The sequence below is a fragment of the Xenopus tropicalis genome, chromosome 9, assembly GCF_000004195.4.
Source record: "Xenopus tropicalis strain Nigerian chromosome 9, UCB_Xtro_10.0, whole genome shotgun sequence".
In the NCBI taxonomy this organism is placed as follows: Eukaryota; Metazoa; Chordata; class Amphibia; order Anura; family Pipidae; genus Xenopus; species Xenopus tropicalis.
The window spans coordinates 14,436,298-14,505,112 of record NC_030685.2 but is presented as its reverse complement, the minus strand read 5'-3'; the positions used below and the strand labels follow the sequence as shown (position 1 = coordinate 14,505,112).

The 68,815-nt window shown below is 45.1% G+C and overlaps 1 protein-coding gene across 2 annotated transcripts; it reads left to right on the top strand.

Annotated features, from left to right (window-relative positions):
• The first annotated feature begins 26,759 nt into the window (after window positions 1-26,759).
• ppl (periplakin) lies at window positions 26,760-68,443 on the top strand. 2 transcript variants are annotated; one of them, XM_002941048.5, is made up of 22 exons: window positions 26,760-27,068; window positions 47,552-47,651; window positions 50,887-51,041; window positions 52,575-52,698; window positions 52,791-52,916; window positions 53,989-54,030; window positions 54,943-55,104; window positions 55,773-55,880; window positions 56,351-56,446; window positions 58,049-58,171; window positions 58,376-58,522; window positions 58,688-58,839; window positions 59,127-59,224; window positions 60,516-60,682; window positions 61,145-61,323; window positions 61,520-61,658; window positions 61,829-62,022; window positions 62,695-62,845; window positions 63,371-63,454; window positions 63,613-63,726; window positions 64,256-64,348; window positions 65,169-68,443. In XM_002941048.5, exons 1-22 carry the CDS (start codon window positions 27,010-27,012, stop codon window positions 67,833-67,835), a joined length of 5,280 nt encoding a protein of 1,759 aa, XP_002941094.2. In that variant the 5' UTR covers window positions 26,760-27,009; the 3' UTR covers window positions 67,836-68,443. The 2 variants fall into 2 exon arrangements, with proteins under 2 accessions (XP_002941094.2, XP_031749762.1); XM_031893902.1 differs by lacking the exon at window positions 26,760-27,068 and adding an exon at window positions 32,122-32,174.
• Window positions 68,444-68,815: the final 372 nt, after the last annotated feature.

Genomic DNA, 68,815 nt, shown 5'->3' with positions numbered 1-68,815 from the left:
TTCCAACTATCGGTTATTGGTTGCTTTATATGTTACGCTGTATGTCTCCTTGTAGATTGTAAGCTCTTTTGGGCAGGGCCCTCTTCACCTCTTGTATCGGTTATTGATTGCTTTATATGTTACTCTGTATGTCCAATGTATGTAACCCACTTATTGTACAGCGCTGCGGGATATGTTGGCGCTTTATAAAGAAATGTTAATAATAATAAAAATAATAATAGACAGATTACATGCTCAAGTAGTGTCAAACACTCATGTTGTTCCACTTTTCCCCACCAGATGGCAGTAAGGATCCAGTAACCAAATCCTGACACGCCTGTATTTTCTACATTGAAGACACTATAGCAGGTAATGGAATGTGAGTGCCCAGAGCTGATCCAACAGGTGAGTGTGATCTACACCCAGACACTCCCCCAGTCTGCATAAACCCCACCCACTTTCTACTTATTGGGTCCATGGTTCCGGACTATCCCTTTTAGATCAGGATCATAGGGAAGAATGGCGTGGCGGGAAATATAGAGACATTCCAACTCCTGTAGGTGCAGAGGGGAGGCGGAGCCATGAGGGGTGTGGCTGTCTGAAGTGGTACAGTCTATAGGATTATATTCTGCACTAATACTATGGCCTTGTTATTATTCCTCTTTAGTGAAAACACTGACACCATGTATTATTTGTACTAACTAGGCAGGGGCATAACTACGGGGGGCGCAGGGGGTGCAATTACACCAGGGCATACCTACCAACATGCGGATATTTTTTGACCACCCCATTTATGTGGCCACACCCCCTAAATGCCACTCCCATATTACAAAATGTGGTGGGTTATGTAAAGTTTGAACACATTTCTGGGGCTTTTGTTTTATGTGTTATTACAGTTTCGCTAATGAAGGTGAAATTGCCCTTTAAGCTGCGAGTCTCAGTTCCCCCAAGAGACCTGTTTAGCTTATTAATTACAATTGTATCTAAGTGCAGGGGTTGCCTGTTACATATTCTGGGCTCTCTGCCAAAAGCTACTTATCTAATTAAGTTTGAGACATTTTGTATCTTTTTGGTGTTCAGGGCAGGAGATGAAAGGGAACAAGGGACTTTTCAGTATAAAATTGGGACTGTCCCATGAAAATCGGGACAGTTAGGACAGGGGTACTCAAACTACGGCCCATGGGCCGGATCCGGCCCCCCAGGGTAATTTACCCAGCCCCCTGCTGCGTCCTCACTCCTGGCAGCGGAGAGAGAGAACTGGGAGGGGGGAGCTTGGAAGACAGACGGAGTGGGGGGGGGAGCTGGAAAAGGTAGGACTCAGCGGGCAGCCGTAGGGTGGACGGACAGAGCGCGGGGTGCTGGAAGAGAATGCAGGAGCGAGACATAGTTTGGTGGGGGAGGGGGTGGTGGTCCGGCCCCCCAACAGTCTGAGGGGCCATTGAACTGAAGATTGAGGACCCCTGAGTTAGGAGGTATGTACCAGGGCTTGCGCCCCCTAGTGAGGGGCCCTGTTGCACATCATGCACCATGGCCCAAGAGCTTCTAGTAACATTACTGTAACTGGGCAACCACATTGGCAAGGGACCCTCCCCATACACTCACACTGGCAGAGCTGAGAAGAGTATATTAGAATATGGGAATATAAGATCATTCCACAATCCATGGTCACTAGGCCAAGCCCCCTGGTGGCAATGTGGATTATAACCCAATAGAATGGCTATGGGCAGCCATAAGCTTGTGGCTGGGCAACCAGAGAGACAATGGCAGCTTGTACAAGGCTGAAACTGAGCCAGTGACATGTTTATAGAAGCTAAGGAATATAAAGGACATGGAAAATAATACATTTATCTCACTTTATTTCCATTAGATAAATGCAAATGGGAACCAACATGTGCCGATTAAAGGGAAATATATTGGGGCCCAGTGGTTACCGACACATATTGCTCTAGTACATAATCCTCGGTGCTGTGTATTACACCTTGAATAAAAAGCTAAATACGCCCTGCCACTTGGACACCATGAACTTTCCCATCCTAATAGATCCCATTTAACCCGGCTGGGTGACTCAGGCCGCCCTATTATCCGCTGTAATTGCCTGCTCATAAACATTCGGGTAAATATAGATCCATATTCATCTTCTTATTCAAGTTAAAGGGCCTCCAAAATAGATTCTGACTTAATCATGATGTAAACGATACCTGGCAGCGATGTTGTAATTATGGGAGTCTTTCTCTTTAGAGTATGCTTGTGAGATTAAAGGCAAAGCTAAGGGAGTAACGGGGTCCCCATAGACTTGTGGGAGTAATGTCTCTCTCTTTAGAGTATGCTTGTGAGATTAAAGGCAAAGCTAAGGGAGTAATGGGGTCCCCATAGACTTGTGGGAGTAATGTCTCTCTCTCTTTAGAGTATGTTTGTGTGATTAAAGGCAAAGCTAAGGGAGTAATGGGGTCCCCATAGACTTGTGGGAGTAATGTCTCTCTCTCTTTAGAGTATGCTTGTGTGATTAAAGGCAAAGCTAAGGGAGTAACGGGGTCCCCATAGACTTGTGGGAGTAATGTCTCTCTCTTTAGAGTATGCTTGTGAGATTAAAGGCAAAGCTAAGGGAGTAATGGGGTCCCCATAGACTTGTGGGAGTAATGTCTCTCTCTCTTTAGAGTATGTTTGTGTGATTAAAGGCAAAGCTAAGGGAGTAATGGGGTCCCCATAGACTTGTGGGAGTAATGTCTCTCTCTCTTTAGAGTATGTTTGTGTGATAAAAGGCAAAGCTAAGGGAGTAACGGGGTCCCAATTGACTTGTGTATAGCATTCATGGCCGCCACCATAATTATGGGCCCCTAATCTACTAAGTTAGTAGGGCCGTCTCCTCACTGGGCCACAATTATTAGCCCAATGGTCACCTGGGTGTTGGGTTTAGTGTTAACCCTTCACTGGGCCCAGTCAACAAGTAAATTGGGGCCACAAAGAAAAACAAAAAGTCTCCTACTGTATGCCACAGTTATGCTCAAATAATGCCCATGGTTCCCACCCAAGCTCCACCCCCCCACAAGTCCCACCCCTTTATGTGACCTAAAATCACCATTTTCAATCACTGGGCCCTCTCTGCCACAGGGCTCTAGACTGCAGTACCAACCCCCCCCCCTGTGCTCCCCCTGGTGGCAGCCCCTTCACTATACAGAAGGGATCCCCTAATTAGCTGCACCACTAGCCAATAAGCCCCCTATATATCACTTAACAGACCCTCCCATAGATTCTGCCCCTACTTTCTTACTTTCCATAGTCTCTAGGGATCATTGCCCCCCCCCCCCACAAAATCTTCCCTTCTCCTAGGGCTGCTTCCTCGCTCCTCTCCCATCCCTGTCCTTATTGAATTCTTCAAATTCTTCTTTTATCCTCCTTCATGTCTTTAATTCTTCCCTTGTATTTGGTCTCTATCCAAATCTCTACAAACACGCCCTATACTTACACCATATAAGCTATTTAATATTTTTTTCCTTTAGTCTTGGAATTTACAGTCCCAGCCAGCAGGCCGGCGCCATTTTGTGAACCCTGTTATTAAGGCAAAGCTTTGTATCCCCCCAAAATCTTATCCATTTGCCATCTAGATAATATCTAGGAAGTGCTGAATGGAAAGATAAAGTAATTCCTAATAAATATCTGAGCTGTCATCATATATTGCCTGCCCCGCCTCTATGCCGCAGGCATAGAGGCGGGGCAGGCAATATATGATTGACAGCTCAGATTTTAAAATACATTAATAACAGGTATGGGTGATTTCATTAAAAAAAAAAATTGGGTTTTCATTTTTAAATTACTTTTATTATACAGCTTTTTATTTGTGGGGGACAGGTCCCCTTTAGGCAAATTTTAGTTTTTGCAAAGAGCCGGAGTGCAAAGGTTTGTGTACACCACAAAGGTGACTATTGTTATTGTGACTTCCCCCCGGCAGTCCCTCATTCCATTTAAAGACAGTGTTTAATGTGTTTGCATGGGGCTGCTGTATGCAGGGGTTTGTACACAAGCTCTATACACACCACCGAGGCATTAAAGACTTGACTAGGAGGCTTTTCATATACAGGTATGGGACCTGTTACCCAGAATGCTCGTCTATTATTACAGAGAAAAGGGAATCATTTAACCATGAAATAAACCCAATAGGGCTGTTCTGCCCCCAATAAGGGGTAATTATATCTTAGTTGGGATCAAGTACAGGTACTGTTTTATTATTACAGAGAAAAGGGAATCATTTAACCATTAAATAAACCCAATAGGGCTGTTCTGCCCCCAATAAGGGGTAATTATATCTTAGTTGGGATCAAGTACACGTACTGTTTTATTATTACAGAGAAAAGGGAATCATTTAACCATTAAATAAACCCAATAGGGCTGTTCTGCCCCAATAAGGGGTAATTATATCTTAGTTGGGATCAAGTACAGGTACTGTTTTATTATTACAGAGAAAAGGGAATCATTTAACCATTAAATAAACCCAATAGGGCTGTTCTGCCCCAATAAGGGGTAATTATATCTTAGTTGGGATCAAGTACAGGTACTGTTTTATTATTACAGAGAAAAGGGAAACCATTTTAAAAAATGTGATTTATTTGATTAAAATGGAGTCTATGGGAGATGGCCTTTCTGTAATTTGGAACTTTCTGGATAATCAGTTTCCGGATAAGGGGTCAAATACCTGTACAGATGGAATGAAAGAGCATTCATTAGGCGAATGTAGAAAGAGGCGGCCGTAGAGCGTATGAGGAAAGAAAAGGCTTTGCAATAAATGTTCTTGGTGTATAACATTCTAGGGGTAATTTACTGTGACCCCAGGCAGAAGTGCAAGAGAACTAAGGGGCGCACCCCTGCCTGGAGTGTGAATCCCCGAGGTGCAGTACCGGGCCCACTTGCAAGTTGTGGGACAGGCAGGGACCTAAATGCGCCCCCCCCCTTCCTACCATTTGTGAATACAGCTTTGCCCATGGCAGGCAGCACTGTATTCATGGGGGCAGCAATTCATTTAAACTGGAAGGCAGTTTGTAAATACCCCCCCCCCTATTTTGTTTGGCCTTTGCATGGCATGTCTCTGACAGTAGGGGGAGCACGTGGCCTTTCCTAGTGCTCTCCATATATGTGGCCCTTTTATTAGTAAATGACAGCTAGCCACTGTCCGACGTAGACCTTTGGGCCCTCTGTCCAGTGATTGGATAGTATATAAATACATATAAATATACTGTGCCCGGTATATGTACCTGAATAGGGTTTATTAGTCTCTCTATTCCTAAACCCTGTGTGCCCCTTGCCCCTTTAGGGTGCCAACCTGGGTGCCCTATAGAATAGCGAGACAGGGATCCTATCACTTTGAAGGCCCTGTTCCCCACACTGCCGGCTCCTCTGGTTTCGGTAGAGAATTAGGCAGAGAGACACACCCCAGGGAGAGGATACAGAGGTCCCCATACCACAGAGCTGGATGAACTGGTTTCGGAATGGGAGGAACTGGTTTTGAAGTGTTTGTTACCCCTCCCTCCCCTTGGGACCTGGCTGCGCTTCCCTTCAGGTGCTTTACTCTGCCAAAAAAATGTATCTTTCTGTATTGCTCCAAGTACAAACGTATGGGATTCAGATAGGCCCTGGCATTTCAAATACCCTACTGGGCTGCTTGATACGGCAATAAATCTGAATAAAGAACCCTGGGTGCCCAATGAAATCTGTCCAATACAGATGCAAGGGCACCCTCTGGGGTTAGCACCCATGTTCCGCCCACTTTTGGGCAGTAAAAGCAGCACCCATGCAATACCCCAGTGATGCCATAGCTATAATATTTCATAAATGGGCAAATTGAATACATTATGTTTTTGATTGTGAAAGTTCTAATATCTTGATTGGCCGCGCAGTGGTTGGGCCCCAATAAATATTCTTACGCTATGGGGTGCTACAACTGGTTCTAGCTCTGCCCACTATGTGCCCACTCCCACACAGAATGGCTAGGGCAATCGGCACACCCTAGTGAGTTTTTCCTAATAATACAGAGTGGGGGCATCACAGCTGGAAAGGTGGTGATACTATGGCATCGCGGCCAGTTGGTCATTTCATCTGTAAGGTTGTATCTGGGGGTTGGGGCGTGTTTGAGCAGACGGGAAGCAGCAGTGTTATTAGCTGTGGGGACCATTTTGTTGGTGCGCCCTCGACCTCCAAGCATTTCATAACACACTGTGGCCCCCCAAACATTTCATAACACTGTGGCCCCCCAAGCATTTCATAACACACTGTGGCCCCCCAAACATTTCATTACACACTGTGGCCCCCCAAACATTTCATTACACACTGTGGCCCCCCAAACATTTCATAACACACTGTGGCCCCCCAAACATTTCATAACACACTGTGGCCCCCCAAACATTTCATAACACACTGTGGCCCCCCAAACATTTCATAACACACTGTGGCCCCCCAAACATTTCATTACACACTGTGGCCCCCCAAGCATTTCATAACACACTGTGGCCCCCCAAACATTTCATTACACACTGTGGCCCCCCAAACATTTCATAACACTGTGGCCCCCCAAGCATTTCATAACACACTGTGGCCCCCCAAACATTTCATAACACTGTGGCCCCCCAAGCATTTCATAACACACTGTGGCCCCCCAAACATTTCATTACACACTGTGGCCCCCCAAACATTTCATTACACACTGTGGCCCCCCAAACATTTCATAACACACTGTGGCCCCCCAAACATTTCATAACACACTGTGGCCCCCCAAACATTTCATAACACACTGTGGCCCCCCAAACATTTCATAACACACTGTGGCCCCCCAAACATTTCATTACACACTGTGGCCCCCCAAGCATTTCATAACACACTGTGGCCCCCCAAACATTTCATTACACACTGTGGCCCCCCAAACATTTCATAACACTGTGGCCCCCCAAACATTTCATAACACTGTGGCCCCCATGCATTTCATAACAAACTGCGGCCCCCCAAACATTTCATTACACACTGTGGGCCCCAAGCATTTAATAACTCACTGTGGCCCCCCAAGCATTTAATAACACACCATGGCCCCCCCAAACATTTTATTACACACTGTGGCCCCCATGCATTTAATAACACACTGTGGCCCCCAAGCATTTAATAACACACCATGGCCCCCCAAACATTTCATTACATACTGTGGCCCCCCAAAACATTTCATTACATACTGTGGCCCCCAAGCATTTAATAACACTGTGGCACCCCAAACATATCATTAAACACTGTGGCCCCCATGCATTTCATAACATTGTGGCCCCCCAAACATTTCATTAAACACTGTGGCCCCCATGCATTTCATAACAAACTGTGCCCCCCAAGCATTTAATAACACTGTGGCACCCCAAACATTTCATTACATACTGTGGCCCCCAAGCATTTAATAACACTGCGGCCCCCCAAACATTTCATTAAACACTGTGGCCCCCATGCATTCCATAACAAACTGTGGCCCCCCAAACATTTAATAACAGACTGTGGCATTTTATGACATGCTATGGCCCACAAATATTGGTAAAATGTCCACCACCTAGGGTTACAGCAAAGTGGGACAAAGGGGGTGGAGCCATGATGTTGGGGGCGGGTCAGTGACATTGGGGGCAGGGCCATGAAATCAAGCAGAAAGGCGGTTATGCTGTGGGTGGGCCCGTGATGTTGCACTCCTGTGATTGGATGGGGTTTTGTTTGGCTTTTACAACCCTAAAAACAAGACAGGAGGTTTTGATCTCAAAACTGGACAGGTGGCAACCTTACCCCCAACCCAAGCCCCGCCCACACTTTATCATTAGTGATCCATCAGGCTTGTTGTGGAAGTGTAAATATCTGTTACTAACAGGGTATATTTCCCCTTTAACAAGGGCTCCCATATCTAAACTAACTGCAGAATTTGCCAGTTCAACCCTTTGTACCGTGTCCCCTCCCTCCATCTCTTATTAATTATCCTGAGCCCTCTCCTTGCTGGAGGCTGTGGGACTTCCTTGGGCCCCGGCCAGGCCCATTCAGCCCATTCTGTGACTCCTTACCGGAGGGGACACAATGTTCATAAAGCCACACATTTGGAATGGAGATGCTGCATTTGCTAATTAAAGGGGATATAAACCCAAATAGGAACATGTTGCTTATTGAAAGCAAAAAAGTGACTTTCCAATAGGCATTAAATAATACTATTGCTTGGTTCTGACTCTTGAAACAATATAGCAGCTTCTGCTACAGATAATATAGGATAACGTTGGGTCTCATAGGAGAGAATGGTGTTTATGGAAGGCAGATTGGGCAGGGCTGAGCCATAATATCTTTCAGCTGTGGATCTGTTTGTGCAGCGGGGAGCTCAAACATCCAGCTCTTTCCCTAATTACATTGGATCACCCTGTTTTTCCACTGGAATCCCATTAACATCCATCCAAGTTATTCCGAGCCCCGCCCATTCCTCCCTCTGATCCAAAGCCCATAAACACTTCACATGAAAATAGTACAAAAGTATTAGGCCGAGCTGAAGGGTAAACAACTTACACACTTACAGCCCTGTTTCTGGGCCCCGTCGATGTTGCTGAACTACAGCTCCCAGCATTCCTCATTGTGAAATCAAAGGGCGACGCATTAATGCGGTTCTATATGGGCTTGGAAGGAGCAAATCTGCCCCAGAGCAATAAGCGACCCACGGCAACCAATCAGCAATTAGCTTTAGGTAGAACAATGAAAGCAATTCTCTCACTGGTTAATACACCAGGGCAAATGTGCTCAGTGATAGTAGAATCTTTTAGTAATTAGATGATGTAGAGCCACATAATAATACATTACAATTAATACATGTGCTGTGGGGAAGGGAGTAATTAAATGCACAAATGTGCGGGGCCCCTTCCTAGGGATGTTGCACCCCTGTTATTATTCCTCGTATTTATACTTTCCATTCCCAACTGATTCATAACAATAGAACCACTAATATTACTATATTCCTCCCACTGAATCTGCTTCCAATTTAGCCCCTTTGTCGACTTCAGATTAAAGTCAGATGCTGGGAAATGTTTGCCTGTTTTAGGCGCTTACTAACGTTGTAATCATTTCTGTATAGTAGTACTGTGTTCTGTACAGGCTATGAGCAAACTTAGGGGGCTGTTCCTGCTGAATTGTGCTTAGTACAGGGGAATCCCTATGTGCCATAGTTTTATGGTATCTTTCTGTACAGACTATGAGCAAACTTAGGGGGCTGTTCCTGCTGAATTGTGCTTAGTACAGGGGAATCCCTATGTGCCATAGTTTTATGGTATCTCTCTGTACAGGCTATGAGCAAACTTAGGGGGCTGTTCCTGCTGAATTGTCCTTAGTACAGGGGAATCCCTATGTGCCATAGTTTTATGGTATCTCTCTGTACAGGCTATGAGCAAACTTAGGGGGCTGTTCCTGCTGAATTGTGCTTAGTACAGGGGAATCCCTATGTGCCATAGTTTTATGGTATCTCTCTGTACAGGCTATGAGCAAACTTAGGGGGCTGTTCCTGCTGAATTGTCCTTAGTACAGGGGAATCCCTATGTGCCATAGTTTTATGGTATCTCTCTGTACAGGCTATGAGCAAACTTAGGGGGCTGTTCCTGCAGAATTGTGCTTAGTACAGGGGAATACCTAAGCTAGAATGAAGCCAAGTCACAAGCAAATATTATTTGCTTGTGACATGCTAGTCCAGGGGTGGGCAAACTTTTGGGCTCACGGGCCACATTTACTCACCCCCGGGCCGGACCGGGCCAGGGCGGGCCCCCTTCTCTCTTTAATTCCGGCACGCCAATGACACCAAGTCTCGCGTGATGAGACTTGGCGTCGTCGTCGGGCCGGATTAAAAAGGCAAAAGGGCCGGATGTGGCCCGCGGGCCGTAGTTTGCCCACCCCTGTGCTAGTCACTGTTTATATACGAGTGATAAGATATCACGCCGGGCAGGTAGAAGCGATATAAGGGGAAGTTTATTTAAAAAAAGTAAAAAAAAAAAAGTTAGTAAAGAAACCAGAACCAACTGTATTGCAGTTTGTATATAAATCTGTCATCTGCATTTAGGCAGCCGGCAACCCATAGCAACCAATCAGCAATTAGCTTTGAACAGCCAGCTGTAGGTAGCTGGGAACAAAGAGAGCTAAGCAGAGGCACAACAAGCTAAACCACTGAACTGATAAAAGCCAAATATTATACAGAGTCAGTTCTTCCCACAGCAATAAATACTGTAATGTAAATGGAAGAATAAAAACAATAAAATGATGACATTTGTACCTTCAGCGCTGAGCTGTATCCGTGTGCCTGAGCCACTCGCGGGCGGTGCGCATTCCTGCGGGAGACGTGTATTTGCCTTGTGACTCAGCCCAAAACACGGCGACTGTCACCCACCCAAGAGGGCACAGTTGGTGTTGCCACCTGAAAGGGTGGGGTGTTATTAATCTCATATTAGAAAGGAATTCCAGCAAGTGAGATGCGCAGTCATTTAGTGAGAAGAGAGGTCACCCCGGCCAATATTGCTCTTAATACTGTGTCATGGTATCTCTCTGTACAGGCTATGGGCAAACTTAGGGGGCTGTTCCTGCAGAATTGTGCTTAGTACAGGGGAATCCCTAAGCTGCCATAGTTTTATGGTATCTCTCTGTACAGGCTATGGGCAAACTTAGGGGGCTGTTCCTGCTGAATTGTGCTTAGTACAGGGGAATCCCTATGCTGCCATAGTTTTATGGTATCTCTCTGTACAGGCTATGAGCAAACTTAGGGGGCTGTTCCTGCTGAATTGTGCTTAGTACAGGGGAATCCCTATGCTGCCATAGTTTTATGGTATCTCTCTGTACAGGCTATGAGCAAACTTAGGGCTCTGGCACACGGGGGAGATTAGTTGCCCACGATTAACTCCCTGTTCGCGGGCGACTAATCTCCCCCGTGTGCCAGAGCCCTTAGGGGGCTGTTCCTGCTGAATTGTGCTTAGTACAGGGGAATCCCTATGTGCCATGGTTTTATGGTATCTCTATGTACAGGCTATGAGCAAACTTAGGGGGCTGTTCCTGCTGAATTGTGCTTAGTACAGGGGAATCCCTATGTGCCATAGTTTTATGGTATCTCTCTGTACAGGCTATGAGCAAACTTAGGGGGCTGTTCCTGCTGAATTGTGCTTAGTACAGGGGAATCCCTATGTGCCATAGTTTTATGGTATCTCTCTGTACAGGCTATGAGCAAACTTAGGGGGCTGTTCCTGCTGAATTGTGCTTAGTACAGGGGAATCCCTATGTGCCATAGTTTTATGGTATCTCTCTGTACAGGCTATGGGCAAACTTAGGGGGCTGTTCCTGCTGAATTGTGCTTAGTACAGGGGAATCCCTATGTGCCATAGTTTTATGGTATCTCTCTGTACAGGCTATGAGCAAACTTAGGGGGCTGTTCCTGCTGAATTGTGCTTAGTACAGGGGAATCCCTATGTGCCATAGTTTTATGGTATCTCTCTGTACAGGCTATGGGCAAACTTAGGGGGCTGTTCCTGCTGAATTGTGCTTAGTACAGGGGATCCCTATGCTGCCATAGTTTTATGGTATCTCTCTGTACAGGCTATGAGCAAACTTAGGGGGCTGTTCCTGCTGAATTGTGCTTAGTACAGGGGAGTCCCTATGCTAGAATGCAGCCAAGTCACAAGCATATACAGTGACACAGTTGAGATAAGAGAGACATACAGTAACATTGGGGGAAGAATATATAGAAGGGGAGAATGTAATATACAGAGATAGAGAGTGATATAGTGACAGAGGGATATACAGCGCAAGGGTGGGGGGTATGATATACATTGTGAGGGTGGGGGGTATGATACACTTTGTGAGGGTGGGGGGTATGATATACAGCGCAAGGGTGGGGGGTATGATACACTTTGTGAGGGTGGGGGGTATGATATACAGCGCAAGGGTGGGGGGTATGATATACATTGTGAGGGTGGGGGGTATGATACACTTTGTGAGGGTGGGGGCTATGATACACTTTGTGAGGGTGGGGGGTATGATATACATTGTGAGGGTGGGGGGTATGATATACATTGTGAGGGTGGGGGGTATGATATACAGCACGAGGGTGGGGAACATACAGTACCAAACTGGGACACTGGGGGTGTAATTTACAGTGACAAAGTAGTGTTAGGGACATACAGAGACATAGCCGGGGAGGATACAGAGTAGGGGGTACTGCAAGTGGCAGTGGGGTCAGTGCCGTTCCATTGGTAGCTCTTTGCTGCTGGAAGCTCTGGGCACATTACTGGCACACCCCATATAACTGCCCCTGCCCCACCCTGGGAACTCTCCCCCCGCAGCCCCCTGTATGTACTTGGCAGTGCCAGCGCTGTTACTGGGGAGCCGGCTGTACAGCCCACACACTGGCCCTTCCATTGTTGGCTTTGGCAGGATTCCCCTATGGCACATCCCTGCACATAAACACTGGCACTGCCCCTACTCCCACAGCCCCCCAGGAACCCCCCCTGTCATTATCAGGCATGTAAGGGTACTATATACACTATACAGTCATTCTCATTGTAACTACGCTAATCCTTAGTCTTCTGGCAGAACATTCCTGGCCACTGGCCCCCAATACGTATAACCATTCCCAGGGCCCCTCTCCAGCCAAAACTCTAAATGTCAGAACCCTCAGATATTCCACGTACATTATAAAGATGCACTGTATGTAGGACAAGCCCTGAGTCCTTCTCTCTAGCAGTTGGAATGCAGTCTGCCCTCTCTGGCTACATTCTGAACTCACTAGGGGCAAGGTAAGAGCCCCGGGGCAAGAGTCAGGGCAGAACTGCAGGTCGGAAGGCTACAATGGTACATCTGTATCTATATACTACTGTCCTTGGAGCTATGTACTAATCCATAGGGATGCTCCTGGGGGGTGCAAGGATCCTGACCCTTTGGCATAGGCAGAGGGTGAATTTTGTGTTTGGGGGGCTAATCAAAGATTAGGGTGGGAGTTATGTATAAAGGAAGCCCAGCTTGTGTTCTAACACTTTTCCCAGCATTCCCCACATTATTTCCCATCATGCATTCGTTGTGTTTAAGAGGTTGTGCAGTACCCGGTAAAAATCTCAAATAGTCCGATACTATACATGGTCATGGCACAGCTGGAATGCATGGAAGACTGGGCATTTAATGGGAGGAGTGGGATGTCCTACCTGTGAATTCAATGGGGGGATTGGGATGTCCTACCTGTGCATTCAATGGGGGGATTGGGATGTCCTACCTGTGAATTCAATGGGGGGATTGGGATGTCCTACCTGTGCATTCAATGGGGGGATTGGGATGTCCTACCTGTGCATTCAATGGGGGGATTGGGATGTCCTACCTGTGCATTCAATGGGGGGATTGGGATGTCCTACCTGTGCATTCAATGGGGGGATTGGGATGTCCTACCTGTGCATTCAATGGGGAGATTGGGATGTCCTACCTGTGCATTCAATGAGAGGAGTGGGGTGTCCTTTCTGGGCAATTAATGGGAGAATTGGGATTTCCCATCTGGGCATTCAGTGGGAGGACTGGGATGTCCTGTCTGGGCATTTAATGGAAGGATTGGGATGTCCTATCTGGGCATTTAATGGGAGGATCAGGATATCCTATCTGGGCATTTAATGGGAGCATTAGGATGTCCTATCTGGGCATCCAATGGGAGGATTGGGATGTCCTACATGTGCATTCAATGGGGAAATTGGGGTGTCCTCTCTGGGCATTCAATGGGAGAATAGGGATATACTATCTGGGCATTCAATGGGAGGATTGGGATATCCCATCTGGGCATTCAATGAGAGGATTGAGATGTCCTATCTCGGCATTCATTTGGAGGATCAGGATGTCCTATCTGGGCATTCAATGGGAGAATAGGGATATACTATCTGGGCATTCAATGGGAGGATTGGGATATCCCATCTGGGCATTCAATGAGAGGATTGAGATGTCCTATCTCGGCATTCATTTGGAGGATCAGGATGTCCTATCTGGGCATTCAGTGGGAGGATCTGGATATCAGTGCCCTAAGACATAAACAATGCTTTCCTAGAGCCAGATGTCAACCAAAACATTGTGCCATTTATATCAAAGTCATCTAACCTGGTTGCCTGCCTGATTAGATGACATTTCATGCAGTTCCCCCATTTGAACTGAATTATTGCAGCTCAAGGGAAGAATTCCCAGCCCTTACCCCCCTGGGCTAAACACATTTTCTCAGATGTGCACATAAATACCAGAAGGTACATGAACTGTACCTTCCAGTTCTCTAGAAAAACTAAAGCAGGTAATTCCAGAATGTTATTTTGTGTAGCCCGTGCATAGATCTAATGCCTTAATATGAAAAAGGCCCCATAGAGTCAAAGAGGTTCTACTTTCAAGGTGTTGCTACACAAGTTGCCCAACAAAGAACCTGGCAACGTGTTGCTTACTTTCCTCTTTCCCCCCTTTTGACTTTTCTATGTCAGCTCCATCTCTCTTCTTTGATTCTCCCTTACATTCTTCTCTTCATCTCTCTTCTCTTCATAGCTTGCCACCTTCTGTGATCATTTTCCCATCTCATCTCGTCTCACATTAGTCTTTTTTCCCTTCTTTCCTCTACTTCCAGTTTCTTCATGCCCCTTTCTCTCATAATCATGGCTACTGACCACATTCTTTATTCACTTTATTGCCACTCCTTATCTTCCAAGTGGAAACCTCAAGAGGACCATCAAATGAAGCCCTACCTTCTGATAAACCAAACCTTGGAGTCAGGCCACATTTATGGGTCTTACAAACTTTTGAGAAGATCAGTGGGGACCTGCAGCTCATTTTTGCAGTGCCTTCACCTCAAGTGGGTTGGTTGGTCATGGTATATATACTGTAGTTCTATTCACATGGAACAAATGACCTACACAGGTTATAGTGGCTTATGGTGTTTATTTGACAAGATATCAAACATAATACAAGAACACAGTGTATTATTCAAACAGGTAAACTCCCAGCCTGCTTTGGACACTCTCCAGATGTCTATGGGTTGGCCAGCAGGCACCGGGGCACTCTATAATGTAGTCATTCATTTTTCTTCTCAGCTCAGTTTCCTTAAACATCTCTCAGGCAATGTAACAGTCATTTTTCCATTATGGGCTCAGAGGGAATGTTCCTGAGAAACCTTTATCCCTGAAGAGTTGGCCCATAGCCCAGTATTGAACTAGTCCCTGTCACTTGAGTTCTCCCTCTCTATTTTTCTCCCTCCTCCTGTTCCCACTTTTCCCTTCTGGTCACAACGCAGGCTTCTCTTGAGATGTTGTATGCCCTTTCATTACTCGCTGGAGAGAATTACCTAGAAATTCTTTGGAATGTGGAAATACAATGCCTGTAATCCCTTGGGGAAGCCTTGATCCCTCTTAGCTGTTACATGTAGAACAATACCCACTAGCAGCAGTCCCATTTATCGATATCTAGCCGTAGCTCTCTCTAAGTTCTGCTGACAAGTAACTCCCCAACGATTCATGGAATTTACACGACTGCACAAGAATGTGGCGTTTCCTCTTTTCACTCCTGTTTGTATGTTCTAGAACAGGTTACTCTCACACTCTCGTTCTTAAGCAACCTGCTTGCATAGGCAGTAGACACCTCGGCACGCCTGGAATTTACTCAGCCCTGTTCTCAAAGAGTTTGACATTTCTCAAGTCAGCAGTGTGCTGTGCCATAAGGTCACCTTTAATGTGACAAATTGCCCCCCCCAACTTTTTATAATTTATAGGGGCAAGGGTGCTCCCTAGTTCTTAAGCAAAATCTTGCTCTGTAGGTAGCACCTTAGTGCCCTCACCCAAAGCAGTCCCAGTCACTGATATTCTAAAGGTGGCCATACACAGGCCGATTCTAGCTGCCGATATGGGTCCCTTAGACCGATTTGGCAGCTAATCCGCCCGTGTATGCAGTGTCGGACTGGCCCACAGGGATACCAGGAAAACTCCCGGGGGGCCCAGGTGTCAGTGGGCCCGCCTGTTTCAAGACATTTGGCCTAATTCATAGTCATTACTTATTTTTCTATGGGAACAAAGCAACTAAATATATAGAAGAATAGATTATAGTATGTAAAGATAAAAAAAATAGAAAAATATAGAGACTGAGTAAGAAGTGGATGAAAAAGAGTTTAGAGAGTGGGCCCATGGTCTATGGTTTTCTGGTGGGCCCCTGGCATCCCAGTCCGACACTACATGTATAGGGACTACCAACGGGCCTGCCCGACCGATATCTGGCCTGAAATCACCCAGATATCGATCGGGCAGGTTAAAAAATCTAGTCGGATTGGGGACCGCATCGGCTCGTTGATGCTGTCCCCGAACCGACTTTGCCTATACCTGTCATTATAATTCAGTCGTTTGGCCCCAGGGCCAAAAACGATCGAATTAGCCTACACGTTCCCCGATATCGCCCACCCGTAGGTGGGGATATCGGGTGAAGAGCCGTTCGCTTGGCAACCTCGCCAAGCGAGCGAATTTGTAATTGGTTTTCATTTTGTATTTTTTGTGGTTTTTCAGTTATTAGGCTATTTTTGAAGCAGCTCTCCAGTTTGGAATTGCAGCAGCTATCTGGTTGCCAGGGTCTTGTGTAGCAACTATGCAGTGGATTACATGGGGGAGCGGAATATGATTAGGGAAGGAGCTGAATATAAGTAGAAGGAATAGAAAGTAACAATAACAATAAAACTGTAAGCTCACAAAGCAAAAGGTTTCTCAGTGTCAGTGACCCCCCAATTGAAACTGGAATGATGTACAAGACGAAGGCAAATAATTCAAAAACTATAAAAAAATAAATAATGAAGACCAATTGCTAAGTTGCTAGGAATAGGGCATTCTATAACATACTGTAAGTTAACCTAAAGGTAAACCACCCGTTTTTCAAACAGTTTAACATACCATACAAAAATTATTAGATAAGCCAAATAAGATACCCATATCATGGTCATGCGGGGCCCCCTCAGAAGATTTTTTTGTAGGGGGCCCCCCTGTGACCAAGTTTTGCTGCTGCTGTCTATGCAGAGCAGGGGTCCCCAAACCTTTTCTAAACATGAGTCACATTCAAATGTAAAGTTCTGGGGAGCCACACAAGCATGGATGTTCCTAAGGGATGCCAAATATGGGCTGTGATTGGCTACTCTGTAGGCCCATGTGGACTTTCATATAGAGGCTCTGGCTGGCAGTAAATGTAAAATGAGCTTTGCTTTGAAGCCACTTGGAGCAACATCAAAGGGGGTGGTGAGTTGTACTTATGCCACTTCTTAGGGTAGAGGTTCCTGCCCCCCCCCCGTGAGAGATGTTTAACGTATAGTGGGGGGAGGGGATGAGGCCAAAAGTAATGATTGGCCAGTAATCATCTAGATTTCTATAAATCATCCCTCCCTTCCCTCTTGGTGTCCCTATGCAGTCAATTGGCATCTTCCACTCAAAAGGCCAAATGTTGCATGGGCCTCAGTGTCGGACTGGCCCCCCAGGATACCAGGAAAACTCCCGGTGGGCCCAGGTGTCAGTGGGCCCTCCTGCTCCTGACTATTTGGCCTGTTTCATGGTCATTCCCTATTTCTGAATGGGAAGGAAGAGCAGAAATAGATGGAAGAATAGATGCTAGCATGTAAATAAAAGAGACTAGGAGAATAAAGTGGTTGGGTGAGGAAAAATAGTTGGAAAGCCGGCCTAGCGTTTAAGGTGTTCTGGTGGGCCCCTGGGTTCCCAGTCCAACACTACTGGGCCTCCTAAGGCTCACTGGGTTACCTGACACCCAGGGCTCACCCTCACAGCATTTTAATATAGACAGTATCAGGGTTTAACTGGCCCACTCAAATACCACAAAAAATCCCAGTGGGTCCTGATCCTGTTGGGCCCTGCTGCTGCCTGCAACTTCAGGAGGAGTCAAAGAAAATTAAAGATGGCCGTGCGTTCTATTGTGTGTTTTAATTTTCCCCGGTGCCCTAACTCGGGCGCCCTAATATGACACTAGATGGTACCAAAGTTTTTAAAGCAAAAGCCTGGGTGAGCTTTAGCCTGTAGGATAAACCCATGTAAATGGGATTTTCTTGGAGCTCTTTGGGATTAGTTCCCACAATTCCTTGTGTTTATTTGTATACGTATGAGGTGGTCTCCTCAACCCTTTTGATTTATCACACTCCTGGCTCTACCTAAGCTGATCAGAAAACCCTGCATTACACTGATTAACCCCCTGTGTGTAGTTGGGAATTGCTTTATAAACCCAGGGGCCTATAGGATAAACCCCCATGAATTTTATTTTTTGGAGCTCTTTGGGATTAGTTCCCATAATTCCTTGTGTTTAATGACATTGGCTGCACATTCAGACAAGCACCATGGGATTGAAAGTCCCTTCAGCCCAAGGTTTGGTGCAGTTCGGGCAGTTTTGAGGCAGTTTTATTACCCCTGTTTGACTCCAACTTGCGGGTCTCTAATTATCGTGGGGTTGTTGCTGGACGGGTCTGGATGCCCCACTAGCAGGTGTTAAAAATGGCTTTTTTTTTCTCTGTAATTGCTACTGGGCCACTGTGACATTGTAAAGCTGCAGCCTGTCCCACATACACAGACAATATACGTCAGCAACACAGATATTTGGGATGTTTGGGCGGTTTCTCATGTCCATTCATATGTGATATTTGCTTTTAACCAAACAGCCAAACGTAAATGTATTTGCCCCACTTACCCCTGCTTTGAGCCAGAAGCTAGTGTATTTACCACAGGGGGGGTCTGTAGGCTGCTTGCTGCTTTATTACCCCTTATTACCTTATTAAATAGGCCTAAAGATGGAACTTTTGGGGACAGAAAAGTAAGGCCTTAACCCCAAAGGGGGCATTAGAATCCAAAATCTGTATTAAGCTATAAGCAATGTCAGTAAGGTTGTGCCCCCCTTGGGAGCCCCAAAAAGACTTTTAATGGGGTCATCCACCTTTTAGTTAACTTTTATTACAGGTATGGGACCCATTATCCAGAATGCTCGGGACCTGAGGTTTTCCAGATGAGGGATCTCCTACTTAAAGTCTGCTAAAAACATTATTTAAACAGTAATTAAACCCAATAGGACTGTTCTGCCCCCAATAAGGGGTAATTATATCTTAGTTGGGATCAAGTACAGGTACTGTTTTATTATTACAGAGAAAAGGGAATCATTTAACCATGAAATAAACCCAATAGGGCTGTTCTGCCCCCAATAAGGGGTAATTATATCTTAGTTGGGATCAAGTACAGGTACTGTTTTATTATTACAGAGAAAAGGGAATCATTTAGCCATGAAATAAACCCAATAGGGCTGTTCTGCCCCCAATAAGGGGTAATTATATCTTAGTTGGGATCAAGTACAGGTACTGTTTTATTATTACAGAGAAAAGGGAATCATTTAACCATTAAATAAACCCAATAGGGCTGTTCTGCCCCCAATAAGGATTATTTATATCTTAGTTGGGATCAAGTACAGGTACTGTTTTATTATTACAGAGAAAAGGGAATCATTTAACCATGAAATAAACCCAATAGGGCTGTTCTGCCCCAATAAGGGGTAATTATATCTTAGTTGGGATCAAGTACAGGTACTGTTTTATTATTACAGAGAAAAGGGAATCATTTAACCATGAAATAAACCCAATAGGGCTGTTCTGCCCCCAATAAGGGGTAATTATATCTTAGTTGGGATCAAGTACAGGTACTGTTTTATTATTACAGAGAAAAGGGAATCATTTTTAAAATGTGAATTATTTGATTAAAATAGAGTCTATGGGAGACGGCTTTTCTGTAATTCTGCTCTTCATTTTTTATTATTTGTAGTTTTTTTAATTATTTCAGTTTTTGTTTGGCAGCTCTCTCAGCAGCTATTTGGTTGCCGGGATCCAAAGTACCTTAGCAACCAGGGAGTGGTTTCAATGAAAGCCTGATATATGAATCGGAGAGGGACTGAATAGAAAAATAAGTAACAATAACAATAAAACTGGAGCCTCACAGAGCAATTGTTTTTTTGGCTCAGGGGTCAGTGACCCCCATTTGAAAGCTGCAAAGAGTTGGAAGAAGAAGGAAAATAATTCAAAATCTTTGAAAAACAATTAACGAAGACTAATTGAAAAGATGATTAGAACTGGCCTTTCTATAACATACTAACAGTTAACTTAAAGGTGTACAACCCCTTTAAACCCTCCCCACACATTACAGAACAGGCAGGAGTAGAAGTTTATGGAACGGCAATGGTCCCCCCCCTCAATTTGCTTCTTTGCAAAAGAAAAAACAATTTAGCGCCCTTTATTCCTAAAGAAAACTGCCAATGCACACAAATTACTTGTTTGGCTTCATTGTTGGCTGGAAGGGGGCGGAAAATGTTTTTGTCACTTTTAAGTCTGTCATTAATTTTCACTTTGAAGTGGAGCAGAGTAGGCGGCTGTATGGGTAGGTTTTTCTTCCGGCCAGTAAATATTTTACTTATAAAGAAATGAATCCTCTTCCACAGCTTCTCCATATTCAGATAGTGTTAGGCTGTCTCTGTAGTCATTTCTATATAATATCTGCTGTATCTCATATAAAGTCACCAAAATATTAAGTCATATAGAGGTTTATCCATGTCCTTATTCTCCTTTGCCAAAATGCCACTCACCGTGCCCTTTTGTTTGTGCCACTCACCGTGCCCTTTTGTTTGTGCCACTCACCGTGCCCTTTTGTTTGTGCCACTCACCGTGCCCTTTTGTTTGTGCCACTCACGTGCCCTTTTGTTTGTGCCACTCACCATGCCCTTTTGTTTGTGCCACTCACCGTGCCCTTTTGTTTGTGCCACTCACCGTGCCCTTTTGTTTGTACCACTCACCGTGCCCTTTTGTTGGCCAAGGTACATCTGTGGTTACTCATTCTGTTTGTGCCACTCACCGTGCCCTTTTGTTTGTGCCACTCACCGTGCCCTTTTGTTGGCCAAGGTACATCTGTGGTTACTCATTCTGTTTGTGCCACTCACCGTGCCCTTTTGTTGGCCAAGGTACATCTGTGGTTACTCATTCTGTTTGTGCCACTCACCGTGCCCTTTTGTTTGTGCCACTCAACGTGCCCTTTTGTTTGTGCCACTCACCGTGCCCTTTTGTTTGTGCCACTCACCGTGCCCTTTTGTTTGTGCCACTCACCGTGCCCTTTTGTTTGTGCCACTCACCGTGCCCTTTTGTTTGTGCCACTCACCGTGCCCTTTTGTTTGTACCACTCACCGTGCCCTTTTGTTGGCCAAGGTACATCTGTGGTTACTCATTCTGTTTGTGCCACTCACCGTGCCCTTTTGTTTGTACCACTCACCGTGCCCTTTTGTTGGCCAAGGTACATCTGTGGTTACTCATTGTGTTTGTGCCACTCACCGTGCCCTTTTGTTTTCCAAGGTACATCTGTGGTTACTCATTCTGTTTGTGCCACTCACCGTGCCCTTTTGTTTGTGCCACTCACCGTGCCCTTTTGTTTGTGCCACTCACCGTGCCCTTTTGTTGGCCAAGGTACATCTGTGGTTACTCATTCTGTTTGTGCCACTCACCGTGCCCTTTTGTTGGCCAAGGTACATCTGTGGTTACTCATTCTGTTTGTGCCACTCACCATGCTAGTTGCCCAAGGTATGTCTTAGGTTACTCATTCTGTACCATGCCCCCTGATTGGCCAAGGTACAAATGCAGTTACTTGTTCTATATATATATATATATATATACTACACACTTTGCCCTCTGGTTGGCCAATGTACGTTTGTGGCTACTCATTCAGTATGTGTTATTCACCATGCCTTCTGACTGGCCAAGGTATATCCGTGGATACTCATTCAGTATGTACCACTCTATAGGTTATTCTGCAGATACAACTCAACTTGCCCTCCATTGCTACTCATTCTGTATATATATCTCAAGTTGTTCTTTGTCTGGCCAGGGCACATCTATAGTTACTGTATGGGCCACGTAACTTGTCCTCTGTCTGGTTATGGTACATCTGTGGCTAATCTTTCTATATGTACCACCCACCATGCCCTGGTTGATCTAGGTATATTTATGGTTACTCATTCTGTACCATATGTACTACTCAACTTGTCCTCTGTCTGGCCACAGTACATCTGTGGTTACTCTTTCTGTAGGTACCATTCATTTTCTATAGGACAGAGTACATCTGTGGTTACTTTTACAAGCAAGAACTGCCCTAAAAGCAATGAGTGACCATTGAGCCAAGTCCACAGAGAGTCTAAGGCACAAAACCAAGTTTGCCAAGTTTGGAGATATAACATGGCATCTTTTTATAGTTCCAGGTAGGGGAGATAAAGATGAATAAAGGACCAATGGGAAGAAAAGACGAGGATACGTATGAACCAAATAAGTATATCATCATTGTAAGCCTTGCATGTTGGATCAAACAGAAGAGACATCTCCCTGGAAGAAGCTGGAAAACACAGCAGGGCCAAGAGTAGAGGGACAATATTAATGGAACACCTAAGCCTCCTTGGATCAGTTAAACCTCATCATGATGTTGTATAATGGCCCCATAACGTCAGGGCTGATTGGCCTGCGGTGTAGATTCCCTTGTGAATGCCAAGCGCCCTGCTCAGTGTTAAACTGTCCCTGGCAAAGGGTGAAACTGGGTAAAATGCTGAAACATAAGCAAGGGCTCAGGGGAAGCTTTCTGAGGAACATCTCTTCTAGAGTAAAAACAAATATACATCTCTGTATCTCTTGGCCCAAGGAATTCTGGGAATATCTGTAAATATAAGCTTTATCTCCATAGCGTATTGTCTACTAAGGCTGATAAACGTTTCCCTACACTGATCTGTACTCACTGCTTCTCTAGGTATTGGTTAATAACTCATTGTTTAATTAGATTAATTAAATATGTGTCTGCTACATGCTCGCAGCTCCTTCTTCAAGAGAGAAAGCAGAAGCCTGGCTTGTAGTAATGGAAATAAACCAGTGCCATCTAGCAATAAATACAATATTAAGCTCTATAAATGTAATATAAACAGTTTTATAAGTAAAGGCTACTTGCAGGGGAGTTGATATTGTGGAGCTACATGTGCAGGGGGAGTTGATATTGTGGAGCCACATGTGCAGGGGGAGTTGATATTGTGGAGCCACATGTGCAGGGGGAGTTGATATTGTGGAGCTACATGTGCAGGGGGAGTGGATATTGTGGAGCCACATGTGCAGGGGGAGTTGATATTGTGGAGCCACATGTGCAGGGGAGTTGATATTGTGGAGCCACATGTGCAGGGGGAGTTGATATTGTGGAGCTACATGTGCAGGAGGAGTTGATATTGTGGAGCCACATGTGCAGGGGGAGTTGATATTGTGGAGCTACATGTGCAGGGGGAGTTGATATTGTGGAGCTACATGTGCAGGGGGAGTTTATATTTTGGAGCCACATGTGCAGGGGGAGTTGATATTGTGGAGCCACATGTGCAGGGGGAGTTGATATGGTGGAGCTACATGTGCAGGGGGAGTTGATATTGTGGAGCCACATGTGCAGGGGGAGTTGATATTGTGGAGCACATGTGCAGGGGGAGTTGATATTGTGGAGCCACATGTGCAGGAGGAGTTGATATTGTGGAGCCACATGTGCAGGAGGAGTTGATATTGTGGAGCCACATGTGCAGGAGGAGTTGATATTGTGGAGCCACATGTGCAGGAGGAGTTGATATTGTGGAGCCACATGTGCAGGGGGAGTTGATATTGTGGAGCTACATGTGCAGGGGGAGTTTATATTTTGGAGCCACATGTGCAGGGGGAGTTGATATTGTGGAGCTACATGTGCAGGGGGAGTGGATATTGTGGAGCCACATGTGCAGGGGGAGTTGATATTGTGGAGCCACATGTGCAGGGGGAGTTGATATTGTGGAGCCACATGTGCAGGGGAGTGGATATTGTGGAGCCACATGTGCAGGGGGAGTTGATATTGTGGAGCCACATGTGCAGGGGGAGTTTATATTTTGGAGCCACATGTGCAGGGGGAGTTGATATTGTGGAGCTACATGTGCAGGAGGAGTTGATATTGTGGAGCCACATGTGCAGGGGGAGTTGATATTGTGGAGCTACATGTGCAGGAGGAGTTGATATTGTGGAGCCACATGTGCAGGGGGAGTTGATATTGTGGAGCTACATGTGCAGGGGGAGTTGATATTGTGGAGCTACATGTGCAGGGGGAGTTTATATTTTGGAGCCACATGTGCAGGGGGAGTTGATATTGTGGAGCCACATGTGCAGGGGGAGTTGATATTGTGGAGCCACATGTGCAGGGGAGTGGATATTGTGGAGCTACATGTGCAGGGGGAGTTGATATTGTGGAGCTACATGTGCAGGGGGAGTTGATATTGTGGAGCTACATGTGCAGGGGGAGTTGATATTGTGGAGCCACATGTGCAGGGGGAGTTGATATTGTGGAGCCACATGTGCAGGGGGAGTTGATATTGTGGAGCCACATGTGCAGGGGGAGTTGATATTGTGGAGCCACATGTGCAGGGGGAGTTGATATTGTGGAGCCACATGTGCAGGGGGAGTTGATATTGTGGAGCCACATGTGCAGGGGGAGTTGATATTGTGGAGCCACATGTGCAGGGGGAGTTGATATTGTGGAGCCACATGTGCAGGGGGAGTTGATATTGTGACAGTGTTTTTGAAATAGATGTTGGGGGAAATTTCCATTTCTTCAAAATGAACATAAATAAGTGTTGGGATAAAAGTAAATGTACTAAGTTTACAATGAGGCAGAAGAGTCAGGAACTCCATTCCTCCATTCCAAAACTGAGGACCAAGCGCAAGGCTGTTACTGACTGTAGGAGTAAGGAATTTCGGTAGATCCGTGTCAGGGTACTGGTGGGATCAGCTGAATGAATAATAGGGATTAAATAACATGAATCCATTAACAGTAAGGGGGTCTATAGTGGGATGAGACATATAGGCCAATATCTGTACCAATCTGAGCACGCTTACCCACAAGGCAGGCATGGTCTGGGGGAAAAGGCACCCAGTACTGTAATATTCAGGCTTTCTGGGTGCTTACAGATTTGTGGGTTCTCATTTACAAATTAAGGGGCAGGGAGAAACGTGCAAAAAATAATTGCCCTTTGCGACTAATTTTTGTCATTTGTTCCCAATCCCTTGTTTGTAAATGAAGCCCTCAGCCCTGAAACACTTGTTTTAAGTAATACAATACTGAATGGAAAGGGCCATATGAGACATTTACTGGGCACACTAAGGGGCACAAAAGCGCCTGTGTCCTCGCTCTGATCCTATAGGTCTGGTGGGGGCAAGGCAAGGGCGTGCTAATTTGCATGTGTGAATAATGTGGCAGTTAGGGGGCAGGCAGGGGGTGGGGGGCACCTACGTGAGTCCCCTTGCTGACCCCTAAGGAATACAATTGAGTCCTGCAGTAATTCAGAACGCTTGTGCCCATATTGTTCAGTGCCCACACAGGCAGTTCTTGGTCTCCCTAATGGAAAGGATAAACGTGCTTCTACCCATGAATATGGCACAACTACCCCCGTCTGATAAACCTCATCCACAAATTCCTGCCATGCAAGTGGTCTAGCGGCTTCCTGTCCCTAATCATGGGAGTGGAATCATTCAATTAGCACAATATACTGTATATTAACGAGCTTTGGTAATCATTAATAGATGGTTTCATGGGATATTTGCATAATTAGATTCCTATTTTTGCATTTCATGCCACACCCTGCTGCCCACGTTTACTGCACCTTTAGTCCCTGAGAAATGGGCGCAGCCTGCTGATTGGTTGCTATGGGGGTTACTAGGGAAATTCTCATCTGAAAAAAGGACACTTTTAAAAAGCGGGTGGTTCCCTTTTACTTTAACTTTTAATGTGTTATTTATTGGTTATGTCGTTTTTGTATTATTTGCCTTCCTTTTCTGCCTCTTTGCAGCTATCTAATGGGGGTCACTGACCCCTGAGCCAAAAAACCATTGCTCTGTGAGGCTCCAGTTTAATTATTATTGTTACTTTATATTACTTATTTTTCTATTCAGCCCCTCTCCTATTCATATATCTGTCTTTCATTCAAACCACTCCCTGGTTGCTAAGGTAATTTGGATCCCAGCAACCAAATAGCTGCTGAGAGAGCTGCCAAACAAAAACTGAAATAATTAAAAAAACTACAAATAATGAAAAATGAAGACCAATTGCAAATTGCCTGTGCTGACGCCACTGAGCCTCTATATATTTCTGTATACATGTTATTATACATATAACCAGGGGAACTGTGCCATGGTTTCTGCCGTTTGCACCCTGTATTCTGGCCGTGCCCCCCAATCCATGCAGACAGGAGAAGTGCCCCCTGTTTACACGCCAGGCTGGTGTGAGAAGTTTAGGCATTTTTGGGCTGTCAGATGCAGCCCCTCCTGCGCTTGTGGTATGCACCCCTCCCACCGCTCACTAGCCAGCCTGGAGCTGTCACTGGATGCCCCACCTGCTGTTGCACGCCTCTGGGCCTTAACCCCTTCCCTGCCGCACTGCAGGCTCTGAGCTAGCCCAGGACAGGGGTGTAGGATATAAACCCTATGCCAGGCATGACTCCTGCCCAAAGCTAAGGCGGCATTGCCCCCCTTGTGTTGCTAATAATGCACTTTCCCTGCTCACGTACAGAGGCCGTCAGTGCAGTTCTGCCTGTCCCTTTAAGTCTGCCATAGGTACAGTGTGTGTTTACCTGCCCACCTGTCATATGCCCCTCCCACGTCCTGCACAGCGCTGAGCACCCAGCCCCTCCAGGCCCTGCCCCTCTCCTACCTGTACAGCCAGATTTGCAGACAACACTGAGTACCTGCTACTTCCAAACTCTCAGCACCTACAGGCACCCACAGGTGTCCCACCACAGCACAGGTGGCACCTTGCAGGACCCAGCGGCACCCTACTGCACCCGGGGACACTATATAGGACCTGATATCTGCAGACCCTACAGAACCTCCAGTTCCGAGAAAGCCATCCAGAACCCAGAAGAACCAACACTACCCACCCCGACAAGCACCAACCCAGCGGCAGAACCATGAGTTCCTTGTTTAAGAAACGGAACAAATATAGTCCCAATCAGCAACCACCCAAAGTGTGAGTATGTCACCCTGGGGCACCCAGCTGGCAATGCCCCCTCACTCTGACATAGCTTCCTATGGATATAGATTGCAAGCTCTTGGACCACTTGTCAAATGCCCAAAAAAGAGGGAAAGCGTTTATTCAGTCTTGTCTGGCAGCCGGGCATTGCGCCTTTCCTAGTACCAGGGGCGGCTGTTGTATTGGCGAAGTCCCACATTGCTGCCATTGCCCTTCCCTTGGCACCTGTGCCCATTTCCCTTCATGCCAATGGAAAGCTGCAGCAGTAACAGGCATTTAGTTGGCGTCTATACCTTTAAAACAGGCAGCAGGCAGTCAGGGCTACAATCACTAATCCATGTCATTTTATGGCAGAAAGGGTACTGGGCTCCTCTGCCCATGTAAACATGGGATTTGTTTGTTTTTAGCCTGTATATGTACATTTTATTGGATTGCCAGCTACACGCCCTCTCTAAATACACTTTTTGTCACATTAATGAGACCAGCCAGGCCGTGTACACAAGGGTACAACACTCTCAATGGAACTTCATTAACATCTGTAAGTGCAGTATCTGTCTGGGGGTTTCTGTTCTCTGCACTGCTGGTTGCGACTCCTGTGTAGGAGCAGTTATGAATACTATGGAGAGGGAATTGGTTGTTTATTTATGGGATTATTCTCCCACACTCAGCCCTGTACATTGTAACGAGGCTGGGAATCCATAATGAGAGTGATGAGCCCTAAGACAATTATCCTATTGTGATCTATAGGGATTCTAGTTGTGTGTGTGTGAGGCTAATCCCATTGTTATGTGCTAAATGCCCGCACATTGCTAAACATACCCCGGGACTCTCTAATGGCCACTAAGTGCATTCCACAGGGGGCCACAGAGGAAAGATTGCACTTTAGTATTTAATTTTAAATCCAAAAAATGTGCCAACTGGGTCCTGCCTTACTCGTATGCCCATGGGTGGGAGCTGCCATAGAGTATTGTAGCATCTTATTGAGAGCCTAGAACATTCCTTCCCTGCACACAAGTGGGGAAATGTTTTTCCACATTTCTGCATAGGGGGGAAAGCTAATATAAAGTGCTGCAGGATATAAATAAAGGATAATAATAATAATAATATAAGCACAGAGCGCTGCTTTGTATACCTGTGTATACGTATGGGTGGGGGCTGCCAAGATAGTAGCTTATTGCATACATACGTTGGGTTAAAGCTGCCATATTGTTTCAGTACGAGGGTATAGCTAATTGTTTGCACTGTACATTCCTTCTCTGTCTATAAGAACTTATACATAAGTGGAAGCTGCTTCAATGGTTCATGGTAGACAGCCATAGAACAGCGCCATCTACTGGTCATACATAAATGATAGTATTCTGTCCTGTAATATTGATTGAAAGCCCAGTTGCTAACCATGATACCACTGATATAGAAGCAGATATATACCCAGCAGTTATATACCCAGAGGCCCCTGTCAAGCAGAGACATTTCCCTGCACAACGCGTTTCTCCCATGAAAGGTGCAGAGGGTTTGGCCCTACAGGACTCACACTTGGGTGTGTTACACACACACTGGGATGTGTGAAAAGGACACTAGACCGCGATTGAGCTGGGTGTGTACCTGTGATTTAAAGCTGGACAGCTGCAAAGGGAAACTCGCCCTTTCATTTGTTTTCTCAGTGATTATTTCTGTAGCAGGTTCGATAGAATAGAATGGGGCCAAACTGTCACCTTGGACTCAGAGGGGGTTTAGAACCCACTTAAAAAATACTTGAGTCCTTGTTTATTTGCACTTTCCAAATTCCAAGGGATCTTTGGCTCAGGTTTCCAAAGAGATTAGAAAAATCTCCTAACCTTGCCTCATTCCATTGTACCCAGCGTGTTTGTTTGGAAAGACCCAAAACGACAATAGATTTGTGGCTGACGGGGTCAGTGACCCCCCAATCACCAGGCTGAATAAACTGCAAACTGCAATGGGGCAGTAGAAAAATCCGAATAAGTAAAAAAACTATGAAAAAACAAAGACCATTTGCTAAGAATAGGACATAACAACAATAAAAGTTACATTAAAGGGGAACTACACCTTTAATATAATATAAACTATCATTAGTTGAGCTGTTTAGAGCTTTGCCGAGGGCAGAAACATGGCTGGAAAGATATTTCTGTATATATACTCTCGTCTTGCTCGTTCCATGTGGGAGGCAAGAACATTCTTTTGAGTGGAGGTTGCTCGCTGATTGTCGGCTTTCCCCTAATTGTGAACAAATCCCTTGTTTCCCCGCACCACGGCCATCGGAATAGATCACAGACTCACGTGTTTATCTGTATCCTAAACTACTTTTCCTGCTATAATCCGCCCTGTGTTTGAATTTATTTATACTTGGGCGGAACCGAAAGAGATTAAAATAAATCTTTGCAAACCCGCAGAACTTTGTAAATGAGCTCTGATGCATAATTCCACCCCCCCTTACTATTCAAACCTTATTATTCTACGGAAGTATTTCTAGATTTAAGTACTTCCGGAACTGATTCTATATTACAGGGCTGCCACTTGAGCGTTTGTGAAGCTATCATAGTTTTCTGCATCCATATTTGTTTTATGAAACGCTGCCCTGTTGTACTGACTACCTGGCATTGTGCAGCTCTACAGTGACTGGATAGAATTATCTGGACAATGTATAATTTAGCCAGGGCATATGAGATTAAGGACTATGCAGTGTTGGGCTAGGGAGCCTAGGGCCCACCAGGAACCCTTGAACCACAGGGCCCCTCCTTTCTTCACTTACCTACTTTGACCTACTGTTGTCCTACTCTCATCTATCTTTCCATATCCATATCCTTTTCTTTGTTCTCATAGAGAAATGGGGAATGACCATGGTATAGTCCAGCGTTTTTCAACCACTGTTGCCTGGTGTGCCGTAGGCAGGGCACCAATGTACTAGGGGGGCACTGCTCTTGGCACCAATGTACTAGGGGGGCACTGCTGCTGGGCACCAATGTACTAGGGGGGCACTGCTCTTGGCACCAATGTACTAGGGGGCACTGCTGCTGGGCACCAGTGTACTAGGGGGGCACTGCTCTTGGCACCAATGTACTAGGGGGGCACTGCTGCTGGGCACCAATGTACTAGGGGGGCACTGCTGCTGGGCACAGAGTTAAATTTTTTAACATTTTCTAATGGTGGTGTGCCTTGTGATTTTTTTCATGAAACAAGTGTGCCTTTGCCCAAAAAAGGTTGAAAAACACTGGTATAGTCATAAAAGGCCAAAGGATTGGATGGGAAGGAGGACTTGGGCTCACCTGGAGTCTTTCTTCTATTTTGGTAGGCTAGTCAACACTGGGAATGTAAGAAGATGATTTAGATGCTTTCCTCTCTTCTCATCTATCGTCTTCATCTATCCTTCTGTGCCTAGATCTCCTCTTTGTTCTATACAGAGATGGCTAATGGGTATGGTATAGTCATACAAGTCATACTCTCATCTATCCTTCCATACCTAGATCTCTTCTTGTTCTATACAGAGATGGCTAATGGGTATGGTATAGTCATACAAGTCATACTCTCATCTATCCTTCCATACCTAGATCTCTTCTTGTTCCATACAGAGATGGCTAATGGGTATGGTATAGTCATACAAGTCATTCTCTCATCTATCCTTCCATATCCATATCTCCTCTTTGTTCTCAAAGCAAAACGGAGAATGGCCATGGTATAGTCATACAAGTCATACTCTCATCTATCCTTCCATATCCATATCTCCTCTTTGTTCTCATTGAGAAATGGGAAATAGCTATGGTATAGTCATACAAGGCATACTCTCATCTATCCTTCCATACCTAGATCTCTTCTTGTTCTATACAGAGATGGCTAATGGCCATGGTATAGTCATACAAGGCATACTCTCATCTATCCTTCCATACCTAGATCTCTTCTTGTTCTATACAGAAATGGCTAATGGCCATGGTATAGTCATACAAGTCATACTCTCATCTATCCTTCCATACCTAGATCTCTTCTTGTTCTATACAGAAATGGCTAATGGCCATGGTATAGTCATACAAGTCATACTCTCATCTATCCTTCCATATCCATATCCTCCTCTTTGTTCTCAAAGCGAAATGGGGAATGGCCATGGTATAGTCATACAAGTCATACTCTCATCTATCCTTCCATACCTAGATCTCTTCTTGTTCTATACAGAGATGGCTAATGGCCATGGTATAGTCATACAAGGCATACTCTCATCTATCCTTCCATACCTAGATCTCTTCTTGTTCTATACAGAAATGGCTAATGGCCATGGTATAGTCATACAAGTCATACTCTCATCTATCCTTCCATATCCATATCCTCCTCTTTGTTCTCAAAGCGAAACGGGGAATGGCCATGGTATAGTCATACAAGTCATACTCTCATCTATCCTTCCATATCCATATCTCCTCTTTGTTCTCATAGAGAAACAGGGAATGGCCCTGGTAAATTCATACAAGGCCAAAGGATTGGAAGGGAAAGAGGACCTGGGTCAACCTGGAGTTTTCCTGGTGTCGTGGTGGATCAATCCACACTAGGAATATAAGAAGTCTAATGATTTAGAAGCTTCCAGTCTTGCATTTAACATGACCAACAGCTATCATATATTGTGTAAACCAATTAGAATCCAGAATGCTATCAAGAGGACCACGTGGGTCTATTGAGGTCTTTCACCTTTGATGTCTGGTTACATATAAAGTATGGTGTGGTTTCCCCCTTTAATTGATCAATGAAATGGCCTGTGTGTATGTGAGATTTCATACTTCAGATGCTCCAACACTATAAGGCAGAGATTTACCAGACCTATGCCCCAGTTTGGTGCCAAGTGCCCAAAACATGCTCGTTATTTATCTAAAGCATTGTTGGCTGCATTCCTCCCCATGGCTTAGTTCCCAGTGAGAACGCCTCCTGTCCCTGTCCTAGAAAAACGATCTTTTGTCTGGGAAACAATGGCCAGTGTGCCAGAGCCAGCCACAAGTTTGTTTTCATAACTAGAGCGGGATTACAGCATTTACTCTGGTAGGGTGAGGATGTGACAGTTGTTATGAAGGCAACAGACTTCGGGTGAAGAGGAAGGACAGGATTGGTGTTCTGGTTAGTTTACCTTTCTTTGGCTTGTATAAACTGCTTACAACCTTCTTGTTGACTTGGTTTAAGTGCTGGTCTGTCATTTATTGATGTTGTGGACTGTTAAAGACCATCATGTTGGGTTACTATAGCCTGCTGTGCCTCAAAATGCATATACCAAGATAATGTCCTTGTTCTTTGGGTTGAATTTGAACCCTATATGTAGTTTAGTAATACTGACATGTCTATTGAGAGGGACACCCTGTGTTGTAGGGGCTACTTTGTGTGACGTTATCATTCCAGTGTCTACTGCCTTAAACATTAAGGTGGCCATATATGGTCCATCATTGGCTTCTGACTCTAGAGTGTATAGGTCCAAAATGATGACCTGCCTATCAAGTAGATTGGAAAGTCCCATTGGGTGATGATCCCATTGGGCCATTGATGCAGTCATCTCATCTCATAGACCACTATTATAATCCAGTTGTTGACCCTTGGGCAAAACCATTGGATCAGCTTAGTTTGCCCCACCAGTTGGGTAACTGAACCAGACAAAGATTCACATGTTTGGTGGCCTCAGAATGACAGAATTGGGCTGCCACCATGTAACTTTGATGCATTACCTTGAAAGAAAATTGATAGTTCTACATTAATAACACAGAGTAATGGAAAGAACCAATCACTGTTTGTAAATAGCCCTTGCTTGCTTTGATCTACTGGTCACCACCTCAAGAACTTTTGGTACATTTTCTTCTACTTTTGGAGACCCCTGTTGTATATAGGACATCCATCCATAGGACATCCATGAACTATTTTAACTGGCTGAGTGCAGTCTTAATAACTTCAACCTCAACTTTCAGAATGGTCTAATGCTCACCTAACGTTCTTAAGGGACGTCCGACAAGTAAGGTAAACCATACTCTTTCTAGAAGAGATTAAAAAGATAAGGAACTTGGAGAACATTGACTAGTAATGGTACCATGTTTGCTTGCAGTTCACGGCCACCCAGACATCAACCAAGTCATATAGTGGGACCTTTTATAGGCTATATGGCAACTGGTGCATATTTCAGGGCCAGGAACAAGCTCTTTCAGTGCAATCTAGGTGTCTAGAAAAGAAAGCCAGGATGGTCACAGTTTGTATACATAGTAACATAGTAAGTTAGGTTGAAAAAAGACATACGTCCATCACATTCAACCATAATGCCTATATATAACCTGCCTAACTGCTAGTTGATCCAGAGGAAGGCAAAAACCCCATCTGAAGCCTCTCTAATTTGCCCCAGAGGGGAAAAAATGGTATAGGGCCAACAGTCTTCTTAGATGTAATCATCTAATTTATCAGTTTGTAGATGGATTAAATGGGTCGTTCAATTGGCCATGAGAAAAACTAGGAGAACTAGGAAAGAACATGGTGGCCTAGTTGAGATGCTCATAGATACTGGTTGGTCAAGGCTAGTAGCTACCATTCTGAGTGGGCAAAGTAGATAGGAGCCTATTGGCTTTACTGAGAGAAGGATGACTCTCTAAGGAGACAGGCAAGTGAGCGTCTCTCTGTGTTGATAATAATAAGACATGACATACGACTCTTGAGTGACAGGAGGAGCCGAGAGAGCATTGCATAGATACACGCTGATAACCCAAGGGTGTGAGAGGCACAAGTTCCAGGCTGTCAGGGAAGGGGTGTAACCGAGATACAGTTTCAATGGAGAGACAACGGGGTGGGTAAGGTGTCACTCTGGTGTGTGTGTGTATTGAAAGTCCCAACATCCTTGAGGGATCGGCACCGTGTTGCTCAAAGTATTGTTTGGGTGGGAATGGGAATTTGCTCTGAACTGAGTGACCATAAACTCAGGTTACATAGTAAGCTAGAAATTCTTTCATAGGTCCAAAAGTACCTGGGACAGAAGAGACCTAGAGTTGCACCTTAACTGGCCTTCAGGCTGGGCCCCTCGCCTATTGCTTGAGACCCTCATAGAGAGACCCTGCTCCGGATGGTGTTGCTTTATAGCATTAGGGTGCAGGGAGTTATTATGCACATAAAGAGCTACCATTATAACTAAGTCTATGCTGATTATAGAAATAAAGGGGAAGTTAATTGTACAATGATCTCATTAAGCCTTATGGTCAGCGAGACCCTAGCAACCACATCCCGGATAAAGTACAAACAGGAGAGCTGCAAAAAATGTTCATATGGAGCAGTGGACGTGCTGTTTGTTTCCTGTTGTTCCACAATAATCCCTTTGCCAATGGGCACGGCCCAATCAGGAATGGATATAAATATTCCAGTTTCGGTGCAGTGCGAGTAACTGCCCTATGTGCATCAGGTCTGTGCGGGGAGGTTTGCGTAATCGTATAGCCATTAAACCCCATTAGCATCTTCCTTTGTCTAACACAATGGCAGTCACACCTATTCCGGTGACTAATGTGCCAACTATGATTGGGCGACTGGGATTTTAGTGTTGTTTCACTTTAAATTCCATATTGATTGATTACTCGCCTTATACTATAGTTAGCCAGTTTGTTTGTTACCGAGTAGCTAATTACTAATAGGTAATGATGGGAGTATTAATGATGAATATATATGGAGGGATGTTTATCCCCTATTGTCCCTTTAGCCAGGGCTTTCCTGGAGGATTCAGTGCATTGTCTGGTGGGATATTAATGAAGATATTTTTGTCTAAAATGCATTAAAAAAATGGCGGCACAGATGGGGGGGGACTAACAGTGCCTACTGGGACGATGTTTGACTCTCTATGAGCCTTTTAGATGGCGGCTAGTGATGGGCGAAATGATGAAAAACTTGCGAAACGGGGAAAATGTCACGCGTAAAAAGATTTGTCGCCTGTGACTATTCTTTTGACACCCGCAATACATTTTTTGACGCGCGACTATTATTTTGACGCCGCAATTATTTATTTTGATGCTGCGACTATTTATTTTGAGTCCGCGACTATTTGTTTTGACTCTGGGACTATTGTTTGATGCTGCAACTATTCTTTGACGCCTCGACTATTCTTTGATGCCTGCGACTATTCTTTTGGCACGCCACTATTAGTTTTGATGCAATTTCGGACATGCGGCAAATTTTTTCTCGAAAAACAAACCACCAATCGCAAAACGCGGAAATTCGCTGCGAATCCATGCCTGACTAAACATTTTGCCCATCACTAATGGCGGCTCCTTTTCGAAACATTTTTCCTAGAGCTCAGTACTTTGCTTTCTGCTCTAGGGAAATAAATGGCAAATACAGCCTCCTTTTATATCAGAGTAATATAAGTTTCCCTTTGAATAGAAGCCTGAAAGGAAATCTCATATCAAATTACTGCAAGAACTGGGTCACCTATTATTAGACACACGCAGAATTACTGACATTGGATGTCTCTATGGGTCGGGATCCATTCTACTGTCATTTATCATTCAGTAGGGTCCAAACGTTAGCCCCATATAGAGATATAATCTATGTACAGAGGTATAGATATATATATATATAGGGGAGAAGTTGTTGATAAAGCTCTTGCCCAACTACATGGCTGCTCATTCCTATATGTAAGAGTGGGGTTGGGGAGAGGTCAGACCACTGATAACATCTATGATTGCTAGCCATATGCCCCAGGAGTCACACCACACACTCCCCCTGCCCAAGGCAAACTCGTTTTACTCAGGAAAGTCCAGTTTGCATGATGGATACAGGGACAGGTAAACATGTCTCCAAACAATGATCATCATTGGCCCTAAGTGAACCAATCAGATATATTAACCTTGATTAACTTGTTGTTGAGGAAAGCTAATCTTGTATTGGAGGCTGTTACCCATATGTCTGATCTGAGAGAAAGGTAGTATTTAGGGAATAGCTTCTTCCCCTATATAGTTATAAAGAATATATATAGTTCCCCTATATTTAATGGTGCCACCACCAAGAGTCAGACTGGGGTCATGTGTTTCACTGTGGAAAGCACACATGGCCATCTTTAATGGCCTGGGGAAGGAAGGCAGGTTGGCCCGGTTGGCCAGTTGGTGCCTGCCACTACCCATTGGCTGGAAATGTAGCCATATACTGCAAGGCCATGATGGTAGATATTCTTGTTCCAGCTCTAAAACTGCTTGGCATCCATCTATGGCTTCTCCTAGATAAGGACCCTGGGTTGGTCTATGTATGGCCAATACAAAGGTGGCAACATTTAAACTGGCCAGGCCTGAACTGGAAATCTGTAGACTCTTCCAGCTGCTGTAACATGCCATAGACAAGTGATCCCCAAGCAGTGACTCGGGGCCAACATGTTGCTCCCCAACCCCTTGGGTGTTGCTCCCAGTGGCCTCAAAACTTGTGCTCCTTTTTGAATTTCTGACTTGGAGGTAAGTTTTGGAGGCAAGTTTTGGAGGCATAAATACCATGTATACTGCCAAACAGAGCCTTGTGTAGTCTGCCAGTCCACATGGGACTTCCTGGTAACCAATCACAACCCTTATTGGTCACCTCCTAGAAACTTTTTTCATGCTTTCGTTGCTCCTCACCTTTTTTTATATTCCAGTGTTGCTCACTGGTAAAAAAGGTTGGGACCTCTGCCATAGCCGGTCACTGTTTATTGCTCCTTAGTTGGGCGATTTGGGCCTTTGTGTAGCTGAAATGCCAGTCTGGACCTGAACCTTGCCATAACATAGTAAGTTGGGTTGAAAAAAGACATACGTCCATCACGTTCAACCATAATCATATACCATATGTGGAAAGTTCAAATCATGTCGCCAAACGAGTGGATCTTCTCCCGATATACCCACCCAAGGGTGGGCGATATCGGGAGAATCCAGGCTAATTAGATCAAATTATAACGACGGGTATAGGCAAAGTCGGTCCGGGGGCCGCATCAACGAGCCGATGTGGTCCACGATTTGACTAGATTTATTAACCTGCCCGATCGTATCTAGCCAATTTCAGGCCAGATATCGGTCGGGCAGGCCCATCGGTAGTGCCCATACACGGGCTGATTAGCTGCTGAATCGGTCTAAGGGACCAAGGGGGCCGAGTTACGGTATAAATACTGATCTAGTTATGACGACTTTGGGCAGTGGCCAGTTCAAATAAGCTGCCTGGAAAGATGTTGCCCACAGGTCTTGATGTGGTATATAGATTATTTGGACCAGTACATAGGTCAGTAGGCTGCCAGATTGATGAAGAATGGTAGAGTTTCCCAGTCTCCCCAGGCCAAGTAACATTGCTCCCATTCCGCCTCCTGTAGCTAGTTTGCTATTGGGGGCAGTGACATTAGGTAGGACCACCCTGGGCAACGTAGGTTGAAGTCTTCACAGTTGAGATGTGCAATGGTAATACGGTCCAGCAGCTTTAGGTGGATCCATGGACTTCATTACAGGATATACTGTATATATATATCAAATAAAATACCCCAACAGAAGTCATCTCGTTCTTCTCTTTATCAGGTCTATAGGCACAGAAATTAGGTGATGAAGTACACAAATACAAAAATAACTTGGAATGTAGAGATTGTGAGCAGGAACCCTCCCAGGAGACTCTCAACCTTCACATTCCCAGTTATTTTTATCCTCACTATGTTCTCCCTTGAAGAAGAGAAGGTGATCATTCCAATTGGGTTAGCAAGTTGTCCGTCCTCCAGAGCAAGTAAAACACTATCAACAGTCTTGGGTTCAATAATCTCCCAAGGGAGGGGGGGGGGGGCAAGTGTAATATCAGCCGCAATGTTTACACCGGGTCTAACAGCCAACCAGCAGGCTTCCTATAAACCAGCCTGAAAAGAAACAAACTGATTGGTTGCTGTGGGTTTCCAGACCTGGAGCCAATTCTTCTTCTTTTCAAAGTGGTAATTGCAACACCTACACCTTGGGTGGGGCTCACAATAACACAAGGAGTGCAATGATAAAAATAGAGAAATGTTTAAGGTCTGTTTAGGTGGGGTGGGAGATCACTTTTAATAAGGATTCGGGGTGAATGGCACTGCCCATAGGGTATCTAAAAACGAAAATTTTCTTAAGGGCAATGGCACAGACAGGGGTTTAATTGCATTGCCCCTAATGTCACTATGCACTGTAATTACATTAATTTTCTGCTGTGTTTTGCCCTGTTTGAGTCAAATATACCCCCCCCCCATTGTTTCTGTGCCCCAGCGAGGAGCCTCAGGGGAAGATCACAGGTCCAGCTCCGGTCACTGCATAATGCGGCAGACAAGGAGAGGTACTATTGCCCTCCCTGGTTTGCCTTTGAGTAGTTTTACAGATATTTCATGTAAGAAATATTTCCTGACGTTACTCTGGAACCTGCTCCCCTAAGGGGACAGTGTGTGCCGGGCTATCTATCACTCCCCCCTCCGCATTACACAGTATAGAGGGTTCCTGCCCCGACTTGCACAGTATGAAGTGTTAACACCTTCCTGGTCGGTATTTGATGGGGGGCTTATTGGCTGAGTACCTTATTGGTCGGTCAACAACCAAACAAGGCCTGGTTGCTGGCCTACGGTAATCTAATGGTATACATTGCACTGGTTAAACTACAATGTGCATGTAACAATCTATGATTATATCTGACAGGGGCTCTATATTGTCTTTGTATTGATACAATGTGCATTTAACAATCTGTGATTATTTTTCTAGAACTACGGGATTATGTTTGTTCTGTTGAAGAAAATACAATGTACGATAACCAGTGCGTGTATGGTGGGAGATGAGGGGACCGATATCAGTAAAAACTTTGGATAACGGTTTCCGTCTCATCGATTGGGCAGGACTGAAAATTTTGATAGGTGCCTTTGACGGTGCCCAAATATCATAATATTAATACTGAATCATCAGGTAGGAGTAAAGAATTCCATTGTATTTAGTTTGTAGAAACAATAGGAACTCTACCTCCTTCTGCCGATTCAGCCCTGAGCGTAGATTTTGCTTGGGCGCCTTCAATGGCGTCCAATCAAAATCTTTTAACCTGGCCGATCGACGCATCGACCAATATCCGCAGCCTTTTGCGATATCGGGTGCCTCGTCGAGCCGCCATACACACACTGAATATCGTATGAAATTAGGTTTTGTATAATAACATCGGTGCGTGTATGGCCAGCGTCCCACTGAAAGATTAGTCGGAATCTCTCCGAAATGCCTTTCCACCAGCAACAAAGGGAATCCCGGTGGAAAGGCCTACACGTTGCTTCGGCTTTCCGAAATCATGCAATGTTGCTTGCAGGAGGTTGCCCGGATCACTATGTGGAAAGCCATAGTGGTGTGTAGGCCTTTCCACCGGCATTTTGGAGAGTTTAGTAGCCCACGGTAGCAGAGGTTTATCTCTCAGTGGGACATTAGCCTTAATGTTAGTAGAGTGGACCAGTGGTTGTGGGAAAGATCATAACTGTAGCCTGTATGTAGGAGGATTACAAGGGCCCCCTGACACATTAGCCAATATTACTATATCATTATGACTGTAAATAAGTTCCCTTTCCATCCGACCTACACTTCCCACTGTGACCGCTCCCCAGGCCCCTGCCAAATACAATCCAACCATGTCTATATCCGGCCCATTGTTACCTGTGAGAAACAAGCCTTGATATGATAATGTGGTTAGAGAAGGTTGGTGTGGTTATCCTGCCCCTCGCGGTGCCATACAGTGCTGCCGCTGTGGGACACAATGGCCTTGTTTGCTAGTGGATACAAACGCGTGATTCTTCCAAGGAATTCCTGTGAAGCTTCCCTAGTTCCGCACCATTTCAGTTATTAAAAAGTAACTGCCATAGAATCACCGAGCCATAAAATGGCCAAACATGCCCCGACTTGGGCAGGTGGTTTCTGATTTTGACTGTATTGCCTGGGCAGGGATTGGGTCTGGGTTGGCAAGACCCTCCAGGGCCGAGGCCCTCCGGGGTTTTTTCCTGTTATACTACTGGCCCAGTCGGAATCTGAGTACAATCAGTTATACGTCACCTAATATGGTATTTGCCCTTTTGGCTCCCAGACGGAACAGTCCCATACAGTACCTGGTTGGTTGGTTAGTCAGTCTATGGCCATCTTAAGACCAATGTGATGATAGTCATTCGGAATATTTTAATGGATCCTTCTGACATTCTAACAAATGCCTGGTTGCTAGGGAAAATAAACTTGAATGGAAACTGCAGGAAGAAAAATGAATTTCAAGCAAAGATAGAAAATGAAGCCCAACTGCAACATTAAAAAGACTGTTATTTCCTATCTAAAGGTTAATGGGAAGGTGAATGCCCCCCTGTAGGTAGGTAAAGCCAAACCAAGATAATGGCTGGAGGGCAGAGCAGGGAGTATTTGTTAAATAAAAGGCTGCGTAGGAGTTTACACAGGGTTTGAAAAAATAAACTTCATTAATTCTTGCATGATCGTTCCATTGCCGACACCTTGCAGAACTAGCCAATCCGGTGTGCAGGCTCTGAATTATGGATGAAATGTGTAGTCGCTCTTGCTCTTTTGTTTCTGATATTCCCCTGTACTAAGCACAATTCAGCAGGAACAGCCCCCTAAGTTTGCTCATAGCCTGTACAGAGAGATACCATAAAACTATGGCAGCATAGGGATTCCCCTGTACTAAGCATAATTCAGCAGGAACAGCCCCCTAAGTTTGCTCATAGCCTGTACAGAGAGATACCATAAAACTATGGCAGCATAGGGATTCCCCTGTACTAAGCTCAATTCAGCAGGAACAGCCCCCTAAGTTTGCTCATAGCCTGTACAGAGAGATACCATAAAACTATGGCAGCATAGGGATTCCCCTGTACTAAGCTCAATTCAGCAGGAACAGCCCCCTAAGTTTGCTCATAGCCTGTACAGAGAGATACCATAAAACTATGGCACATAGGGATTCCCCTGTACTAAGCACAATTCAGCAGGAACAGCCCCCTAAGTTTGCTCATAGCCTGTACAGAGAGATACCATAAAACTATGGCACATAGGGATTCCCCTGTACTAAGCACAATTCAGCAGGAACAGCCCCCTAAGTTTGCTCATAGCCTGTACAGAGAGATACCATAAAACTATGGCACATAGGGATTCCCCTGTACTAAGCACAATTCAGCAGGAACAGCCCCCTAAGTTTGCCCATAGCCTGTACAGAGAGATACCATAAAACTATGGCACATAGGGATTCCCCTGTACTAAGCACAATTCAGCAGGAACAGCCCCCTAAGTTTGCTCATAGCCTGTACAGAGAGATACCATAAAACTATGGCAGCATAGGGATTCCCCTGTACTAAGCACAATTCAGCAGGAACAGCCCCCTAAGTTTGCTCATTGTAGTAAAACATAAGGCTACAGTAATCATTTAGTCTTACAGGTTTCTATGGATTTGGGGTATTTGGCTTCAATGAGCAACGCAAGTTCCTTTCTTTCATTTCTGAAAACCAGTCTGACAGGTTTAATACTGAAGAGGGCAAACCCAAGATATGCTGTTATGATGATACATTAGTCTTATTTAGATTTATAATTACATATCGGCCATTCTCAGTGACTAAAAAAAAAAGGAGAACAAATATTAAAGTAAAATTTTATAAGTAATTATCTAATATATAAAGTTCAATGACACAGGCTGAGTTATACAGGGAACTCTGAATATTACTCATGTATTATAAGGGATAATGTACCCCCTACTGTAAATGATAAGGATATTAGAAGTCACTGAGGGGTTCTGTGCCCATATAAAGGCACAAGGCTGCAGGCTGAGTTATACAGGGAACTCTGAGTATCACTCATGTATTATAAGGGATAATGTACCCCCTACTGTAAATGATAAGGATATTAGCAGTTACTGAGGGGTTCTGTGCCCATATAAAGGCACAAGGCTGCAGGCTGAGTTATACAGGGAACTCTGAGTATCACTCATGTATTATAAGGGATACTGTACCCCCTACTGTAAATGATAAGGATATTAGAAGTCACTGAGGGGTTCTGTGCCCATATAAAGGCACAAGGCTGCAGGCTGAGTTATACAGGGAACTCTGAGTATCACTCATGTATTATAAGGGATAATGTACCCCCTACTGTAAATGATAAGGATATTAGCAGTCACTGAGGGGTTCTGTGCCCATATAAAGGCACAAGGCTGCAGGCTGAGTTATACAGGGAACTCTGAGTATCACTCATGTATTATAAGGGATAATGTACCCCCTACTGTAAATGATAAGGATATTAGCAGTCACTGAGGGGTTCTGTGCCCATATAAAGGCTGCAGGCTGAGTTATACAGGGAACTCTGCGTATCACTCGTATTATAAGGGATAATGTACCCCCTACTGTAAATGATAAGGATATTAGAAGTCACTGAGGGGTTCTGTGCCCATATAAAGGCACAAGGCTGCAGGCTATAGATAATGTGTAATAATGCACAAGTTGAAAATAAACTGGGCTGCGCTACAACGTAGGTGTGAGGCAATGGGTCAGTGTGTTCTTGCCCTGACGTCAGCGCCATCAGACAGACGGGCAGGGTGTCAGATTTGACAGTCTCTTCAATACAGCTGAATGGCTGAAAGGCGCTCATTGTGAGAGGTCTCTTGGGCTTTACAAACACTGTGGTTTCTCTATAAAGAAGGTGCACACAGGTCCCTCCCTTTATCACAATACGAGGGATTCTCTTCCCATAATACCCCAATACAAAGAGCTATTCTACCCAAACACACACAGGCTTACTGCGAAGTGTTATTCCTGGATAAATAGGCGCATTGGCTCACTAGGCCGCGGTCCCTACCCAAGGGCAGCCCATTGCTGGGAATAAGGGTGCGGCTCTGTAATAAGCCGGCAGGATTGGGGATTCACTATCCGTATTGTAACTACACATGTAGGGGGGCAGCATTCATTCTAGGGGCGGGGGGGGGGGTTGATTTATTTACTGTCTACTAATTGCTGAAAGGTGACGCTATGGTGCAGCTCAAATATTTGAAATGATTTCAGCAAGCAGGCTGCAACCTGCACTGAACTGGAGAGCAGCACTGCTGCCCGGGGGAGGCTTACAGCATGGCCAGTACTGCAGAGCTTCTAACTATGGTTACCCAGCATGCTGGGCCACTAGGGGTCAGGGTCGGACTAGGGTGTGCAAGGTCCAGTGGGGCTGCTAAACCCTCACCAGGGTCAGACTAGGGTGTGCAAGGTCCAATGGGGCTGCTAAACCCTCACCAGGGTCGGACTGGGGTGTGCAAGGTCCAGTGGGGCTGCTAAACCCTCACCAGGGTCGGACTGGGGTGTGCAAGGTCCAGTGGGGCTGCTAAACCCTCACCAGGGTCGGACTAGGGTGTGCAAGGTCCAATGGGGCTGCTAAACCCTCACCAGGGTCGGACTGGGGTGTGCAAGGTCCAGTGGGGCTGCTAAACCCTCACCAGGGTCGGACTAGGGTGTGCAAGGTCCAATGGGGCTGCTAAACCCTCACCAGGGTTGGACTGGGGTGTGCAAGGTCCAATGGGGCTGCTAAACCCTCACCAGGGTCGGACTGGGGTGTGCAAGGTCCAATGGGGCTGCTAAACCCTCACCAGGGTCAGACTGGGGTGTGCAAGGTCCAGTGGGGCTGCTAAACCCTCACCAGGGTCGGACTGGGGTGTGCAAGGTCCAATGGGGCTGCTAAACCCTCACCAGGGTCAGACTGGGGTGTGCAAGGTCCAGTGGGGCTGCTAAACCCTCACCAGGGTCGGACTAGGGTGTGCAAGGTCCAATGGGGCTGCTAAACCCTCACCACAGTCGGACTGGGGTGTGCAAGGTCCAATGGGGCTGCTAAACCCTCACCACAGTCGGACTGGGGTATGCAAGGTCCAGTGGGGCTGCTAAACCCTCACCACAGTCGGACTGGGGTATGCAAGGTCCAGTGGGGCTGCTAAACCCTCACCAGGGTCAGACTAGGGTGTGCAAGGTCCAATGGGGCTGCTAAACCCTCACCAGGGTCAGACTGGGGTGTGCAAGGTCCAATGGGGCTGCTAAACCCTCACCAGGGTCAGACTAGGGTGTGCAAGGTCCAATGGGGCTGCTAAACCCTCACCAGGGTCAGACTAGGGTGTGCAAGGTCCAATGGGGCTGCTAAACCCTCACCACAGTCGGACTGGGGTGAGCAAGGTCCAATGGGGCTGCTAAACCCTCACCAGGGTCGGACTTGGGTGTGCAAGGTCCAATGGGGCTGCTAAACCCTCACCAGGGTCGGACTTGGGTGTGCAAGGTCCAATGGGGCTGCTAAACCCTCACCAGGGTCGGACTGGGGTGTGCAAGGTCCAGTGGGGCTGCTAAACCCTCACCAGGGTCGGACTGGGGTGTGAGAGGCCCAGTGGGGCTGCTACCTCAGGGGTCACCACACCCCCTCAGGGACCCCCGACTGCCCACACACCCAACCTAAAATTCACCCATCACTACTCCAGGGGGATGTAGCAGCCCCGTTGGGTCTGGCACATCCCAGAAGTACCTGTAACATGGCTGCATAGAAATAAGTTCAGCCTGCAGCATGCATCTAAATGAATTGGATGTTGATTGAATATATGGCCGGTATTAGGGGTGAGGTGGCAACCCTAGCTAGTGGGCTGGCACCCCTACCTGCCCTAATAAATATTTGCTATAATACCCTAGGAGTGGCACTATAGCCCCAGCCTGCCTGGGAATAGGCCATAGCTCTTTGGGGGGGGGGGGGACGTGTAAAGGTTACAATTTTGTCCCCTGACTCATGTGAATGCTTAGTGAGCTGACTCACTACCCTGCGCCCATTGTTATAGTCTCCTCTTGTACATGTGCCGGGGTTATTATGGGCTGGAATACACAGCCTGCAGCTGCCAGCGACTCCTGTTTTGAAATGGAACGGCCCAGGACAAGATAACATTGCAGAGGCATCTCTATACACCCTGCCTTTATAAATAAAAAAAATAATAATAATTGCCCCCCACCAGGGCCCCAGTGCATGTAAATCCTTTCATTTATTAATATGTGCCCCCCCCCTGTTTGTGTCCGGGTGTGGGGGGCCCTCTGCTCACTGCATCCACCCTTGTTTGTCACAGTGAAGTGGGTGTGGCTTCCTATGAAATGGCCTCCGTGCAGGTTACTGTGCGGGGGGGTCTGGTAACAACAGAAACCTGCTTGTTACTGTGCCCTCCAGCTGTAACAGCCTGGGGAATAGTGTAAATTCTTCAGCTCAGTGGAGAGATTTGAGAGATGAGAAACAAAATATTCATTAAATTTCATCCCCCCTCCCCCCCACAGACAGAGATAATATTTAATATACAGGACGCTCACATTACAGGTCTTTACATGTGCAGGAATGGAGTTGCAGCTAAAGGCGCATCATGCTCGTCTCATATCTACAGGTAGTAACATGGGCAACCAATTAAATGTGTGTTTGCAACATTCTGTTTGCATTAAACGGATCAAAGCAGAAATCTGATTGGTTGCACGGGCAGGGAGTTACAGAACTGCGGGGAATCATGGAAGGAAGGCAGCAAACCCCCTCTCACAAGGGAAAATATATTTCATTTAATTATATCTAATTTGCTAATGTGATTTCCTGTTTAAAGGGGAAATTGCCCTAGTTGTTGTTCCTTTGTAACTCCCGATGGCTGTTGTTGGTTTTCTTTAGAAATATATTTAGTAGAACGCTGTGGAATTATCTGGGTTGTGCCATGGCAGCCTCCTGACTGTGCCCCAGTTGGCCCAGAGCGACTGCTGGCGTCCATCTTGTTTCTTATCAGGCCTATAGGAATGCAATGTGATTGCTCTATCTTGATTGGCTCACGTATTGGATCCTCAGGGGCCCAGTACATGTTTTTTTTCTCTCAAGTAACATTTTTCACTCATGAGTAATAGGGAAAGAGTGCAAATGTCTTGTTTCTTCCCCAAAGCCAGGAGTGCTCGGAATTGGGAAACGTCTAGATAAATATTTGCCAATTGGAAGCTACATGGTTAATGCCCGGGGGGGGGGGGGCCAGATCTGGCTCCTATAATAAACAGAGCAGATGTGGATATTAAAAACAATGCCAGTTGGGCAGGATAACAGTGAGCAGTGGAGTCTGGGCCCCAAAAGCAATTTAATCAACACAAACCTGTTTTTAGGGGAAAAATATAAGGAAAGGTAAAATGTCTTTAAAGGGGAACACCACCCAAAAAGTGTTTCTTGCATAATAAAGGCCAATGTAACCCTAAACAACACCCCAGGAGACTGGCAGATTGTGTGTGAGAGGGGACAGTGTACTTGGCATGTACCATCTTAAAAGGCAGTGTCTTCCAGATGCACAGCTGTGTTCCAGGAAAGTATATGACAGCTGGGGATGATGGGAATTGTAGTCAGCTATAGTTTAAGAACTGTTCACTGTCATGGCTACTTTATGTCATAGTTACAGCCTCTTTCTCTTACCATCGTGCCTTACTATACACACCACCCACAGCCTCCTCCCCTATATCTCCCAACATTGCACACCAGCAGTCTGCCCAAATACCCCAATTACACCTTAGTACACTGCTGTGACACTGTGACAGAATGCTCTGTTATACAGATAGCTAGAATCTCAGCCATAAAGCAGGGCAGGACTGCTGCTTACAATGGGGATCAGATAGGATCTGTGCCACTGTGACAGAATGCTCTGTTATACACATAGCTAGAATCTCAGCCATAAAGCAGGGCAGGACTGCTGCTTACAATGGGGATCAGATAGGATCTGTGCCACTGTGACAGAATGCTCTGTTATACAGATAGCTAGAATCTCAGCCATAAAGCAGGGCAGGACTGCTGCTTACAATGGGGGGGATCAGATAGGATCTGTGCCACTGTGACAGAATGCTCTGTTATACAGATAGCTAGAATCTCAGCCATAAAGCAGGGCAGGACTGCTGCTTACAATGGGGGGGTCAGATAGGATCTGTGCCACTGTGACAGAATGCTCTGTTATACAGATAGCTAGAATCTCAGCCATAAAGCAGGGCAGGACTGCTGCTTCCAATCAGATAGGAGAAAGAAAGGGAAATTAACAAGTTAAGTACACTTCTTTTAGGGGTAAAATGGAAATGCCCCTAGGGGAAGCAGAAGGTACCAACACAGTGGTTATTCATAACATGTGTAACCCTTTAATTGCCAGCATATTTGAAAGGTACCTGGCCCATCAGTGTGTGCAAGGAGAAGGGCAGATAGGCAAGGGGTAGGGATAGTTAGGGGGCAATGGAGGGCCCCTCGTGTGCTATTCCCGCTGTGCCAATGCCCTGGGCTATACACATAACATTGGGAGAGTAACACAAAAGCCTGCGGTGAGTCACTGGCTAATGAGCTGGCTGCTTGCCCCTCCATGCTTGGCTCTGGCACACCGCTCAGTGCTGGAAGGCTGCCAGGCCAGGGGTGGGAAGCTGAGGGGTGGGAGAAAAAAAAGCAAGAGTGCACTGCTAGCGAAGGGATCAATATGCTGTGCCTGTCTGACATTCACTCTGTGCTCTCCCCCAGCAACTCCAACAAGGAGCTGTCAGAGCTGATCGAGAGGCTGCAGAAGAATGCCGACCAAGTGGAACGCTACGTGGTGGACACAGACACCAAACTGCAGGAGGTACTGGCACCCCTTAATTCTGGAGGGGATGGGTGGGGGGGGGGGGGTATCACTGCAGGTGACTCCTATATACACACATAGGCACACACTCATACACACTGCCATACAGGCACATACACCGTACTTGCTTATTCTCAGGAGAAAGTCCTGTTCTGCAGAACTGTAACTTACACCTGGCTTCCTGTTGCACGGCTGCAAACACAGAGGGACCCTGACAGAGGGGTGGGGGGTATCACTTCTTAACTGCAGGTGGCTCCTATATACACAAAGGCACACACTCATACACACTGCCATACAGGCACATACACAGTTGCTTATTCTCAGGAGAAAGTCCTGTTCTGCAGAACTGTAACTTATACCTGGACTCCTGTTGCACGGCTGCAAACACAGAAAGGACCCTGACAGAGGGGTGGGGGGAAACATGGTGGCGTGTTTAGATCTGCTGGTTGCAAACCCCAGTTTACAAAATCTCCAGTTTTACACGAGCAAAACAAATTTAGAAAAAAATAAAGACCAACTGCAAATTGCCATTTGTGTACGATTGACATTATACGTAAACGTTAAAGTGAAGGTGACGGGTCCCTTAGGAAGGGAATGTGTAACAGTAGTGCAGCCCCCATGCCCAGTCCTGGCTCATTATCACTGATGCCCTGGCAGGGGCAGTTTCTTGGGCAGATGGCAGGGTTATGTATATGGGCAGTTGGTTCAGTAAGCTTGTGGGTTAGAATCAATAAGGGTACTCTGTGGGCAGCCTAATGCTTTCAGACTAATGCACATTTATAGTGCTGATCATTATACTAGGAGATCTGTATAGGAAATATATAGGAAAAAGGGCAGGGGGCACAGGGGGCACAGTGTTGCCTTTACTTGCACTAATGGGTGCAGGGCAATACATTCTATGCTTAGTTATTAATTATTCAGCCTGCAGCTCTCCATCTGCTATTATACTACAATTCCCAGCATCCCCATAAGCAAAGGCTACACAGCCAGGATTTTCCCAGCATGCAGTGTTTTCTGTCCCAGAATGCCACAGGTGTGCGTGGTAAACAAACAAGATGCTCCTCCGCATTCTACTTTTTCTATTGTATCAAAGATCTATGGGGGTCATTTAATAAACATGGCAACGTTTGCTCCAGTTCTGGTAACCCATAGCGACCAGTCGACAACAGGTTGCACTGACGGGTCTGCTGTTTGGAAGCAAAGTGCGGCTGCCATTGGTTACTTACCCTGCAGCCCCTTTTGTGCTGCAAATACTGTTGTGTCAATGCATTATATATATATGGAAGTAAAGGGACACCTGTGCCTATAGTGTAATGTTTGCCCCCCTGCCCATATGGCGCCAGACCCTGACCTCTCATAGCCCGGCCCTCACATGTCACATACCTGAAATCTCTAGCTTTTCCCAGAATGCAACTGTTCAGCATAAGGGAGACATGATATGTCCCAAGATGCACCTGTTCCACCTCATCACCCCTTGTGACCTTCCCAGCAACAACTGGTCTCCTGTCAGATGGTATCGCTCCTCCCAGCATGCATCTGGGCTACCAACCATCTTACTTTTCAGTGATAAATAAAACCCAATGGAGACACTGACCATGAAGTAAACATTTGCCTACAAGATGGCCATGTCACCCCTCAGCTCTCCAAACAGATGCCCCAGTGAGAACCCTGCCTACAGAACTACGTCAGCCATCTTGCTGAATCTAGCATAGTGCTGTTTAGCTGTTCAGTGCAAAACCAAAACAAAAGAGTATTTACATGGAACCTGTCAGTATTTCCATGGAATCCCCCCAAAGGTTGCCTCCTCCTTCCAGCAGGAGTTGAATCAAAGCCCTGGACATTTTAGGCCACACCCGGAACCGCCCCAACCATGCCCCTCTTGCATACCACTTGCCTGCCGTGCTAAAGGGGTAGTAAACCCAGCTATAACACTGTCCGACTGCGCCCCCCTAGTTTTGCTATAGAAGTTGCCAAAAAACATAACTATAGATGCTGGGAGACTCACCAATGAGAATTCTACCAACTAAAAATCTCATTATAAAATGAAAAAGAATCCACTTTAAGAATACAACCCTGATGTTGCTGGACTACAGCTCCCAGCATGCCTCAACCTTCATTATAGGTTACATTATTCTGGGATTTGCAGTCCAGCAAGAACTGAGTAAAACGGGTTGAACAGCGATGTGCAACAGGGTTTACATTCCCTTTACGTATGCCCTGGACAGGTGGGGGGGTCTCCAAACCAGGATAGTAGTAAACTAGGGCTTTACCAAACACAGTATAGACACAAGGGGCCATTTACCTTAACCCAAGTGCAAGAGCACTAAGGGGAGCAAAAACGCATTAAAAAGTGGAGTGAAGCATTACCGGTGATGTTGCCCAGGGCAACCAATCAGCAATAAGATTTCAACAGAAAACCAAAGCAAAGCATTGGCTGCTATGAGCAACATCACCGGTGATGTTTTACTCCACTTTTTACACAGCATGATAAATATACCCCATGTGTCTGGGGCTCCATTGCGTTCTGCCCCTCTTGGCATGCTTGAATGACGTTCAGGTTAGGGGGCTGAAGGGGGAACCCTTAGTGTCTCCCCATACCCACCCTTTATGAATATAGTGCTGCTGAATGCAGGCTTTGGACAACATACTGTCTTATAAGCAGGTCCAGACTGGGATACAAAATAGGCCCTGGCATTCCAAGTACCCAGAGGCCCAAACAGCCCCCACAGGCCCAATAAATAGTGAGTGTCTATGGCATCTTACAGCAGCCCCTCTGGCATTTGCCTGAACCCAGAGGCACAAACAGCGCCCCCCCCCCCCCCCCCACCAGCCCAATAAATAGTGACTGTCTATGGCATCTTACAGCAGCCCCTCTGGCATTTGCCTGAACCCACAGATTGCCAGTCTGGGCCTGGGTCCTGGCATTCCAAGTACACAGAGGCCCAAAAAGCCCCCCCACCCCACCCCAATAAATAGTGAGTGTCTATGGCATCTTACAGCAGCCCCTCTGGCATTTGCCAGAACCCAGAGATTGCCAGTCCGGGCCTGCTTATAAATCAAAGAAAATTAACCAAAATGACACAGGACACTATTGGAAACAGCATTGCCATATCTTGGGTTTTTGGGTAACATATCCCGTATGTACATTTTGGAATTGCATGTTTCTGTGTATGAGTGCAGACACACACACGTCCTTGTACGTGGGAATAACCGACACTGTTTGGCTTTTGCTCAGGACGTGGATAAGCTTCTTGCCTCCAGACCACTAAGCTACAGGGACTACACCGGCGACACCATTAAGGAATCCGAGAGACTCGTGGTGGTACTGGAGACGGACGCAGTGCAGGCACGCCAGCTCAGTCACCCGCAGGCCGACATGATTAGCGAGGAGTGAGTACCCAGCATGCTTTGTACTCCCATTACTTCCCCATCTGGGACATCCAGAGGCAGCATTATACCCCCCCCCCCCCCCAGCAGCCTTCCAAGGCATCTATGTTTCTATGCTGCTGTTTTTGTCTCCATGGGCTAATAATATGGACTAGAGAGCTGAGAGGAGACCTACCAAATTCCAAATACAAAAATAGTATCTGTAAAGATAGCCTGGCCTGTGACAGGTGCTCCCGCTGAGCTGACATGCTGTCATATTCTGTCATGTGTGAAGGGCTGCCATTAACCTCCCTCCCTCCCGAGGTCAGCTTCTTTCATCTAAGTCACATGTTGCCATGCATTTCATAGATTAAAGGGCCGACGGGACACATAGATACTACGGAGCTGGCAACATGGGTTAAAAAGAAAATGGCTTTATTTTCCATCTCCAGTAAGGAGATAGTTAAAGGGGAATGCCACCCAAACACATTTTTTGCATAATGAAAGAAATAATGAGTTTCCCATTTGGGTGATTCCCTGGTGTGTCATTAAAGGAGAACTAAAGCCTAACTAAGGGTGAAGACACACAGAGCTACTTAGTAGCAGCTACTTGTCACGGCTACTAAACACCAGAAAATCCCCTGCCATAGACAATACTGAGAATTGCCTCTGCTAAAACACACGTAGGGACAATTATCAGTAAATGATCAGCATTGTCTGTTTTTGTAGCCATGACAAGTAGTTGCTACTAGAAGCTCTGTGTGTCTTCACCCTAAAGAATTAGGCTAGAGATATTGTTCATTATGATATGGGCTTCTGTACCAGCCCAAGGCAACCCCATCCCTTTAGCAGGTTAGATCTGTGCCCCCAAAGATGCCCCAGTGGGCCCCCATATTCTTTCCTGCAGTCTGTGCTGCTGTCACTTACCTGAGCTTAGGGACCAACTCATAATATACATAAAATATAAATGTCACGATATAAAGCTGATAAGTAAATAATACAGATTATTACGGGCAGCTCTGAAACCATCAGCATCATAAATTAATAATCAGCCCTGTAGCATCACCATCTATGGTGATGCTACAGACAAACCTCATTTTCTGCTTTATATTTTGTGACGGCCCCTAAGTCGCTATGAGCCCACTGAGCATGTGAGTGTTACAGACACTTCTAACAGAGTCCAATATGATGACCCCATTACAAATCTGAAGGCCTGGATCATAACTACTATAGAGATGTTGAAACTTTAGGCTGGTGCAATAAGTTCAATATATAAAATATGGCATTTCTAGCCATATTCATTTTTAGGGTTTAGTTCCCCTTTAAAATTCATAGCTCCAAATCAGCGATTGATTATAACGTTTTAATGATATTACTTTAATATAACATGGAATGGTTTTAGCTACAGTTATCTGAATTAGCAATTCTAGGGAGCCTGGATCCTTCCGTCCAATGCTTGTTGAGTCTTCTCAGGTTCCACCAAAGATACGGGCAATACTGTATCATCCTATAGCATTCTAAGATAAGGAATATTTCTTATATTTACCTGCTTTACAGCATTCGCCAACTAAAGGAACGCATTCAGATCCAGAAGAAGAAGCATGACCAGATTTATAACCAAAAGATACCGGTGGGAGAAGTTCCAAGAGTCGACTGGGGCAAACTGATTGATACTAAGATGGTAGGTGGCATCTCCTTACACGATGTGCCGGGGGTGGGGGGGGGGCTGATGCAGATGTCAGGAAGGAATACAGTGTTTTTCTTCCTTTGCAGGATCAGCTGAATAACCAGGGGTTTGCCACAGATTTGCCCAACCTGGAGAAACAGATTGAAGAGCACAACATCTTCAACAATGAGGTCAAGGCCATTGGGGATCAAGTCAACAAGAACAGTGACAAGGTGAGTATTAACCTGGCCCTTACATCTAAACACTTTACCTCTTGTACTCGCCCATAGTATATATATATAGTTATCTGTAAAACTATATCTGTTATCTATTAAATAAAATCATCTTGTAAATTGACCCCTGGAGCCCTTAACGATTAGAAGTAATGGCCTGAGAACCCATGGTTGGATGCCACCTGGAGAACCTCTTATATAATTCTAGTGCAGATGAGTGGTTTTGGTGGTAGTCCAGCAAGATTTTGGGTGAAGACGCAACATTACCCATCCTTGCAGACTGGCCAAACATGCCCATGGTTACATAGCCACAATTAATGGCTAGCCCATCACAGAGTGTTACATAACACTACCTACCAGTGATATCCTGAGGGCATCCTGTGCCCTACTGTTAGATTTTTTTTCCCAGTACATTAAGAAGGCAACATCCAATCACAGTCTCTGGGTCTGGCCTTAACGTAATCAGTGTTGGACTGTCCCACCAGGATACAAGGTGTCAGTTGGCCCTCCTGTTTCTAACCACTGGCTTAATTAATGGTCAGTCCCTATTTTTCACAGAGGCGTAGTAATTGGAAGAATAAAGCATAGTATGTAAAGGAAAGAGACCATGAGAAAAAGGAGGTTAAGTGAGAAAAGGGGGAGATATAGTTTTGAGAGTTCTATGGACTAAGATTTTCTGGTGGGCCCCTGCATCTTAACATACTTAACATTTAATCCGGTCCTCTATGCATGCAAGAAAAGGACTTTCTCTGAATGTGAACCTTCTCTGATTAATCATGTCCTTCAGATTGTTTCATGGCCCCATTCTAGACATAATAGGTTCTCCCTGAAATACATTTTGCTATCTCCTTTTATCTCCTTCTGAGAGCAGTCTCCATGTTTGCTGGCTGATTCCCTTGGTTTTTTTTTTTCGCAGTCTTTGTAGTTACTGAATGAATCTCTTCTAATGGTACCAATCTGTATGTGCTCTGCATGTGTTTCATTACGTTTCTTTTTCTTGATTAATAAAATATGTTTTGAATATGGTCCTAATGTGACTCAGCTGCTCATTTGTGGTCAATTTTCATTTCAGGAATATATCAGCGGTCTGCAGGTGAAATACCAGAAGCTTGCAGTAAGAAATGCCTATATTATTCTCTTATTCTCATTTAACATTTACAGTTTTCTTACTTGAGGGGTAATGGGCTTGCATATCTGCAATAGACTCCCTTGGTTTTTTCATTAGTTTCAATGGAAACTGTTACCAATGGTGCCACCTTTTTCTTTTTAACTATTATACCGGCCTGGGTCAGGGGAGCAAACAGGGGTGTCACATGGGGCGGGGAAATGGGTGGAGTAAATAAGGAAATGGGTGGAGTATAGGTGGGGTCTGGCCTTATGAGGGGTTGTCCCTAAGTGGAGTGGGTCAGAGAAGGGAGGGATTCATAGTAAAAAATTACCTGAAATTATATTGCTGGTATATTTGTAATTCTGGCCCCGGCCCTAGCTGGTGATTTGCCAGTTGGGCCGGTCAGATTCTGGCCGGGTAGTAACTACTGCACCGAACCCCCGAACCCAGACTGAAGGATTCGGCCGAATCCCGAACCGAATCCGAAATGGAAATTTTTTTTTACCTGCCAATTTAACCCTTTCTGAATGCTAACTGGGATTCGGATTCGGTTCGGCTGGGACCGCGGATCCACCGAAAATGAATCCTTAAAAAAAAGCCCGGATTCGCTCGAATCCCAAACCGAATCCGGGATTCGGTGCATCCCTAGTAGTAACCCTAGTGCACTGAAGGTTGGATTCGGTGGTGCCTGGGCCTTTTGCAGCAATGTAAGGATTTTTGTAGAGCTTTTCTCCACATAGTGGCAGAATGTGTTAATATATATTCATTTTATAAGCTGGGTTGGATAAAATGACAGAAAAAATACAAATAATTTTAAAAATATCAATAATAAGGGAAAACACACAAAACTGCCACTGAATAAACAACACAGTTTGCCCCAAGTTTTGTGACGTTTGTGTCTCTTGGTGTCTTTAACAGTCTGCATCCCAAAAGCGCCAGAGGGATCTCGGTAGCCTGCAGGACTACATGCAGCGTTGCACCAATGAACTGTATTGGCTGGATCAGCAGGAGAAGGAACGCATGGAATACGACTGGAGCGATCGCAATAAGGACTACATGAGCCGTCGGAGGCAATACGAGGTGCGAGCTCACATGGTGCCATGGCGCTCTCATGGTTAGGGCTTTTGGGAGTTGTAGTATTACAACAGTAGAAGCGATGCCGGTTGCCCGATACTGTTTTGATCTACTGTACTAACACTGTAGAGAAGTCTTGGCAACATCTAAATGTAGTTTGTTTCCTTCTATTTTTGGGTTTGGTTAAAGTTCTTCAGTCAATATTTTCTATTGCCAGTCGTAAAAAGAAAAATGTGTCCATTGTCTTCTAGTGAGATATCTAAAGGCTAATTAAGCTACTGTCTGGGTCAGAGATAGCTTTCTGTATGCTTAACATGTTTTCTAAAGCAGTGATCCCCAACCAGTGGCTCAGGGGCAACATGTTGCTCCCCAACCCCTTGGATGCTGCTTTCAGTGCCCCCAAACCAGGGAGTTATTTTTGAATTCCTGACTTGGGGGCAAGTTTTGGTTGAATAAAAACAAGATTTCCTACCAAATAAAGCCCCCTGTAAGCTGATGTGTGCATAGAGGCTGCCTAATAGCCAATCACAGCCCTTATTTGGCACCTCCATGAACTTTTATGGTGCTTGTGTTGCTCTCCAAGTCTTTTTACATTTGACTGTGGCTCACGAGTAAGAAAGGTTGGGGTCCTTGTTCTAAAGGAAGGGTTTCAATTCTTCTTCTTCTTGAAATAGAACTTCATCCAACACAGCCTGGAGGCCAAGGAACATGAAGTCAACAATCTTCAGGAAGAAGGAGACAAGCTCATTGCATCAGGACACCCTGGAAAAATACCAATTGAGGTAAATTTATTTAATCTGTTAAAAAAGACCAGGCCAACATTTCGGTCTCCATCTAAGATCTTTAGAGTCCCTGTCCACATTAAAATCATTCTGCCAGAATCTACACCAGTCCGAGCCAGCCTGGTGGTGGTATCACAGAGGGTTCCCCTGGATCCCCTGCACTTGCACATGATTTGGAATAGGTGGTGGGATGGATGCCCTGGGGTCCAGTGTGAATAAAGTGAAGAGCAAGGACCATCTTTGGACTCAACTACCTTTAAAAAATGTCATAAATGCACCAGTGGCGTAACACCAAGCCCATCCCCCTGATGGGGGGGGTGAACCCAGTTGCCCAAAAGCCTCTTAGCTACGCCACTGTAAAACTGTGTCCATTTTTACGAAGCCATAACTGCAGCTTAAGCCGTAAATGAGCCCTTTGTCTTTTCTCTGTTTATATGTTGTAACATTTTCTATTCTTCGTTCCCCTTCAGGCTCATACTGAAGCAGTCCATGCAGACTGGAAGGAGTATCTGAACCTCCTGATCTGTGAGGAGAGTCACTTGAAGTACATGGAGGATTACCATCAGGTGAGAATGATACAGGCATGAAGGTTAAAAAAAATGGATCAGTTAAGCAGACAGAGGACATGGAGAGTTAACAGAGTTGAGATCTAGAGATGTCCAGCTGCCTAAACACTATAACATATTGTTAAGTCATAGTATCCCAAAGTCAATTCCAAGTATCATACCCCAGAACACCTTGCAGGATAATTGTAATCCCAGTTTCATATAACTCTATATATAATGCCACTATAACACATGGCAGATAAATAAATACAGTGCCAATTCCATGTATAATACCCCAGAACACACGGCAGATAAATACAGTGCCAATTCCACATATAATACCCCAGAACACACGGCAGATAAATACAGTGCCAATTCCATGTATAATACCCCAGAACACACGGCAGATAAATAAATACAGTGCCAATTCCATGTATAATACCCCAGAACACACGGCAGATAAATACAGTGCCAATTCCGTGTATAATACCCCAGAACACACGGCAGATAAATACAGTGCCAATTCCACGTATAATACCCCAGAACACACAGCAGATAAATACAGTGCCAATTCCGTGTATAATACCCCAGAACACACGGCAGATAAATACAGTGCCAATTCCATGTATAATACCCCAGAACACACGGCAGATAAATACAGTGCCAATTCCACGTATAATACCCCAGAACACAAGGCAGATAAATACAGTGCCAATTCCGTGTATAATACCCCAGAACACACGGCAGATAAATACAGTGCCAATTCCACGTATAATACCCCAGAACACACAGCAGATAAACACAGTGCCAATTCCGTGTATAATACCCCAGAACACACGGCAGATAAATACAGTGCCAATTCCATGTATAATACCCCAGAACACACGGCAGATAAATACAGTGCCAATTCCGTGTATAATACCCCAGAACACACGGCAGATAAATACAGTGCCAATTCCACGTATAATACCCCAGAACACACAGCAGATAAATACAGTGCCAATTCCGTGTATAATACCCCAGAACACACGGCAGATAAATACAGTGCCAATTCCATGTATAATACCCCAGAACACACGGCAGATAAATACAGTGCCAATTCCACGTATAATACCCCAGAACACAAGGCAGATAAATACAGTGCCAATTCCGTGTATAATACCCCAGAACACACGGCAGATAAATACAGTGCCAATTCCACGTATAATACCCCAGAACACACAGCAGATAAACACAGTGCCAATTCCGTGTATAATACCCCAGAACACACGGCAGATAAATACAGTGCCAATTCCATGTATAATACCCCAGAACACACGGCAGATAAATACAGTGCCAATTCCATTTATAATACCCCAGGACACACGGCAGATAAATACAGTGCCAATTCCACGTATAATACCCCAGAACACACGGCAGTTAAATACAGTGCCAATTCCACGTATAATACCCCAGAACACACGGCAGATAAATACAGTGCCAATTCCACGTATAATACCCCAGAACACACGGCAGTTAAATACAGTGCCAATTCCATGTATAATACCTCAGAACACACGGCAGTTAAATACAGTGCCATTAAAACCTACCCATTATCTTCATATTTCCTCTCCATTTCTTTAGTTCTATAGAGATGCAAAAGATGCTCAGGATTTGCTGAAGAAAGTTGACAGTGATATAGACCATAAGTATAACCCAGACTACAAGGACCGTTACCAGATCGAGGCTCAGCTACGTGAGCTGGAGGTAAGGGCCACCAAGCAGTGGGGTCTACACAAGGATGGTGAGGTCCAACCTTGATTAAAATGGATAATATGTCTGATAAGACAAAGAAAACATCTTGTATAGACAGTCTAAATTATGCATGGTTTGGGGAATGAATCCTCCGACTAAGGCCATCTTTAGGATGTTGGTGTAATCGGAATACTTTCTCTATCATTTTCTCCACAGGACCAGGACAAGGCTTTAGATAAGTACGGGGAAGTTCTAGAGTCACTACAAAAGCGCAGCCAGCAGGTGGTGCCACTAAAGTTCCGCAGGGAGACCCCCCTGAAGCCAATCCCAGTGGAATCCTTGTGTGACTTCTACTCTGAAGAGGTATGGAGCACTAGGGCTGGGTTGGATATTTGCCTTCAACCACATGCTGACTCTCCTTATGGGAACAATTTAGAGCACATAGTTCTGGCACTGTCTAATGGGTCTCCAAGAGAACACTCTCAGGCTGCCATTTATACAGATGGAACTTGTTTTTGTGTTTGTCAGGGTGAGATTAGCCGTGGAGCGAGTTACACTCTGAAGGCCAACAGAGGGGAGAAATGGGAGCTGACAGACAGCACTGGAAAGAAGTTGGTTGCACCGGCAATATGCTTCATGATCCCACCAACTGACCCTGAGGCTGTAGCACTAGGAGAGAGGTAGTTGGTTTGAGATGTATTTACAGTAAATATATTACTATTCATTGTCTTATAGTCACAAATGTTTTTCTCCAAGGGAAAGACTTCTATTGGTAATTTCCCAAAAAATGCCATCCTAGTACTTAAGCCTATATTTACTCCCTTATGTATTTTTCTTGCTACTTTCTAACATATAACCATTCTCTTGATCTTTTCCCGTAATGCCTGTAATGGTGTATTATCTTAGAGCACCCTTATTTATCAGCTCTGTTATGCTATCCTTTAATTCCCACAATTCATTTTCCCAGCATCGGCAACCAATACCGAGCAACGAAGCAAAAAGCCACTGGATCTAAGAATGCACTGCTACAGCGCTTGGATGTGCAAAAGAAAGAAACCAGTCAGGGTACGTGGGGGACAAGTGGCCTGCAAACAGCCATATCTAGGATAAGGTGCCAGAGCTAACCATACATATGGGCAATGTGTAAGATAAGTTCTGAGCATAGAGTAGGATATATGGTTAATATGTAGGATAAGGCGCAAGTTCTGAGCATAGAGTAGGATATATGATTAATATGTAGGATAAGGTGCAAGTTCTGAGCATAGAGTAGGATATATGATTAATATGTAGGATAAGGTGCAAGTTCTGAGCATAGAGTAGGATATATGATTAATATGTAGGATAAGGTGAAAGTTCTGAGCATAGAGTAGGATATATATGTAGGATAAGGTGCAAGTTCTGAGCATAGAGTAGGATATATAGTTAATATGTAGGATAAGGTGCAAGTTCTGAGCATAGAGTAGGATATATAGTTAATATGTAGGATAAGGTGCAAGTTCTGAGCATAGAGTAGGATATATAGTTAATATGTAGGATAAGGTGCAAGTTCTGAGCATAGAGTAGGATATATAGTTAATATGTAGGATAAGGCGCAAGTTCTGAGCATAGAGTAGGATATATGATTAATATGTAGGATTAGGCGCAAGTTCTGAGCATAGAGTAGGATATATAGTTAATATGTAGGATTAGGCGCAAGTTCTGAGCATAGAGTAGGATATATAGTTAATATGTAGGATTAGGCGCAAGTTCTGAGCATAGAGTAGGATATATGATTAATATGTAGGGTAAGGTGCAAGTTCTGAGCATAGAGTAGGATATATGATTAATATGTAGGGTAAGGTGCAAGTTCTGAGCATAGAGTAGGATATATGATTAATATGTAGGGTAAGGTGCAAGTTCTGAGCATAGAGTAGGATATATGATTAATATGTAGGGTAAGGTGCAAGTTCTGAGCATAGAGTAGGATATGTGCGGAATATGTTGGGTAGGTTGTAAGGTATAACCATAGAGTACAGGATATGGGGAACAGGCAGGATAAGATGCAAGTTCTGACCATAGGGTAGGATATATAGGAAATATGTAGGACAAGGTGCAACTTCTGACTACTGAGTAGAATATTTGGGGAATAAGTCTGATATGGTGCAAGTTCTGATCATAAACTTTAACCTATGGGCAATAGAGTTTGTGTTGTGGCCACAGAGCAAAATATATGGAAAATATGAAGGATAGTGTGTGAGATCTGACTATAGAAGAATATGTAGAATAGTTTATATATTCTTTATATAGTCTTATCTTGGTATGAGCTTTCCACTACTGTATCACCATCACCATTTACCTAATCTTGTTATCCCCACAGTTGCTACAAGTGCCCACGATACTCAAGGGCGTCAACTGCTTGCCGGATTGGACAAAGTTGTAAGCGATTTGGAAAGGCAAGAGAAAGCCATCAGCTCTCAACTGCGCCCCCCTCTGGAGCAGAACCGAGCAGTGCAGGACAGCTCAGAGAGGCTGAAGGAGCTCAAGGTGAGGGAAATCGGTTGCTGTGTGTTGCAAGCCTATTGCTAGGAGTACCCCCTTTGTACTGACAAGTAGGAAACCATAGGAATTCTCTCTTTGCTATCCAGGGTTCAATTTATGTTCTCCCTTGGAATGACTATGCACTCTGTGTCATCAAACCACAAACTATTGACTGCTGGGCCTTGTTACTTATTATGGCATCTTGAAATAAAAAGTGGGCTATGGGAGGTTATTAGGACTTACAGCCAACCAGCTTAGGTGATAATGGCAAGGCTGAGCCAGTGAAACCTTCATAGAGGCTGGGCCAAAAAAGCTCATAGAGAATCAGTATAAATACATTTCTTAATATTGGCAATAAACAATCCCAAGTGGAAAGTAAGATATGATGCAGTAATGGCTGATTGGACGTGCTGTCTAACTGGAGACATTAACCATTATATTAAACTTTTTGACTGTTGTCACATTTAGAATATCTCAAACGAAGTGCTGCGTATTGAACCTGAAAAGGTCCAGAAGGTCCAAGAGTGTGAGGTGTTCCTGCAGAAATCCCCTGATGTCTCTTGCTCACCCATCTTGAGGAGCAAAGTGGGAGAAACCAACAAGAAGTATGACAGGGTCAACGATCTTCTCTCATCGGCTCAGGACAAGTATGTAGTCTTAGTCTACAAGGCACTGTAACATTATATTTGAATTTAGGCAATGCAAGTGGGGTGGTCAAACCTTCAGGTTCCCAGATGTTCATGAATAGCCTCAGTAGATGCAAAAAAAAGGTAGCAAAAAGTGGACTTGTACCCAAAAGGTGTGGAAATATCTGATCTAGACTATGGATTTGTGCAATTATAGGATAGATGGGTCCAATCGCTTGGAAGGCAGCCTCCAGAAGGCCAGAGACCTTCTCTCCAGCTATGAATCCAAACTCGCCTTAGATGACACAGTTCCAGAAGATCCACAAGCCATCGACAGAAAACTACAGGAGTTATCGGTGAGTAAGGAAGCCGAGTGGGTTGCAGCTAATGCATGGGATCCCAGTTGTATGGGGTGATCCAGATGGTGAGAAAGTTCCAAGAGAGGTTGATAATATTTCTTATGGAGCCAGATCTTTGCCTTCAGTCTCTTTCCACCTTAAGTTTTTCTTATTCCTTTATAATACAGGCAATGAGCTCCGAGCTGCAGAAGAGCAGAGCAGTTTTCGCAGAGGCCGAACAGAACCTCTACAACAGTCGGACGAGTTGCAACAACCTGGCCAACCGCTTTCAAGAGCACTGTCCTGACATTGAGCGCCAAGAGGCTGAAGTGTCCAAACTCAACCAGCGCTACAGCCAGTTGGACCAGCAGCTCCAGAACAGGTGAGAACCCAAAAAACCCTGATGACTTTGGTACATAATATCCTCAGCTCCCCATTCAATTGAATAGTATCTTAGGTGCTTATTTGGCAGAATGTATCCATGGCCCTCTGGCCTGATCCATTCGTTCACAAGATGGCTGAATGAGTGGTTCATTTCCTATAGCAGCCTATCTGGCTACCAGTGAAGGTAACCAAGCTGCCCAATGTTCAGGCCATATGTTCCCAACCTAAAAAAATATATTATATATAATATTAATGCATATTAGAACCATCTGGGGCATTCCTAGCTAAGGATTTGGTTCAGGATTTGGCGGCAACCCAACACTTATTATAGGATTTTGATTCAGCAGGATACTTATTGCTTTGCCCAACTAAATCCAAGGCCTCATGTGATTTTAAAACAATGGAAAATGTAAGATTACAATTTCCATTATGAGTAGGAACATTAAGGATTTGGTTTGGTTCAGTAACTGATTCAAAAAAATTATAGACTTGGTGCATCTCAAGGCTACCTATAGAAATCATGGGTCCCATTTCACCTAAGCACTTCCCAGTATATCCAAACAACTATTTTCCGATCAAGTCCAGCCCTTTTTGCAGGAGTCTTGGACTAAACCACTTCTTGTCCCAGCCCTGAAAAATCTGATTGGTATTAACCTTTTCCCTATTGTAGGTCTCAAGGCCTTCAGAAAGCCAAGGTTGCCTACTCTGGTTACCGCAACAACTATGACCACATGGATCAGTGGCTACTGAATTTGCCGAACTACGAGCCCAAAGAGACGGACAGTGTCAAGCAAGTGGAGACCAAACTGAAAAACCAGAAAGTAAGATGAGATTGTGTGTAGATCAACCCCACAATTCCTTTGTCCCTGCATGCAGATTTATTTATTATTTTTTTCTTTATTACAAGCAGCTGAACTGAAGCTCTTTTACTGACTTCCTTGTCTAGCATGAAGCCCCTCCCCCCTTTGCTTTCTGAGCCTTCCTTCCATCTCCAACTATGATTACCTTGAATAGGTGCCTACTGGGCATGTGTAGTAGGCACCTCTTTGAGATCATAGAGAAGGAGGGCTCAGAAAGCAAAAGGGGCAGAGTTTCACGCTAAACAAGGAAGTCAATAAAAGAGCTGAAATAGCTGTAATGGAGAAACAAAATAATTTCAGCCAATTTCCCAGGCTGGATCGTCTCCTAGTTCCACCTCCATCCACTATCCCTAATGTTAGCCCACACTAGGTGCAAACAGGCCTATTGAGATTACTTTTAGCCAGGGTGTCCAACATATAGTTCCCATCATCCCCCTTGAGATCCTATAGGTGCGACATTTCTAAGGCCTGTATTATTTCCTGCAGCTTCTAGTGGCTGAGATTGCAGACAAAGAGCAGGACATGCAGCACGTATCAAGCAGCGCCCAGCAGTACCAGCAAGCAGTGAAGGTATGCGACTTCTGTCACTTTATAGGAATCTTTCCTGGAATGTTTTTGACACAAGAACATCAAACATGGTCTTGTTGCCATTGCTGTAAATAGGGAAGGTCTTAGTCAATATGCCGATCCCTCTCGGGGCTTCATTTATTCCTTTCCCTTTCTCTCAGGATTACGAGCTTGAAGCTGAGAAGTTGCGGTCAATTCTGGACATGGAAAACAGGAGAAACACCTACAATAAACGTCCTAAAATCCAGTCATCCGCTGCCAAAGTGAAAGAACAGGTAAGAGGAGAGAAGTCCCATAGGTTTCCTTGACTTGGGACTAGATACCGTTCTTAATTGGCCAGTCAGTATTTCCGGCTCTGGTGCAATGATTTGTGTGCTGTTTAGCCACATTTCTGCCGGACTACACTGATCTGATAGATCTCAAGTGGTTTTGTCTTTATCCCACCACAATTCCGTCTTCTTCTTCCCACTCCTTCTCTAACCCCCAACAGCTCTCTAACCCTTTCTACTCACCCTATCTCTGCCCAATCCCCAGCATTTACATCTTGGCTCAGCCCCTTACTGCACAGTCCCACCACAACTGGTGCTGCTCCTCCCTTTATCATCGCCCACTCCCTTTTTCTGTTCCGCAATATTACCCCCAGCCAATGGAAGGAACCCTAGTCTTGACTTACCCACAGTTAGCATGGCAGGGTGACTAAGCAATGGTCGGCCATTCTTCACTAAAACATTTAAATTAGGACCAATGGGTGGTACTGGTCACAGCCATATAAGGACAGAATCAATCTGTATTTTTTTTCCACAGGAAGCAGATCTGTCAGCAAGATACACTGAATCCAACGCAGTGAACAAGCAGAGGTTACAGACATTGGAATTTGCCCAAAGCCTTCTGCGGCAGGTAACAGGAAACTGTATAATGATGACTGAGTCAAATACAGCATTGGTGGGAATTATCTACCAGCTCCTAAAGCTACAGCTCACCTTGGAATTTATTTATAGAATGGTGTAGACAGGGATATTATAAGCCAGTGATCCCCAACCAGTGGCTCAGGGGCAACATGTTGCTCCCCAACCCCTTGGATGTTGCTCTCAGTGCCCCCAAACCAGGTAGTTATTTTTTAATTTCTGACGTGGCAAGTTTTTATTTGATTTACTACCAAATAAAGCCCCCCTGTAAGCTGATAGGGTGCATAGAGGCCCCTAATAGCCAATCACAGCCCTTATTTGGCTCCTCCATTAACTTTTATGATGCTTGTGTTGCACTCCAAGTCTTTTTACATTTGACGGTGGCTTATGAGTAAGAAAGGTTGGGGACCCCTGCTATAAGCCATTATGCACTTAGTCTTTACTAGTACTGGTGGTTGGTCAAACTAATTTAGGCCCAGAGATCTGCTGGAATGCCATAAGGCCTTACCTTCTAGTTAGTTTGCTTCTTACAAGAACAACATGCCTACCCCATGTGACCACAGTCTTCCATGTTGTCACAAGAAAAATATCATGCATGGAGACTTGTAGTTGGTACCTGTAGTTGGAATCACATAGGTGTTTGTGTTAAGTGCTTTCAGTTGTTAATGGCATTTATACATGGTTTCTAGATGAGCTCAGGGACTGTAATAGTACATTCATGAGTAGTGTGTGTTCATCGTTCATAAATCCATTGTAATGAACTGAAGTGTTTATAAAATGTTCACACCATCACTGTTGTCTCTCATATACAGCAGCCAGAGGCAGAAATACGCCAAGAGTCAGTTCAGATGATCCGGTCTGAGAAACCAGCCGAGGAGACCTGGAAAGTCAAAAAGATGTTAGATGATGAGGTGCAGCGCCGGCAGCAGTTGGAATTGGAGGTGAAGAGCACCCAAGAGGAGATTGTTCTTCTACAGAACCAGAAACCTCAGGAGACCATAGTGAAAAAGGAAGTGTTGAAGAAAGTACCAGACCCACAACTGGAAGAAGAATATCGCAAGATTCTTGAGAGAGTCTCGGAAGAGCAGCGCTTAAACAAGTCTTTGCACGATGAGCTTGAATCCCTAAAGCTGAAGGTACGTGCGCTGGAACATGAGCAAAAAGAAGGTGGTCAACAATACAGAGTCAAGGAGGTCCTAAGGATAGAAAAAGATAAGGCACAGCAGGAAGAATACTTGAGACTCAGAGAGGAGTTGGAAGAGCTGAAGAGGCAGAAAGGGGCCAAACAGAGCGAGATAGCAAGCTTACAGGAACGCAAAGTTATCCTGTCAGAAGAAAAAAATAAACAGCAGGAGAAAGTCACAGAGAAAGAGGTTGTCAAAATGCAGAATGACCCACAACTGGCTTCGGAATATAAACGTCTTCAGGAGAGTAAACAAAAGGAAAGCACTCAAAGGCAGAAGGAGGAAGAAGAGCTCCAGCTTCTGCAGGAGAAGTTAAAACGCCTAGAGAAAGAGAGAGCTATGGCTGAGGGCAAGATTACAGTAAAAGAAGTGCTTAAAGTCGAGAAAGATCTGGCCACTGAGAGGGAGGTGGCTGACCTTCGCAGACAGTATGACGAAGAGACTTCCAAGACACGAAATGCTCAGAGGGAAAAGAATGAATTGAACCGAAAGATAAATATTTTAGAAGAGGAGAATGCCAGAGTCGTGGTTCAGGAGAAAGTAAAGGAAATTGTACGTCCAGACCCTAAAGCTGAAAGTGAACTGGCCAACCTACGCCTGGAGGTGATAGAGCAACAGAGGAAATACAGAACATCTGAAGAGCAACTGAAAAGTGTGCAGAGCGAGCTGGCAACCTTACAGAAACGTGGTCCACAAGTAGAGACAAAAGAAATAATCAAGGAAGTCATTACGCACAAGACGGACCCCGAGGTCTTGTCAGAATTGGAGAAGCTCCGTGGGGAGATCTTAGACAAGACACGAGTCATAGAGCGTTCAGAGTTAGAAATCACACAGCTAAAACAGGAGATTCAAAGCTGGATAGATACAAAGCCTCAAGTTCAGATCAAGGAGGTTATTCAAGAGGTCCTTCAATACCGTGAAGACCCAGCCACCAAGAAAGAAGTGGAGACCTTGAGAGCAAAGTTGGCTGAAGAGCAGAAGAAATGCTTGGAACTAGAAAAAGAGAGAATGACTCAAGAGGACAAAATAAGAAAGAAAGAAATGGAACTATCACAAGTGAAGGAAAAAGTGGTTCAGCAAGAGGTGGTGAAGCTTGAAGAAGATCCTACCCTGAAGGCAGAAGTTAACAGCTTCTCCAAAACCATAGAGAATGAGCTGAAGCAGAAGGACTCCCTGCAGGAGGAACTACGCAAGCTGCAGTGGAGGAAGTCAGAGCTGGAACGTCAGCTTGAGGAGCTAGAAAAGGAGAGGCAGGCTAGGCGAGAGGCTGAGCTTGAGATTAATAAACTGAAAATCAGGCTGACTGAACTGGAACAGAGAGAAATAGAGACCAAAGAGAAGGTTACATTGCAACAGAAAGTTGTTCTGCAACAAGACCCACAACAAGAAAAGGAGCATAACCTTCTGAAGCTCCAAGTGGAAGAAGAAAAACACAAGCGGCAGCTGAAGGAGGCTGAACTTGAAGCACTGCAAAAAAAACTCATCTCATTGGAGAAGATGGAACTAAAGGAAAAGGTTGTATTTACAGAGAAAATAGAGGTTGAGAAGGATCCTAAAACAGAGCAAGAGATCCAGAGGCTGAAAATCAGCTTGGAAGACGAGAGTAAAGCCAAGAGAGAGCTGGATTCAGAGGTGAGTCGTCTTCAAGCCCGTCTTTCTGAAATAGAATTCAACAACTCCAAGGCCAACAAAGAACTTGAATACTTGAGAGATGAGGTCCATAAACTACAGATGGAAAAGCAAAATCTGCAGCTGGAGACCCGCCACCTCCACTCCGAAATACAGATCACCATGAAGGAAGCTCAAGATATCCGAAACATGACTCAAGTCGACAGTGGAGCGAACTTGGATTCTCGCCTCCTCTGCCTGGAAGAAGAGCTGAAAGAGCTCCAAATGATCTCCAAAGACAAAGATGCAGAGATTGAGCAACTGCAAAAGCGTCTGGAAACCATGACAATCAAGAAGGAACAGAGAGAGAACCACCTTCGCCGTTCCATCGTCGTCATCGACCCAGACACCGGAAGAGAGATGTCGCCGGAGGAAGCCCGCAGAACAGGTCTGATCGACTGGAGTATGTTTGTCAAACTTCAGAACCAAGAGTGCGACTGGGAAGAAACCACCATCAAGGGGCCCAACGGCGAATCCTCCGTGATTATCGATAGGAAATCAGGCAGGAAGTTCGACATCGAAGAGGCCCTGAGACTGCGGCGCATCACCAGACGCCAGTACGACAGTTACCTCAACAAGGAAATGTCCATCCAGGAATTTGCAGCCTTGGTGTCTGGGAGACTGTAGGAGAAAACAATCAGTTGCATTATATTACGCCCATTAAGGGGATGTTACGGACATTGAATCAGTACAACTGCCCCGTGTTTTCCTGTTACCCGTAGCGGGACTTCCTTTCCACGTTTCTTCTACTTTAACTCCTTTTATAGTTTGTAGAAACGATATATTTTCACACGGACATGGGTTCTGACGACCTTCTGCCCGTGTCCTGTGGCATCCCTTTAACAGCCAGTGAGGGGGGAGTGGCCATAAGTGTACCCCATAGTTCCAGTATATTCTTGGTGTAGATATGAAGCCAAAGCTCATTATGGAACATGCACTAAGCAGGATAATCACTTCGACTGTATAAACCAGATGCAAAACCCACAGATTGTATTGGGGCTTATCACCCCCTTGTGATATAGAGAAAGGATAGCGGATGCTTTAGAAAAGCACAGCTCTGTCTTCTGTCACTTTTTCCAGCCAATGATGTGCCTTACTAACCCAAACCTGTCCCTGTGTGATATCATGGTGCCATGGCACCCCTTTTTCTGTATATCTTATTCCATGGTGGGATCGGAGAAATAGTCAAATGTATTTTATTTATGTAATGCTAATAAAGATGTGGTGGTTCTGAATTCTGGAGGAATTATTGTGTATTGGATGGGGGTGGATGAATAAATACGAAGTAAAAGCCTATTTATGTACATAGTAGTGTGGCCAACCAAACAAATAGGCACAGAGCTATACAGGGAACTGTGAGTATCATTCATGTATTATAAGGGATAATGTACCCCCTACTGTAAATGATAAGGATATTAGCAGTCACTGAGGGGTTCTGTGCCCATATAAAGGCACAAGGCTGCAGGGCTGAGTTATACAGGGAACTCTGAGTATCACTCATGTATTATAAGGGATAATGTACCCCCTACTGTAAATGATAAGGATATTAGCAGTCACTGAGGGGTTCTGTGCCCATATAAAGGCACAAGGCTGCAGGCTGAGTTATA

Coding starts and splice junctions, on each gene's coding strand:
- ppl (XM_002941048.5), top strand. CDS start 27,010: ATGAGTTCCTTGTTTAAGAAACGGAACAAATATAGTCCCAATCAGCAA. Junction 60,683..61,144: donor AGAGGCTGAAGGAGCTCAAG/GTGAGGGAAATC, acceptor TGTCACATTTAG/AATATCTCAAACGAAGTGCT. Junction 61,659..61,828: donor GAAAACTACAGGAGTTATCG/GTGAGTAAGGAA, acceptor TTTATAATACAG/GCAATGAGCTCCGAGCTGCA.